The sequence below is a fragment of the Thermobia domestica genome, chromosome 6, assembly GCF_964235325.1.
Source record: "Thermobia domestica chromosome 6, izTheDome1.hap1.1, whole genome shotgun sequence".
In the NCBI taxonomy this organism is placed as follows: domain Eukaryota; kingdom Metazoa; phylum Arthropoda; class Insecta; order Zygentoma; family Lepismatidae; genus Thermobia; species Thermobia domestica.
In genome coordinates, this window is record NC_137459.1 from 254,998,930 (window position 1) to 255,071,018 (window position 72,089).

Sequence of the window (72,089 nt, forward strand, 5' to 3'; positions counted from 1 at the left end):
CGATGCACTAGCTGCTTGATTGAAAGTCTAAAAAATAGCCCCAAAACCCCGGATCTCTTAAGGGTCAAAGGTATAAGTTAAGCAGTATTTGGAAGGACGGGGGAATGCATGCAAGCTTGCGGTTTGCTTTGGTCTATTTGTGTAGTATCGCCTTGCAGTTCATATGCTAATCAGTTGACTCTCTTGACCCAATCTGCACATAATATGTACAATATTTAGGGGAAATTGTGGTACATCTTTGTAATGGAAGAAATGCAATTCCACACACATTATTTTGTTTGTGCTTTCTTTATAAGCTGAAACTTTAAAATGGAAGTATATTCCTTATGTAATAATGTAATATCTTAAAGTCCGTTACTTCACACAATAGCTCTTGAACGAAAGCAAATTATTATTATTATTACTATTATATTATTATTATTATTATTATTATTATTATTATTATTATTATTATTATTATTATTATTATTTATTATTATTATTATTATTATTATTATTATTAGTAGTAGTAGTAGTAGTAGTAGTAGTAGTAGTAGTAGTAGTAGTAGTAGTAGTATGTAACAAATAGCAAAAGTGAGTTGGTAGTCTCCGTCGAGCTCGTTGATGAAGTCAATACATCAATATGCTTGTGGCTAATGATGACTTTAAGAATGGTTATCCGTACTCCATTCACTAACTCATAAACGAGCGTTCTGTGTGGTGAACAAATACCACGTGCGTAGACTTTCTCGGGGTTCTCAGTTTTCTTCCACTTCCTCTAATCACTGTTCCATTTGTTTTCATCACCTCATCGTCTCATTTAACATTTCACAACCGTGGTGTGTGAAACTGAAATACTTTGTTTTAGTTTCAACTTGCGTAACACTAATAAGGTAACTGCAGGTACAGATGGTGATCAGAAAAATGAAGATACCTGTAGTTGGCAACACGTCAGATGTATGAGTTGGCAGTGGTGTCGTGGCGCCCGCAGTGCCGGACCGCTGGTGGTGGTGTGTTAGGTCGGTCTCCATACTACTTCAGGCGCAGTGGAACAGCAGTGTCCAGTGGCTGCAGCAGACGGAGCTAGTGTAACATGGGAGACCTCTCTGATTTTCAAAGAGGGCAAATTGTTGGTGAGTGGTTATGTGGAGTAAGTGTGACGGCAGTGGCTACTCTGTTAGGTGTGTCGCGTGGGACAGTGTCGAAGGTGATGACGGCCTACACAACACACGGGAAAACTACATCGGGGAAGCGGAATAGTGGGCGGAAGAAAATCATGAGTGACAGGTCACGCCGGGTATTAAAGCGCATTTTCACGCAGAACCGTCGTACCACTGCGGAGCAAGTGACGGAGGAACTCAATCAGCTCCTCCCCCACTCTGTTTCGACAATCACAGTCCGCCGCGAATTACATGACATGAACTTACGGGGTCGTGTTCCACAGGCCAAACCGCTCATCAGGGACCATAACGATTTTGCACGCCACAAATGGTGCCGCGACCATGCGACTTGGACCGTTGCGGACTGGAAACGTGTGATATGGTCGGATGAGTCATCCTTCATCCTATTCCCAACCACGGGCCGTGTTTATGTGTGGAGAACGCCCAAAAGACCTTATGATTTGCAGTGTCTCCGCCCAACTGTGAAACATGGCGGCGGCTCGGTGATGCTGTGGGCCGCCATATCATGGTTTTCATTGGGTCCTGTGGTCACACTTAGTGGACGAATCACTGCCAACGATTATGTCGCAATTTTAGAAGACCACTTGCATCCTATGGTCCGGATGTTGTTCCCGGACAATGACGCCATCTTCCAGGATGATAATGCACCCATTCACACAGCTGGCGTTGTTGCAGCGTGGTTTGAGGAACATCGGGATGAAGTTCAACGCCTCCCCTGGCCCGCCCAATCCCCAGATCTCAACATAATTGAACAGCTATGGTCCGTCTTGGAAACACGACTCCGGCGACGATTACCACCTCCATCCTCTCTCACAGTACTGGCCGATGCCCTGCACGAGGAATAGTGTAAAATACCGCTTGCTACCATTCACGACTTCTATGCCTCCATCCCACGTCGCATCAAGGCTGTTCTGAAGGCGAAATGTAGCCCGACACCATATTAATCTGGTAAGTTGCAATTTCGTTTAGGTGTTTCCATTTTTCTGATCACAGAATGCACCTAAAATATGAGCCACGGGCTTGGGCAAGTTCGATTTGACAAATACTCCGGGATATAAATCTGAGACCGTCTCGTCATGCATTGTTGTTTTCTTCGGGAAGATTCCGTAGAAGGACGCTATTATTTCAATAGATATAAGAATTTGTTATTAGTACCGTGCTAACTTAGATCATTACCTATTGTTTAAAAAATGCACGCCTTATTCCGTGTCCATCTAGGAACAATTTTATTTGTAAGTGTAACTTCAACTTCAGTATTTGTGATTGCATGGCTTCTAACCCTTTCGCAATCCCATGGTACAATTTGTACCATACGGGTGTTTAATGGTACATTGCATTACAACTGTCCTATTTCAGCTTTTTCGTCCTTTTTTTTCAAGTCCAGAGGCATTGTAGAAGACATTACGTATGGTTTCACACCTTCCTGCGTCGAGGCATAGCAGGTGATGACGTCATAATTCTAAAATATATATTTTCTTTCAATATTTTTTGGCGGGTCTATGTTCATAATTTTTTGCGTTCTTATTTTTGCAGGTAGAAGATTAAAATTTTGCACAAACATTCAGTCTACCGAATAGTATTTACCAATTTTTTTTTTCAGATTTCTGCGTTAAAACAGGGAGGAGAATCCAGAGGGGCAAAAAGTTGAAAAAGAGGATATTTTACCAAAAAAAATCATTATCTTCGGGATTTCCCCTCTTTAGATACATGATGGTGACATGTGAATGGTACCACCTGAAAGGCAGTTCTATTCTGAAGAGAATGATGGGCGAAACATGACCCTAGGGCAATTAGGGAAGTGTCAGGGATTTTTTTTTTTCAAAATATACTTATGTATAGGAGAATTTTGGACATTTTAGGTATTACTTTTTGCGGGCTTTTTTTTTTTTTTGCTCCTAGAAGATTGAAATTGTGCACAAACATTCGGTCCACCGAGGAGTATTTAACAGATTTTTTTTCGTATTTCTGTGTTAAAACAGAGGGTGCAGAGGGGCTGAAAGTTGAAAAAAAAAAGGAATGTTTACCAAAAAAATCTCTTTCACGGGATCTTCCAGCCTTAGATACATGATGGAGAACACGTGAATGGTACCACCTGAAAGGCAGTTCTATTCTGAAGAGAATGATTGACGGATTATAGTTCTAGGGTAAATAGAGATCTCTCAGATTTTTTTTTTACCTGAGATCATGGTGTTTTACGGTAATTTGGGGCATTGTGGGGATTCTTGATAAAATTTCTCCCGTCCGTAATATTCAAGATAGATACTTGAAATTTGACACAAACATTCAGTATACCAAGTACTATTTATCAGATTTTTTTAAATATATCTACGTTCACACAGGGCCGTTCCAGAGGGGCCCAAAGTGTGAATTTTTTTCCCCTTGAAATTTTCCCTTTGACATCACTTTTCCCTCTCATGGTATATAATTTGAGCATGCAAGTGATACCATTTGAAAGCCAGCTCTATTCTGAAGAGAAGGAGGTATGAACCATGATCCTAGGATAAATAGAGACGATTCAGTAGCTGCTTGACTGAAAGTCTAAAAAATACCCCCAAAAAACCGGATCCGGAAAGGGCTAAATCAATACCAAACATCGTGCAGCGAAATACGCCAGAGCTTGTGCAGGACTAACTGCAGTAGACGAATATGTTTTCATTTGTCCCACATGTTCCATGTAATATCGGTGGATTCTATTTAAGTCACAGTACAGTGACACTGTTTGAACTAAAACTTTTCACTTTGAAACTTGATTTCAACTTTCGACATTATCGTTTTTACAATTTATCTTTATTTCTTCATCTTGCACTTTGGTTATTCTAATTTCTGCATCAGCCATGTTGTGTAGTAATATTTGATTTCGTATAATGTAGACGATGTGAGCAGTTGCAAGATTCATTAAAGGTTTCTTGTATTACCCTAGACTCGGCGTAATCACTTGTTGGTAAATACACCAATTTGTAACACTTTCTTATTTTACCTTGTGTACAACACAGAAGTGAGTAGCATCATTGCCACATTTTTTTCTACACGCGGAAAATACCACTCTGCAACTCACATGTGTTCTTCCTTGTGTTTCATGAAAATTAAGCCCATAAAAAATCCAAAAACCTTAACGTGGCATATTTACCTGAACCTACCTTATAAAAAAACATCAAATCAGGAGTTGCCGGTTCCGCAAATGTATGTACGGTCATGTTTGGTTGTGCAACCCGTTTTATCCCCGTGATGCTATATGGCAACGGAAAACACCGTTCAGAAAACCAACACTAAATATCTGCTCATTTGCCTTGTTCATTTACAAGTAAAATGTAATTATTTAACTAGTAAATTAATTTGTTATTGTATTGTATTTATTTTCATCATTTTTCATACAAATTGTTCGAAACTTGAACGTACGAGTTGGACACGTCATAAGAACACAGAATGGGTACATATGTATACATTTACATCTGCATGCAATATGAAAATAGTATGAATTTATCTTTAAAAAAGGCACATTTTTTTTCATTATTCTAATTTACATACATCGATATAAAACAACATAACAGTTAATAAAACCTTACATTATATATATATATATATATATATATATATATATATATATATATATATATATATATATATATATATATATATATATATATATATATATATATATATATATATATATATATATATATATATATATATACTTTAAACCTTATTTACTACAGGCGAGATATTCTTCTACAGAATAGAAGCAGTGCTCGAGTAGGTAGTATTGACTGCTTTATTGAAACCGGATGTTTTGTTTTTTCAAAGTGGAAGGAAGCTTGTTATAAGTATTCACTGCCATAGGAAACGTACTATTCTTATGTACTTTTAAACGTGAGGACTCTACATGAAGATCAGATGCTTGTCTTGTATTATGCGTATGAATATCTGAGCTCAACCGGAAGCTGTTTGTACCTATCTGTATATCTTTTCTTACAAATTTTAGAAGTTCATATATATTTAACCATGGAAGAGGTAAGATTGCAAGAAATTTAAATAGATTTTTACAAGAAGTTCGAGGTTTACTTCCGCTCATAAACCTTAAAGCTTTCTTTTGTAAAACGAATATGGAATTTAGCAGTGCAGTAGATCACCAGAATATAATACCATATTTCAATTTAGAATGAAAAAGTCCAAAATAAGTTGTAAGCAGAACATGCTGACTTACAGTATTTCGTAAAAGCTTTAACATGTAAAAGGTTTGAGCCAATTTACTAGATAATTTTTGAATGCGAATTGTCCAATCTAATGCATCTGACACCCAAAGACCAATTAATTTGATATCCGAGACGTAATTCAACGTTTTGCGTTAATTGTTACACCAGGGCGTTTTCTTATCTCGTTTTTAACTACGTGAAAGCACATGTACGAAGACTTTGTTGTGTTTAGTATTAGTTTATTTATATCTATCCAGTCACTGAGGGCAGACATGGTGGAATCTACTGCATTACATAACTCAACGTAAGTTTCTCCGGTTACTAATATATTTGTATCGTCAGCATACAGAAAAATTTTAGCAGAGTCTAAACATTGTGGCAAGTCATTTATATATATTAAAAATAAAATAGGGCCTAAGATGGAACCTTGAAGAACTCCAAATTTTAACTCTTTGGTATCTGAATAACATTTGCCTACTCCCTGAGTGTCTCGAGTTTGACAGTTAATTTCAACAGTTTGCCTTCTGTTGGATATATACGATTTAAACCACTCATAAGCATTTAACCTAATACCATAACAATGCATTTTTTAAAAGTAAAATTTGATGATCAATTTTATCAAGTGTTTTGCTAAGATCAAGAAATATACCGGTTGTATATTTCTTAGCGTCTATTGAATTTAAAGCGGAATAGAGAAAGGAGTAAAGAGCAGTTACAGTAGACTTATTTGATCTAAAGCCATTTTGAGCAGGAGATATTAAGTTAAAATTATTTAGAAAGCTAACTAGTCTTACATACATAAATTTTTGAAAAAAGTTTAGAGAAGGTAGACAGACATGGTATTGGTCTATAGCTCGATGTAAGATCTTTCTTGTCACTGTTATATAAGGGCTTAATAAGTGATAGCTTATATGCCTTAGGAAAAAACGCCACTGCTAAATGATTTATTTACTATGAAGCATAAGATTTCCGCAATTTCATAAGAGCATTGCTTAGAATTTTGTCAGAAACTTCATCATATCCTGAAGAACTCTTATTTGCCATTTTCAGTGTAGTATTTAAGATTTTCTGAATTGTTACTGGATGCAAGAACAATGAATTTTCGAAAATATCGTTGTGTCTACTAACGTATTGTTTGCTAAATATTTTATTATTCACGTTATTAGTGATAATCTTTTCCACTTCATTCATGAAGTAATCGTTAAAAGCATTAGCAATTTCAGTCGGTTTTTAAATAATTTTATTTTGACAAGAAACGCTAGTTGTCTTAGAGGAGGGTTTTCGTTCCCCAGATTCTTTCCGAATAATTTGCCATGTAGCTTTCATTTTATTGGAAGCTTTCTCAATCTAAGTATCATTCTCTAACATTCTTGCCTGTTTTATGTTTTTATGTTATTAGGAAAGTACGTAAACACAATTCATGAAGACAAATTAAAAAAAAAAATCGGGAGGATAAGGCTTAATCCTTATTATAAACAAAAAAAAAATATTTAATCATACATTTACGTTTCATGTACTGCCTTTAGTGTAATGATCTCTATCGTTTCTTTAAACTTGTCAGGAGCCTCTTTTAGCTCATAAGGCACTATACTAAATTTAATTTCATCTTGATTCAAAAATAAATAAATAAATTTGGGTGATTTGTGGTAATATCCTTAAATGTAAGTTGAGTAATGAAAATGTCTGAAGAAATTTCGTTATGCTATTGCAACGTACATCTGCAGTGTTGAAGTTGTTGAGCTCCATCAAAATACATAAATTAATATGCGTGAATTCATAATTGCAATGATGTAGTCCTATACTATTTCACTATCTCAATTAATAACTCGTTTCTTATATTTTAAAATTAAATGAAATGAAATCCTTAAGTTTTAGTATGTCCCACGGCTATGTTGGTTAGGCTAAAGGGGACGATAATTATGAGAAATGAATGAAATGGTGGAGTGAAGAAAGTGGGAGGGAACAGGAGATCCCCGAGAAAACCCACGAGCATGGTGTTTGTCCATCACATGGTCCACACGGCGCGAGCTGGTATCAAACCAGGGACCCCAAGCACTAGAAGAGAACGCTCTACCACTGAGCCACCGCGTCATCTTTTATACATTAAGTATTATTAAGTTGAAGTGCATCCTGCCAGGGTTCTATTATGTTCAAAATAGTACAAAAATAAAATGTTTAGTTTAACGTCCCACGTTTATGCACCAAGACTAAAAAATAAGAAAGACGGTGATGATGAAAATGTATGAAACGGTGGAATAAAGAAAGTGGGAAGGAACAGGATAATCCCGAGAAAACTCACAAACAAAGTTCACGTGGCGCAATCTGAGACCATACCAATGACTCCATGCACCATAGGTGAAAGCTCTACCGCTAAGCTATGACAGGCCTTTCGAAATGGTGCATAAGTTCGGAAGTTTTCAGTACTTTATATTATCTTTCCAACAAAAAATAAAAAAGCGTACTAAAGTAAGTACATTATATGCGTCAGCACGATAAATAAACATTGCAATTACTTTTATATGATTAAGCATTAGTTTGTATTCGCTACAAATCATCCTATTTTAGGGTGGTTTGCAATTTTTGTTCAAGCTACTGTTTGAGAAAGGATCAGCCTTATTTTCAACTAGAGGTGCTGCACAGAGACGAGAATGATTCCCAGGTGGCCTTAGTATTGTTGGAGCAGAGAAAGAAGAACGCTAACTTCTAACTTAAACCTATAAATAGTACACTTTATTACTTATCTTCTTCCCTCGGGGAAGAATTAGAACACAAATTATGATGAGGCGCCTAGGCAAAAATCTATCGTTGTTATCAATTTTGTTAGCCCGTTTGAACTTAGATCAATATAATATAAACTATCTTAACTGCAATGTTGGTCTTTGGTGAACTGGATCGAGTTTTTTTCCCGTTACTTTTTTCATATTCCTATTTTTGAGAAGACATCTTAATATTGTTTTCACCTTCTAATGGTATTTTTTTAGATTGAATTTTTAGTTGAAATTTTGAAAGCGTTGCTACTTTCTTCCATTCTAGCTACATGACATACCTACCTGAGCATCATAGACTTGAAGATCCTAGGAATGTTTCGCAAACGGCATAAATTGTGTAGTTCATCGCCATAAAATTTACGCATTTCTGTATTTCCGTCTCTCTTGAGCCCTCATATTGAAAGCGCAATGCTTGCGGTATCGACATTTGCGGTACTTCAGTATCGGCATTTGTGGTACTTCGGACATTTGCAGTACTATTCGAAATAACTTCTTATTCTCCAAGTTAAGATATGATATTTTCAGGTATTCAGTTAGAGGATAAGCACACATTATCAACTGTTATATAAAGACCAAGTTTTATAACATTGGTGTAGCCAGCAAGTTGTTCTTGGGGATAATATAATTACTTTTTCAGGGGATTCGGTGGCTTTTATTGCATATTTCCGTATTTTCGTCCCTTTTGGATCCGAATATTTAAAGCGCAATACTTGCGGTGTCGACATTTGCGGTACTTCAGTATCGGCATTTGTGGTACTTCGGACATTTGCGGTACTATTCGAAACAACTTCTTATTCTCCAAGTTAAGAGAGGATAGTTTCAGGTATTCAGTTAGAGGATAAGCACACAGTATCAACTGCTATACAAAGACCAAGTTTTATAACATTGGTGCAGCCAGCAAGCTGTTCTTGGGGAGAATAGCATTACTTTTTTTCAGGGGGCTCGGGGGCTTCTTTTGCATACAAAAAGCATACTAAAATTATTCTTTTAGAATATAAAACCATTATTAACTCACCATACATACAAACTTTTCTCAGAACACTAAGAACATGTAAACCCAAATACAAGGATCGCTCATACAGAAAAGTGAAAGAAGAAAAAAAACATTTACTAGAATACATGGTAGATACATCCGAAAGAGGTAAACAAATGCTTGTTTGTGATTGGCCAAAACTGAAAAAAAATATAAACAAATCTTTGTCTATGATTGGTCAAACGCCTGTTCATGATATTTAAAGGGAACTTCTAGGAATGTTTATATATATTTTTTGCTTTCCTTTATAGGTTTCATTAACAGTTTTCCAATAACTTATTTGCCAGTGTTTACTCAATTACAAGTAGAAATATAATATTCTTCTTTCTTTGTTTTTTTTTTTAACATATTGAGATATTTCTAATTACGAGAAAGTATTACGGAATTGTCCAAAGAGCAACTTGCCTGTGGAGTGATACATCACAAGACACTCATTTTGCACGCAGTTGTCCATTATTATGAGCACATTTAGGGATTTTTGGTCAGCTCAAGCTCGGAACAAGTATAAGAGACAAAGTCAAAATTAACGTCCAATGAATTAGTATTTTTTAAATGATTTATACTGGAGTTCAATTAGTGCATTAGAGAAAAGCACTTAACAGTAACGCTACAACAGAACACATTCTGAAGCAGAACTTTACCTCTGGAACGGATTTATAGTCATTTATAAGCCCCAATTCTTTAACCTTCTGCCAAAAACTGTGATTAAAATGAAAATTACACCCACTAATGTGCGTTTCCTGCTGGAAATATGTTCTTCGAGATGTTATTGCTGCTTGCTCGAAATCCAATTTGATTAATTTCGGATTTCAATAATTAATATTAGCATATCATATCATATCATAATTTATTGCATCCGTTCATCGTCATACAACGAAATTGGACATACCATTTATATATATATACTAGTATGCATAAACATACATACTATTATTACATATAGATTCTTATGGTTTCACTAATTTATTTACTATACATTTAATTTTACGTATACAAATTTTTTTCTACGTATTCTTCAACCGAGTAAAAGCAATGTTCTATCAAGTATCTTTTAAGTTTGGATCTAAAGCTATTTACAGAGACCTGATTTTTTATGTATGATGGAAGTAGATTGTATAATAGAGTACCTTTGTGCGTAACTGATTTATTGTATATATTTGTCCTATGTGCATGCAAGTGAATGTCGTCTTTACTTCTTGTGTTATAACTGTGAATGTCATTGTTAACAATAAATTCACTACTATGTTTTTTTTTTTCAAATACATTAATATTTCGAACAAATACATTGAGGGAAGAGTCATTATTCCAAGTTCCTTAACAATATTTCTGCAAGAAGAGTTCCATTTTACTCATGCAAGTATTCTTACTACTTTCTTCTGTAGCCTAAAGATAGCAATACTTTTAGGTGCATTTCCCCAGAACATCAAGCCATATTTTATTGTAGAATGAAAATTTGAGTAATATATACACTTAGCTGTTTTTACATTAATCTTATCTCTTACACATCTAATTGCATAGCATAGTTTGCTTAGCTTACTTCTTACATGTTCTATATGTGGTTCCCAGTTGAAATTATTAGATATTTTAACTTCGAGGAAGGTAGCAGTTTCTACATATTTAACTGCTTTATTATTTATTTTTATTATTTCATTGGCTTGACTGCTTTTACCATTGTTAAAATTTAAGGCACATGTTTTATTTACATTAATGATTAGGTCATTTTTATTCATCCAACTTAACCTTCACCAAACTAAAAAAAAATCTCTAATAAGTTTTACTATCTCTTGCTCGTAAGAGACCGAGGAACAAAGATGAAATATTTGTTTCCTCCAAGTTATATTTCCGTTCTTGAAATTTAGATACTGTCTGTACTGGAAACCCCGATGAAAAATGCATGGCTTCTTTCTAGAGGTTTCCATTACTGTGATATTTTCCATTAGGTGGCCCGCGTGATCTCCTCTTATGTATCCATAACGTACCAAAATCAGCCAATCAGAATGACTCACATAATATTAAGCTGTTCCTTTTCCATACCCACCTCGATTATTATTATATTCATTCTAATTTAGACTAACGTGGGTGAAATGGATGCTTTCACGTTCCATGCACGTTCCACGGCGTGTACCGCAAATATCCCACGGTCTATGGGATAGTCTTGAACGGTACCGCAAATGTCCTAGAAAAATTGGTTTTCTGCTTGTACCGCAAATGCCCTGATACCCTCAGGATTTAATTATCAAATATTTTTAGTCTGTGTTGTTACCCCAATCAAAGCAACAATGTTTCACAACCATGTAACACAATATGTAGACCTATGCATATCATTTTCATTTTTTAAACTTCAAATTCTTCGACAGAATTTGCAAAAAAAAAAAAAAAAGAGAGAGAAAGAGAAAAAAGAAAAGAAAAAGATAAAATAAATAAATAAATAAAAATAGACTGAAAAATAACGAGAATTATCTGCTTGTAGTCGGCACTTGATTTCTTGGTGGATGCATTTCTGTTCTTATCCACGCTCCCAAGAACATTTTCAAATATGCTCTCAATTAAAGATAGATTCAAAGTAGGCGAAATATAACCCCTGAGAGCAGTGAGTTCGTAATGCATCGGTGGGAAGTTGGAGATGTTAGGGACTACCAACTCCATGGTTTTATCTGTACTGCGATCTATCTGTATATACGTATGTATCTGTATAATATGTATTGCGATGTAGTTTCATTGTATAGATATGTACATTTTGTTATGCGCAAAACAATGCATTGCAACACATGATATCCCGAATACTAGAAACCATAGAAGTGATGGTCCGTAACACTTCCGAATTTCCGCCGATGCATTCCATGTTCATTGCTGACAAGGCTCTCGCTTGTCGACCTTAGGCCCACGTTTAAGTCAGATAATGCTTCTGCTGGGAGCATGTCAGTGAATGATGACCTACAAAGTTACATTGCTAAAATATGCAACTTTGGTTGACGTTTATGTGACTTCTTTTACGCTGATATTAACTATCACTCAATGATTTCTCGTGCTGTAGATGCAAATTTTCCACCGGAACAGTTCTACCTCTAACCATATGAACTTTTACCCATGTGTTTCCTTTTAACCTTTCTAAAATTATTTTTATATGAGGAATCATGTCTTAAAAATTGTTCGTATAGCTCATTCACACCTTGTATATGCCACATCTGTCAGTTCTCTTTCATGTCGCATATCGCAAGGTGCTTTACATCAAATATAACTAACCAGAATGCAGAACATACAACACTAACGGTGTGGATTGGTTCATTGGTACACAGTGTAAACCAGAAAGCTATTTACCTCTTGCTATTTAGTTCTGAAAGGAAATGGGTGCTAAATTTGAACAAATAAACAATCAAACAAACAAATAAACTGTAATATGAGAAAACAAATCAGTAAAATGCTACTTTGGAAGCGTTACGTAGTGATCGTTAAAATAAAAATAATAATAATAAATATATAAATACAAATAAATAAATGCGATACTTGAAAATGTGTGAAATTATGTTTCGGCCTACTTGTTTCCTGCAACTCAGCACGGAATACCAATAAGACGAATCCTAACTTGGTTGATTAGTACAGTAGCTCCCAATCGGTGTGCCGTGCATCCTCATGGCATATGTCGTAAAATTTTAGAATGCAAAAATCATGAAGAGTTTAACAATTAGTTAAAATGAATTTTAAGACAGATTGTACCAGTAAACGCCTCAAGCAATACCAACAACAACGCTTAGTACAGTACTACGTAGGGTCACTACTTCATTGAAAATTATAATGTTTTATTATTATAATTTACAATATTATTGATAATAATAATAATATATGTATGTCACGACGTCCTGCAAGTTCCCATTAACAAATATTTCAGATCGTTATTGTTTGTCCTGATTTCATACATCCATGTGTTTTTACTTAATTTAAAATAGAAAGGACAAATCTCAATATCGTTCCAAAAAAAAAAAAATGTTTATCAAGACTCCTCGTTTGGTTCATTTTGTTTTAAGTATTGTATACATTTAAATTACCCGAAATTAAATTTATTGTATAACTTAAAAAAAATGTGTTTTCACATCATTGAAAAGGGTTTGCATTCATGGATTACATTACACAATATTAGAAACTATGCCTCAGTAATATTTTCGATTTAACAGTATTTGCAATATGTTTATTGTTTATTACTTAACACTAGAAAGACCGCACTTCCTACCTACCTATAATGCCCACAATGGGTCATTTTGACCCATATTAATTTTTATACTGATATTGTGGAATTTTCTGTTGGATTCTTGTCTTTGTGCACTAGAGAGTGCGAATTATAGTAAAAGTTAGTTCAGAAGTACTTTTTACGTACATTAAGGGGTAAACAGAAATACTTATATACTTATATATACAGATATATATATATACAGATACATAGCTAGTTACAGGATATATGGAAGTGATATATGCTTCAACAATACACAATTTATTTTTCTAATTTGTATGGGAATTAAAGTGTTGAAAAAATAAATGATATATTACAAAATGATGTTTCTAATAGTTGTTCTTTTATTATTCTTTTTTTAAACACGAAATTGTTTGTAGGCAGTCTGTTATTTTACAGATGAACACTTTAGTTAACATTTTTCCTTTCTTATTGAAATAATCTTGGGAATACAATGAGCTACAGAGCTTCACCTACTTATGAAAATGGTGCAAGGAGAAAACTGTCGTACACGTCTTTCTTGCACTCATTACACACCAACACTTTCGATGAGCATTTTCCGCAGGCAAATCTTTTGCATGATGGGCAGCATGCAGATGACTTGTTGGCACATTTTGGCAGTGCTTTCGTTTTGTAGAACCCTTAGTTTGCTGTGGAAGATATTGTTTGGGTTGTAGATTCCTTTTCCTTTCTTTTATGATTTCGTCAACTAGATCCAAGAGGAACTTCCCTCTGTTTATCCGTCTTCCAGTGACTGCTTTGTAAACTATCCAAGAATGTATGCCTCTCAAGTCCAATACGTTATAAAGAACATGAACTGGCCATCATCTACTACCAGCTCGAACAAAGTATTTGCGCGCCATTTGGTCCAGAACATCTACACCCACTTTCGTGTGATTGTAAAAGACAACTGTTTCAGGCTTCGTTTTCCCTGTTGTTGGTATTTCTACATCAGGATGCAGAGTGCTCAAAATTAGCACGTTCTTATTTTTTTCTACAAAGGTAGTCTGTCATCGTGTGGCCATATTGGTTTTTATATATTTTTGGATCATATAGCTCTCGATTTGGTTCCACTTTCTTGACACAGACTGGTAATTCTCTACGTTGTTTCCGTACTGTGCCAACAATGATGATAGCATCTTTCTTCAACTTCTCAGCTAGCGATACAGAAGTAAAAAAAAAAGTTGTCGCATGTTAAGATTCAAGCCAGTTCTCTTATATGGTTCCATTAGACGTAAAACTACATATTCGGGAAGAGGCTGACCTGCAGGCTTATTTTCGTCTTTTCGTAAGTAAGGAAACCCGTGAAGACAGTATTTGGTATTGACGTCAGCTAACAGCCAGTACTTTATTCCAAATTTATCCGGTTTCGTTGCAACGTACTGCAAAAATCTGCATCTACACTTTGTGGGCAATAGTTGTTCGTCACATGTAACATTTTCCCCTGAGTTGAAACAATTCAACGAATTTTTCACAAATATGTCCCATATTGAAGATGCAAGAGCAAATTTGTCAGTTTGTAGCTTGATTCTTCTCTCTGCACGTATATCGAATCGAATGTACTTCATGATTTCAAGAAATCTGTTCCTAGGCATTGCGTTTCTAAAAAGAGCTACTCTCCATTTGCTGGACCAACAACTTTTCAGTGGCATATTCCGCAGACCTAACGCACTTCTAACAGAGCAATGCTATGAAAATTAGAAGTTCATCTTTATCTACTGTCCAATTAGGTTTTTCTTTCTCCGCCTCTTTCTCGGTACATCTTTTGATAATTGATAAGAATTTATCATTGATAATAATCAGTCGAAATGCACTAAACAACGAATCCTCGGTTATATTTTGCTTTGCATAACGTGTTGGCCCTGGAGTAATAAGTACGATGTTATGCACCTGTCTTCTACCCTGAAATGGAGCTGGTGAATCTATAACCTCCCATTTTGTTCCATCAGCCGCAGTTACAGATCTTGGTAGATTATGTGTTTGTGGTACGGAATCTTCAATATCGCTTGACTCATTCGAAGAGGATTCCGTTGATCTTTTGGACACGTTCTCACACTCTTCTGTAAATTCAGAATCCGAACCTGAAATCGGCACATCATCAGACAATGTATTTCCATCTTCATTTCCATAATTGCTTTCTGAAATACTTTGCAATTCTGCTAGTATTTCTTCGTTGTTACGTAAAATTTTCGATCTTTCCTGTGACATGCTTCCAGAATGATTGCATAAAAATTGTATCTTGGTCTACAAAGCAGTCTGTTTCATCACATCACCCGTCACCAATAACACAAGTAACTTGTAAATAATGAATAATTTTTTAGAAGATCAAGAGGCTTTTCTAGAAAGCAAGCGATCATTACTACATGAGACCTTATTTAGTTATTACTGATAAGGGTTGGAAATGAATAAATATGGAATAAAAATAACAAACGTAGTGAAAGAATATTTTTTTTATAGATTACAGCATTAACGAATAATATCTAGAGATAGCATTATGCATTCCACTTGGTAGTAACATGTATTTTATCCTTGCGCGCCATCCTGTCAGACACATCAAAAACTTCAGTAAAAATGAGGTACGTCTAGTTATGTGTAACACAGTTGTAAAACACAATGGCATAAAATATTTTGTTATGCGTTTAGTTCGTACCAAATATTTAAATTGAAATATACCGTAAACATATATGGAATTTAACATGGGTCAAAATGACCCATTACGGGCATTTTAGGTATAACTATAAAATTTGCCTTACTTTGTGAACCCACAATGCTCTGAATTTTAGCATTGGTGTAGGCCAATAGCATTAACAAATTCATAAAATATTATTGACTTAGTATTTCAAATACGTTTACAGTAGAATATTATAATATGGTGATGGGTCATTTTGACCCATCCGGTCCTTCTGGTGTTAAAAACAAACAAACAAACAAACAAATCATGTTATTTTTGATAAAAGCAACACAAATTCATTCACGAACCTTAAAGACTGACTGACTGGAAATGCAAAATAATAGAATTAAGAAATATAATTTGATTTTCTGCTTGTTAAATTGCTCTGCTCATGATTATCGATACAGCTTTTCTCTAAATTATCTCCTGTTTGCATATATGCATGTGTATGTATATGTTTGTGTGCCCCATATTGTGCTTACACATATACAGTGAGAAGAAATGTATACATATATACCAGCGCTCATTTTTTTTTTTAATACTTTTTGCATATCAGATTGCTAAGCAAATATAAATGTACACATTGTTTTTGGTTTTGTTTATTTTCTTTTTTCATGAAAAGGAAGTAAGTTTACTGAATGCGAAATTATAAAATTAAACCTTTAAAAGTATCACAAACATGTATGACAATTAAATGCAAATTAGAGAAAAGGTAATGCAAGTTATATAATGACTAGCAGGAATGTCCGTTCTTTGCACAGTGAGAATGAGTTTAAGTATTTGAACCCCTTCCTCCCCTTAGGAGGAGCATAAAAATGAATTTGGACTTAAACGGAATTGGCTATATCATTATTCATCTCATGAGTTCCACGCCAATATCGAATATATTCTATTAGTGTTATGTATCAGCCACTTACAACTCCAGCTCATACCGATGGAGCTAAATTTGGACTTCAACGGCGTCCAGGGTGTTACTAATAATCTCAGCAACCCTAAAACCGATCGAGTGTTGACGAATATCAGTCGTTTCTGACTATTGTTTCATATCACTCCAACTTTTCCTCCCCTTACTGAAATGTACTAAAACGTAAATGAGGCCAGGATCCACAGTAGTAATGGGGCGACTTGGCCTAACTTTTTGGCCCCTGGGTCCCTGCCTCAGGACCCATGGTTCCTGGCTGGGGTCAATGACCTAGGGGTACTTAGAACCACCCCCTCTAAAATTTGGCAGGGGTACCTTGGCCCACCCCCTAAATTTTGGCAGGGGTACATAGGACCACCCCCCTTAAATTTTGGAAATTGCCAAATCTAAAAATTGGGTATGGTAGCCTAGGACCATAGTATGTACCTCTATCAGTATTGGGTGTCTATGTCGTTCCCTTTCATGGGTAAAAAATTGCCAAAAAGTCAAATTTCGGGGGTTTTTGACCTAATTTATCCCCTTGGATGAGGTGTTATTATCCTATATGGTTATATGGGCGTATACAGGGGTCCATTCCCTTTCATAAGACATGGGTATATTAATGCACCCCTTGAAAAATTTGGGAGGGGTACCTTGGCCCACCCCTTAAATTTTGGAAATTGCCAAATCTAAAAATTTGGTATGGTAGCCTAGGACCACAGTATGTACCTCTATCAGTATTGGGGGTCAATGTCGTTCCCTTTCATGGGTAAAAAAATTGCCTAAAATTCACATTTCGGAGGTTTTTGACCTAATTTATCCCCTTGGATGAGGTGTTATTACCCTATATGGTTATATGGGCGTATACAGGGGTTCATTACCTATCATAAGACATGGGTATATTAATGCACCCCTTGAAATTTTTGGGAGGGGTACCTTGGCCCACCCCTTCAATTTTGGAAATTGCCCAATTTCAACATTGGGTATTATAGTACAGGACCCTAATATGTATTATGATAAATTTGGGTGGTCCACCTCATTCCCTTTTAGGGGTAAAAAATTGCCAAAAATTCAAATTTCGGGGGTTTTTGACCTAATTTATCCCCTTGGATGAGGTGTTATTACCCTATATGGTTATATGGGCGTATACAGGGGTCCATTCCCTTTCATAAGACATGGGTATATTAATGCACCCCTTGAAAAATTTGGGAGGGGTACCATGGCCCACCCCTTAAATTTTGGAAATTGACCAATTTAAACATTTGGTATTATAGCACAGGACCCTAATATGTATCGTGATAAATTTGGGCGGTCCACCTCGTTTCCTTCTAGGGGTACAAAATTGCCAAAATATAAACGTAAGCAATACGTTATACCACGTGTTTGGTTTTTGATCGATTTTATCCCCTTTGATGAGGTGTTATTATCCTATATAGTTATATGGTCATGTATAGGGGTCCATTACCTTTTATAAGATATGGGTATATTTGTGCACTCCTTTAAAAATTTGGGAGGGGTACTTTGGCCCACCCCTTTAATTTTGGAAATTGCCCCTTTTACATGTTTGGTATTATAGTATAGAACCCTAATATATATTGCTATAAATTTGGGTGGTTCACCACGTTTCCTTTGATGGGTACGAAATTGCCAAATTTTAGTACAACCACGTGTTTGGTTTTGGCTCAATTTATCCCCTTGGATGAGGTCCTATTACCTTATATGGTTATATGATCATGTATAGGGGTTCATTCCATAGCCCCTTAAATTTTGGAAATTTTCCAATTTAAGCATTCGGTATCATAGTACATGACCTCAACATGTATCATGATAAATTTGGGTGATCCATCTTGTTCCCTTTCATGGGTAAAAATTACTAAAATATAAACATAAGCAATATGTTGTACCATGCGTTTGGTTTTTGGCCCAATTTCTTCCCTTTGATGGGGTTCTATTACCTTATATGGTTATATGGTCATGTATATGGGTTCATTTCCTATCATAAGACATGGGTACATTGACGCACCCCTTGAAAAATTTGGGAGGGGTATTTTGGCTCATCCAGTCGGTTTTAGAAATTGTTTTAATATAAGCATTTGGTATCATAGTACAGGACTTCAATATGTACCACTATAAATTTGGATGGTCCACATCGTTCCCTTTCATCGGTAAAGAACTACCAAAAATCGAATTTCGGAGGTTATTGACACCTATTTAGCACGTTATATGGTTTATTACCTTTATATGTTTATGTTCCCTTTTAAATTTGGGAATTATCAAATAACAAAATTCGGTAAACGTTTTCTAGGACCCATTGGTGTTCCTCTTATGGCCAAATATTCAAAATTTAAATGTTATTGACCGGTTTTATTATTGAATAAGTACAGGATTTATTACTTTTTTTCATAAGACACAGGTGTATTTGTGTACCAATCTTAAATTTTGGGAGGGGGTACATTTCTTATTGTCGTATCAATAATTGGTAATTGGATAGTATATCATTCATTGGGTAAATCATTGTCAAATATGAGTATGATCACGTGATTAGTTATTAACCTATGATGGGATTAGGAGTCCAGGACATTGGTACATTAAAACTTTGTAGTATAATTTAAGAATTGTCAAATGAAATTACGTCATTGGTTTTGATTATTCACGCCAAATATAAACGTAAGCAAGACGTTGTACCACGTGATTGTCCTTGATGAGGTAGTGTACAGGGATTCATTTCCTTTGTTGTGGTACTTCTTAAGTTTGAGTACACACACTTCTAGAAAACAGTTGGTTCTACTCAGGTAAACAATTGACGGACATTATTGACCTTATAAAGTTCTTCTCGGGCAATCAGCCAGGTGAAAACTGGTGGATAGACCAACGTTTCGAGAGCTGTCATCGTTCTCGTCATCAGGGCAATTATGTAGAGATCAGCGGATATAAGTAATATATACTCGGCTGGAGAAAATGCTGGTTCCTGATTGGCTGAAAATGCTGGTTCCTGATTGGCTGGTTCAATCTGAAAAACTGGAGCTGTGATTGGCTGGCTAAGTTCCGTAGTCCGTGCTATTGATTGGCTGAGGGTTATCTGAATGTTTGTGTGTCGTTTTCTTTGCTGTGGTACTGATGACCGGGTTCCACAGGGGGCTGAGTTGAAATCCAGTGTCTCTATTAACGTTGTTCGGTTCATGAACTATGGCGAGAGATTCGGCTACTATCCTGGTCCAGTAACTGGTGCTCTTGGTAATGATGGATGTATCCTTAAATAAAACTTTATGGCCTTCTGATAAACTGTGTTCAGCTAAACCTGATTTTTCTGGATGGAATAATCTAATGTAATTTTCATGTTCTCTGCAACGTTGTTCAATGGTGCGTCCTGTTTGTCCTATATAAGCCTTTCCGCATTCACAGGGTATACGATACACGCCTGGTGTCTTTAAGCCCAAGTCATCTTTGATCGGGCGAAGTAAGTTCCTGATTTTTGGTGGCGGCTTGTGTATGGTCTTAATGTTGTGTTTTTTCAGAATCCGGGAGATCTTTCCAGAAAGTTGTCCAGTGTATGGTAAAACTGCTATACTCAATGGTTCTTCAGTTTCTTCTTTGGATGTCCTCTGTTCAGAAAAGGTCCTTTTCAGGGCCAAACTGATATCATGCTTCTTGTAATTATTCTGGAGTAGCGTCTTCTTCAGATGATCCAGTTCCCGAGGGAGGGATTCTTCGTCTGAGATGTCTTTCGCTCTATGTGCTAGTGTGCTGATGACGGTGTTTCGCTGTGACTTATGATGAAAACTGTTGCCATTGAGATAGAGGTCAGTGTGAGTAGGTTTCCTGTAGACGCTATGGCCGAGACTACCATCGGGCTTCCGGCGGATGAGAATGTCCAAGAATGGCAAGCATCCGTCCTTTTCAATCTCCATTGTGAACTTGATATTATTATGTTGTTTATTAAGAAATTCGAGGAACAAATGCAGTGTCTTCTCCCCGTGAGGCCAGATGACAAACGTATCATCTACGAACCTATAAAAACATGACGGCTTGAAAGGTGTCAGTTCTAATGCTTTTTGCTCAAAATCTTCCATAAAGAAATTCGCAACTGCTGGTGAAAGTGGTGATCCCATGGCGACTCCATCCGTTTGTTCATAGTACTGTCCATCATATAGAAAGTATGTTGAAGTTAAGGTGATTCTGAATAATTCCACAATTTCCGGTGTGAAGTGTTCACTAAGTAGGAGTAACGTATCTTGAACTGGAACCTTGGTGAACAATGAAACCACATCGAAGCTGACTAGAAGGTCTCCTGGAGCTGTGCGTATTGTTTTTAGTGTATTCACGAAGTCGGATGAATTTTTCACATGATGCTCACACTGTCCTACTAATGGCTGAAGCAGAGAGGTGAGATACCTGGCTAGGCGGTAAGTTGGACCCCCAATGGCACTGACGATGGGTCTCATCGGGATGTCAGGCTTATGTATTTTTGGCAGGCCATAAAGTCGGGGTGGCTGACTACCGTGTGGCGTGATTTCCTTGCGGGTTTCATCTGGTAAACTGGCTTTTCTCAAAAGAGCTGCTACTTTCCGTTCGACTGCAGGTGTAGGGTCCCTCTTAAGGCGTCTGTAGGCCGTGTCATTGAGTAGCTCTAACATCTTGTTCTTGTAGACTTCTGTAGGCATAAGTACAGTTGCATTGCCTTTGTCTGCTGGTAATATGGTGGTGTTGGTGTCTTGGCGAAGATTTTTGAGAGCTGTTCTTTCTTCTTTGGAAATATTAGGTTTTGGTATTCTGGCCCTTTTCAGGGCCAAACTTACTTCATGGCGAATTTCGTCTGCTTCTGCTGTTGGAAGAGAGTGTATAGCTTGTTCAATGCTGGAAATTATTTCTGTAGACGGAATGAACTTAGGCGCTGGAGCGAAGTTCAGACCTTTTTGTAGCAGTGAAGAAGTGGCTTCATCTAGTTGATTGTCTGTAAGATTGATGATGACTCTGTCTGGATTTCGCTCTGATGTATCCTGTATCGATCTCTGTAGTCGTGAAAATTTCTTACTTTGTTTCCTTGTAGTTATGAGGAGAAGTGAAGGAGTTAAGGATAAGTTTTATTTAAGGATACATCCATCATTACCAAGAGCACCAGTTACTGGACCAGGATAGTAGCCGAATCTCTCGCCATAGTTCATGAACCGAACAACGTTAATAGAGACACTGGATTTCAACTCAGCCCCCTGTGGAACCCGGTCATCAGTACCACAGCAAAGAAAACGACACACAAACATTCAGATAACCCTCAGCCAATCAATAGCACGGACTACGGAACTTAGCCAGCCAATCACAGCTCCAGTTTTTCAGATTGAACCAGCCAATCAGGAACCAGCATTTTCAGCCAATCAGGAACCAGCATTTTCTCCAGCCGAGTATATATTACTTATATCCGCTGATCTCTACATAATTGCCCTGATGACGAGAACGATGACAGCTCTCGAAACGTTGGTCTATCCACCAGTTTTCACCTGGCTGATTGCCCGAGAAGAACTTTATAATATACGCCGCCAGGAAAGCTTCAAATCTTACTTCAAACACCTCTACGGGGAGGAAATCCTACGCAGCATATTACAACTTCAAGACCTGCGTAAGAAGAAGGCTCGAACGCTTTGTAATCTTGCCTTCCTTTTGAGATGCAGAGATCAGCACGTCATTCCTGTCTTCGCACAAATACGTTACCCACTTCACTCGCTTCGAATTAGCAAGATTATACATCGTACCAGTTTAGCTCTTGTGAAGGAACGCATTAGTTTCACCCGCTGGAAACTCGACAGATTAGATCGCAAACTTCTATCAACTCAACTCTTCCTCACTGGACACTTGACTACGGCAGACTGGGATTGGTTTGACACCAGTTCCACGGCACAGGCAGAATCACTTCTCCTCATAACTACAAGGAAACAAAGTAAGAAATTTTCACGACTACAGAGATCGATACAGGATACATCAGAGCGAAATCCAGACAGAGTCATCATCAATCTTACAGACAATCAACTAGATGAAGCCACTTCTTCACTGCTACAAAAAGGTCTGAACTTCGCTCCAGCGCCTAAGTTCATTCCGTCTACAGAAATAATTTCCAGCATTGAACAAGCTATACACTCTCTTCCAACAGCAGAAGCAGACGAAATTCGCCATGAAGTAAGTTTGGCCCTGAAAAGGGCCAGAATACCAAAACCCAATATTTCCAAAGAAGAAAGAACAGCTCTCAAAAATCTTCGCCAAGACACCAACACCACCATATTACCAGCAGACAAAGGCAATGCAACTGTACTTATGCCTACAGAAGTCTACAAGAACAAGATGTTAGAGCTACTCAATGACACGGCCTACAGACGCCTTAAGAGGGACCCTACACCTGCAGTCGAACGGAAAGTAGCAGCTCTTTTGAGAAAAGCCAGTTTACCAGATGAAACCCGCAAGGAAATCACGCCACACGGTAGTCAGCCACCCCGACTTTATGGCCTGCCAAAAATACATAAGCCTGACATCCCGATGAGACCCATCGTCAGTGCCATTGGGGGTCCAACTTACCGCCTAGCCAGGTATCTCACCTCTCTGCTTCAGCCATTAGTAGGACAGTGTGAGCATCATGTGAAAAATTCATCCGACTTCGTGAATACACTAAAAACAATACGCACAGCTCCAGGAGACCTTCTAGTCAGCTTCGATGTGGTTTCATTGTTCACCAAGGTTCCAGTTCAAGATACGTTACTCCTACTTAGTGAACACTTCACACCGGAAATTGTGGAATTATTCAGAATCACCTTAACTTCAACATACTTTCTATATGATGGACAGTACTATGAACAAACGGATGGAGTCGCCATGGGATCACCACTTTCACCAGCAGTTGCGAATTTCTTTATGGAAGATTTTGAGCAAAAAGCATTAGAACTGACACCTTTCAAGCCGTCATGTTTTTATAGGTTCGTAGATGATACGTTTGTCATCTGGCCTCACGGGGAGAAGACACTGCATTTGTTCCTCGAATTTCTTAATAAACAACATAATAATATCAAGTTCACAATGGAGATTGAAAAGGACGGATGCTTGCCATTCTTGGACATTCTCATCCGCCGGAAGCCCGATGGTAGTCTCGGCCATAGCGTCTACAGGAAACCTACTCACACTGACCTCTATCTCAATGGCAACAGTTTTCATCATAAGTCACAGCGAAACACCGTCATCAGCACACTAGCACATAGAGCGAAAGACATCTCAGACGAAGAATCCCTCCCTCGGGAACTGGATCATCTGAAGAAGACGCTACTCCAGAATAATTACAAGAAGCATGATATCAGTTTGGCCCTGAAAAGGACCTTTTCTGAACAGAGGACATCCAAAGAAGAAACTGAAGAACCATTGAGTATAGCAGTTTTACCATACACTGGACAACTTTCTGGAAAGATCTCCCGGATTCTGAAAAAACACAACATTAAGACCATACACAAGCCGCCACCAAAAATCAGGAACTTACTTCGCCCGATCAAAGATGACTTGGGCTTAAAGACACCAGGCGTGTATCGTATACCCTGTGAATGCGGAAAGGCTTATATAGGACAAACAGGACGCACCATTGAACAACGTTGCAGAGAACATGAAAATTACATTAGATTATTCCATCCAGAAAAATCAGGTTTAGCTGAACACAGTTTATCAGAAGGCCATAAAGTTTTATTTAAGGATACATCCATCATTACCAAGAGCACCAGTTACTGGACCAGGATAGTAGCCGAATCTCTCGCCATAGTTCATGAACCGAACAACGTTAATAGAGACACTGGATTTCAACTCAGCCCCCTGTGGAACCCGGTCATCAGTACCACAGCAAAGAAAACGACACACAAACATTCAGATAACCCTCAGCCAATCAATAGCACGGACTACGGAACTTAGCCAGCCAATCACAGCTCCAGTTTTTCAGATTGAACCAGCCAATCAGGAACCAGCATTTTCAGCCAATCAGGAACCAGCATTTTCTCCAGCCGAGTATATATTACTTATATCCGCTGATCTCTACATAATTGCCCTGATGACGAGAACGATGACAGCTCTCGAAACGTTGGTCTATCCACCAGTTTTCACCTGGCTGATTGCCCGAGAAGAACTTTATAATATACGCCGCCAGGAAAGCTTCAAATATTATTGACCTTATTGAACATATAATAATATGATTAACTCTAAGACTTAGGTATATCAGGAGAAGTATTCTTTAAATTTGGGAATGGTGATAAACAGAATTTTAACATAAGGCGCGAAATTAGAAACAATACATTGAACTTTAGTCACAGCTCATAGTCTAAGATCATTGGTGGTGATTGATTTGAAATCTGATAGCTATCCTTATTGAATCTTATGACTCATAGACGAAAGGCAATACATGCTACAACACTGGCAAAGTTATTGTTAATGCAATTTGATTGGTTGATCACTATCTTTCCTGCAATCTGATTGGTTGATCACTATCTTTCGTGCAATCTGATTGGCTGATGATTTTCAAATCTTTGCTGTATTCAGTTTTAAGTTTTGTTTAACATTTAAAAATCTTGGTTTCGTTCAACATTTTGCACTCACTGATAAATATGATCAAAACCGTTTATTTGTTAATCGAATAGTTAAAAACCGGATAAAGTTTGACGGTTAACCGTGAAACGTAAAATTTTTTTAGTTTGAAATTTTATTGCTTGAAATTTTTTTGTTTGAAAATTTTTTCGTTTCCAAATTTTTTTTGTTTCAAAATTTTGTTTGAGATTTGTTCGTTTGAAATTTTGTTTGAAAATTTTTTCGTTTGAAATTTTTTGTTTGAAAATTTTTGTTCGAAAATTTTGTTTAAAATTTTTTGTTTAAAATTTTTCGTTTCCAAATTTTTTGTTTGAAATTTTTTGTTTCAAAATTTTGTTTGAAATTTTTTTCGCTTCAAAATTTTGTTTGATTTTTTTTTGGTTTGAAATTTTTTGTTTGAATTTTTTTTTCGTTTCAAAATTTTGTTTCAAAGATTTTTGTTTGAAATTTTTGTTTCAAAGTTTGAGTTGACATTTTTAAAAGTTTGTGCACCTATTAGTAAAGAACCGGAACTGTTTAGAACAAAAACCTTTGACAACATTGTGGTGCAATAGTACACGTCAGAACCTGGGGTTGTACTTGAAATGAAAAAACACAATTCATTGAAATGGATCATTTTATTACACTCCACATACATCCATACCAGATAGTGGTTCTGGATATTGTCGATACAATGTATTTTGAACTTCTTGCACTGGTTTGTCTTTAGCATATAATTTTAATTGCAGTTGAAGTCTTTTAAGATCTAATGCAATATCAATTGGTGGAAACTCAATGTCCATTTGATCACAAATAAACTGTTTATCAATACAGGTATGCACTAGCCGGAACTGTTTAGAACTAAAACCTCTGGCAACATTGTGGTGCACGTCAGAACATGATAATGCAACGTCATCAGTTTTGCATCATATATAAGTATCGTTCGAGTTAGTATTCATGATAACGTCATCATGGCTACTTGTCTGCAGTTTCTAAACACACGTGATGTGATGAAATCATTTACCAAGATTACTGATTTACAACAGAATGTACCTTATAGAATCTTAGCTAGCCAAATGATCCCTACAAAGTTTGGATTAAGAATCGTAGTGAAGCTTGAAAATGATAAGAATATAATTTTACCAGCAAGATATTTACCCATGGAACCATCAAAACAAGAAGAACTGCTGCGTTTCTTAAATACTGGATCTGTATCTTTATGTTACAAAGGATTCTTGGGTCGAAGTCATCAACTTGAATTTAGTACACAGCCAGATTCGTCAGCCATTGTGATGAAATCATGAATTCAAACGTCAGCACATTTCTTTCCAATGACGTCAGCTGTAGTTGTATGAATGTGGTTGGTCGGCATGACGTCAGCAACTGTGATGAAATCATGAATTCAAACGTCAGCACATTCCTTACCAATGACGTCAGCAATAATTATAAACCAGCAAATACAGTGTCATCCCACGAAATCAATCGAGCAAGTGCTTTTCAGGAGGAAAGATGTGTACTTCTAACGATAAAGAGTTCATCTTCGCAAGCTATTATCCAATAAATATATTTCAAACAAAACATGTGATGATTGGTATCAGTGCTAGAACATTTGAACCTGTGATTCGATTGGGCAAAGCAGAACAATTTGGTGTACAACTGACCTGTGAAGAATGGCAAATATTATGTTCACGAATCGACCAAATGAACGATTATTTTCATGATGAGCTAAATGTGACCATAGTCAAATCATTAGGCTCAAATCATGAAGTGGTGCTGCGTACAGTCCTCGAAGAGAAGATGGTGCTGTTACGTAAAAAGAGTACATTCCATGTCCCTCGTAACATGGTGTATCTAACACAAACTGAATGGAACAAATTCATCAGCGTATTTCAGTGTGTTAAACATGCAGTGGAAGTGTGCAACAAAACTAGTATATTCCTGAAAAAGTACTATTTTGAAAAATGTGTTATGCATATTGTACAACATGTATCTAGATATTGTGATGGTTGTCAACATCGTTCGTGGGTGCATACCTGTATTGATAAACAGTTTATTTGTGATCAAATGGACATTGAGTTTCCACCAATTGATATTGCATTAGACCTTAAAAGACTTCAACTGGAATTAAAATTATATGCTAAAGACAAACTAGTGCAAGAAGTTCAAAATACATTGTATCGACAATATCCAGAACCACTATCTGGTATGGATGTATGTGGAGTGTAATAAAATGATCCATTTCAATGAATTGTGTTTTTTCATTTCAAGTACAACCCCAGGTTCTGACGTGTACTATTGCACCACAATGTTGTCAAAGGTTTTTGTTCTAAACAGTTCCGGTTCTTTACTAATAGGTGCACAAACTTTTAAAAATGTCAACTCAAACTTTGAAACAAAAATTTCAAACAAAAATCTTTGAAACAAAATTTTGAAACGAAAAAAAAATTCAAACAAAAAATTTCAAACCAAAAAAAAAAATCAAACAAAATTTTGAAGCGAAAAAAATTTCAAACAAAAATTTGAAACAAAAAATTTCAAACAAAAAATTTGGAAACGAAAAATTTTAAACAAAAAATTTTAAACAAAATTTTCGAACAAAAATTTTCAAACAAAAAATTTCAAACGAAAAAAAATTTCAAACAAAAAATTTCAAACGAAAAAATCTCAAACAAAATTTTGAAACAAAAAAAAATTGGAAACGAAAAAAATTTCAAACAAAAAAATTTCAAGCAAAAAAATTTCAAACTAAAAAAATTTTACGTTTCACGGTTAACCGTCAAACTTTATCCGGTTTTTAACTATTCGATTAACAAATAAACGGTTTTGATCATATTTATCAGTGAGTGCAAAATGTTGAACGAAACCAAGATTTTTAAATGTTAAACAAAACTTAAAACTGAATACAGCAAAGATTTGAAAATCATCAGCCAATCAGATTGCACGAAAGATAGTGATCAACCAATCAGATTGCAGGAAAGATAGTGATCAACCAATCAAATTGCATTAACAATAACTTTGCCAGTGTTGTAGCATGTATTGCCTTTCGTCTATGAGTCATAAGATTCAATAAGGATAGCTATCAGATTTCAAATCAATCACCACCAATGATCTTAGACTATGAGCTGTGACTAAAGTTCAATGTATTGTTTCTAATTTCGCGCCTTATGTTAAAATTCTGTTTATCACCATTCCCAAATTTAAAGAATACTTCTCCTGATATACCTAAGTCTTAGAGTTAATCATATTATTATATGTTCAATAAGGTCAATAATGTCCGTCAATTGTTTACCTGAGTAGAACCAACTGTTTTCTAGAAGTGTGTGTACTCAAACTTAAGAAGTACCACAACAAAGGAAATGAATCCCTGTACACTACCTCATCAAGGACAATCACGTGGTACAACGTCTTGCTTACGTTTATATTTGGCGTGAATAATCAAAACCAATGACGTAATTTCATTTGACAATTCTTAAATTATACTACAAAGTTTTAATGTACCAATGTCCTGGACTCCTAATCCCATCATAGGTTAATAACTGATCACGTGATCATACTCATATTTGACAATGATTTACCCAATGAATGATATACTATCCAATTACCAATTATTGATACGACAATAAGAAATGTACCCCCTCCCAAAATTTAAGATTGGTACACAAATACACCTGTGTCTTATGAAAAAAAGTAATAAATCCTGTACTTATTCAATAATAAAACCGGTCAATAACATTTAAATTTTGAATATTTGGCCATAAGAGGAACACCAATGGGTCGTAGAAAACGTTTACCGAATTTTGTTATTTGATAATTCCCAAATTTAAAAGGGAACATAAACATATAAAGGTAATAAACCATATAACGTGCTAAATAGGTGTCAATAACCTCCGAAATTCGATTTTTGGTAGTTCTTTACCTATGAAAGGGAACGATGTGGACCATCCAAATTTATAGTGGTACATATTGAAGTCCTGTACTATGATACCAAATGCTTATATTAAAACAATTTCTAAAACCGACTGGATGAGCCAAAATACCCCTCCCAAATTTTTCAAGGGGTGCGTCAATGTACCCATGTCTTATGATAGGAAATGAACCCATATACATGACCATATAACCATATAAGGTAATAGAACCCCATCAAAGGGAAGAAATTGGGCCAAAAACCAAAGCATGGTACAACATATTGCTTATGTTTATATTTTAGTAATTTTTACCCATGAAAGGGAACAAGATGGATCACCCAAATTTATCATGATACATGTTGAGGTCATGTACTATGATACCGAATGCTTAAATTGGAAAATTTCCAAAATTTAAGGGGCTATGGAATGAACCCCTATACATGATCATATAACCATATAAGGTAATAGGACCTCATCCAAGGGGATAAATTGAGCCAAAACCAAACACGTGGTTGTACTAAAATTTGGCAATTTCGTACCCATCAAAGGAAACGTGGTGAACCACCCAAATTTATAGCAATATATATTAGGGTTCTATACTATAATACCAAACATGTAAAAGGGGCAATTTCCAAAATTAAAGGGGTGGGCCAAAGTACCCCACCCAAATTTTTAAAGGAGTGCACAAATATACCCATATCTTATGAAAGGTAATGGACCCCTATACATGACCATATAACTATATAGGATAATAACACCTCATCAAAGGGGATAAAATCGATCAAAAACCAAACACGTGGTATAACGTATTGCTTACGTTTATATTTTGGCAATTTTGTACCCCTAGAAGGAAACGAGGTGGACCGCCCAAATTTATCACGATACATATTAGGGTCCTGTGCTATAATACCAAATGTTTAAATTGGTCAATTTCCAAAATTTAAGGGGTGGGCCATGGTACCCCTCCCAAATTTTTCAAGGGGTGCATTAATATACCCATGTCTTATGAAAGGGAATGGACCCCTGTATACGCCCATATAACCATATAGGGTAATAACACCTCATCCAAGGGGATAAATTAGGTCAAAAACCCCCGAAATTTGAATTTTTGGCAATTTTTTACCCCTAAAAGGGAATGAGGTGGACCACCCAAATTTATCATAATACATATTAGGGTCCTGTACTATAATACCCAATGTTGAAATTGGGCAATTTCCAAAATTGAAGGGGTGGGCCAAGGTACCCCTCCCAAAAATTTCAAGGGGTGCATTAATATACCCATGTCTTATGATAGGTAATGAATCCCTGTATACGCCCATATAACCATATAGGGTAATAACACCTCATCCAAGGGGATAAATTAGGTCAAAAACCTCCGAAATGTGAATTTTAGGCAATTTTTTTACCCATGAAAGGGAACGACATTGACCCCCAATACTGATAGAGGTACATACTGTGGTCCTAGGCTACCATACCAAATTTTTAGATTTGGCAATTTCCAAAATTTAAGGGGTGGGCCAAGGTACCCCTCCCAAATTTTTCAAGGGGTGCATTAATATACCCATGTCTTATGAAAGGGAATGGACCCCTGTATACGCCCATATAACCATATAGGATAATAACACCTCATCCAAGGGGATAAATTAGGTCAAAAACCCCCGAAATTTGACTTTTTGGCAATTTTTTACCCATGAAAGGGAACGACATAGACACCCAATACTGATAGAGGTACATACTATGGTCCTAGGCTACCATACCCAATTTTTAGATTTGGCAATTTCCAAAATTTAAGGGGGGTGGTCCTATGTACCCCTGCCAAAATTTAGGGGGTGGGCCAAGGTACCCCTGCCAAATTTTAGAGGGGGTGGTTCTAAGTACCCCTAGGTCATTGACCCCAGCCAGGGACCATGGGTCCTGAGGCAGGGACCCAGGGGCCAAAAAGTTAGGCCAAGTCGCCCCATTACTACTTCCACTCAAGTACCGAAGGTTACCAAGAACGCAACATAACTCTAGGAATCGTTAGCCATCAAAATTTATTTTTACGTGCTATAGCCCTCACCTTTCACCTCCTTGCCGAAAATGTGTTAAAACATAAGATAGGCCAAGGTCTACTCACGTACCAAATATAATCAAAATCGATATAGCTAGTAGTAGTTCATGAACAAATATCGTCACATAATTTTAACGGGAATATTATTTTAATTATAACGGAAATTATCAGCCATTGCAACAAGGGCATATAAAACGATTATTTTATAAACAAAGTTACTTCTTCCTAAATTGATACGTATGTTGATGAGATACTGAATTTTTCGCAAGAAGAATAAGAAGAAAAAGAAGACTCATGCTTCTCCGCTTAGAATACCTATCTTAATCAAAGTCGCAAGACCAAGCTGACCTAGGGTCCACTAATGAACACAAAAATATCACAATCGGTCCAGCGGTATAGGAGGATTTCAGAGACGATTTCTTAACGCTGGAGCATTAGGGATAATGCGAATTTTAAATGTTGTATGTTGAGGGGATCGTGGGATGCTAAAAGCTTTAGCCAGATAAGGCGGTGAGAAGTGCCCTTACACGGATTGCTGTTGATAAATTTGGCCAGAAAATCAATTTCAAGTTTCTTCGAATTTCAAAATTATTGTTGAAAATTCAAAAATCAAAGTGTTCATCTCTCGAAAACGACTTAAGTTACGAGGGTGAAACAAAGTATGAGTATATTTTGCTTGAACTACCTTAAACAAAATAAGAAACAATGTACTTTGCCCCTCAAATTTCTAGAGAAAATGACGTCGAAAATATCCAAATACAAATATGTTTGCTTTATGTATGAGTGAGCACCTTCTATTTTTCACCATAGACGCAGCATCAACTACTGGTGGGCACAAAAATCGTTTTTTTTTTTGGTTTTCGTTTTTTAGGAAAACCGGTTCGGTTTACGCCAAAAATTGTTTCGGTTTTCTTCAAAACCGGTTCCGTTTTTTAATTGTTCTATTTCTGACCAGAATAGTGTTTCATTGTTCCGAAACCGATTCCGTTTCCACAGAAATGCTTTTATGTGTTTTCCAAAAGTTTTCACCGAAACGAGTTTCAATGAAACCGAACTGGCTTTGGAGGAAACCGGACTCCTTTCTTGGAGAAAACCGAAACCGGTTTCGGTGAAACAACGAACCTGTTTTTGGATAAAACCGAACCGGTTTCTGTGAAGAAACGAACCTGATTTTGGAGAAAACCGAAACCTGTCGGTGAGAAAACCGAACCTGTTTCTGGATAAAACCGAAACCGGTTTTATATATTAAGAAAAAAAACTTTTTGTCCATCCCTAGTACCAATCCACCTACAATCTATTTTGACCATGATTTGATACTCGCGGGGCAAAATGGTGTAAAATGAGGAAAACCTAAGTCGCGATGCTGTATTTTTCCGGCAATATAGGCAAACCACGTTATGTCATACATATTTTGGCCGGCACAAATACTGTCAGAGATCAAATATGGTTTAAGTTTCTGACTCGTCATGAATGGTTCTACACAGTATTATACATGGTTCAGCATGCATGGTTCTACATATCTCATAATCGTACCTCTTCCAGAAAGCCCGTGAGAGCGATAGTGCCACTGGTTTTCAGTCTGTCTTAATAGGATACCAATGTTTTTAATCCTGATTTAGAGAAAGCAGCTATTTTTATTATCCCTATATACAATATGCACCTATACATATTGTACAACATGCATAAGGTTATGATAATTGAAAAACATGCAAAATGTTATTGCAATACATTTCCTGGATTTGAAAATATTACAAGGAAAATGAGGGACACTGAATGTGGAACCTTCAATTATCATCAATGTGTGTTTTGTTACTGGATAGACAAGACAGGCAATACATAATTTGCTCAAAATCTCTGTAGGTTGAACAATCCTAGCAAAGTACCGAGCACGTAAATGTTTGCAGCGACCTATCCATAACATCAAACTGTTCGAATCCCACGTGCACATTCTCAATAATATGGCTATAGAACATAATACTCTATTGTATTTGGAACGAAATCAATATAACACCTGTACGTCTTCCTACTAATATGCCGAGATCGTACCTAGAATTTAACGGTGTGGGTATTTTCTTTTTTTCTTTTTTTTTTCAAGAAATTGAGATTGATGCTGTTATCTCCATTCATTATTGGATGAGTTCAGTTGATTTTGATTTTAACGCCCCTTTCAGCAGCGAGGCTATACGACACATGGACCTACTGATAAATGTGCAATCCGAACCAAACGATCTCTCGCCGGTAATCGAACCAGGGTCTCCCACACCAAAGGCGGCTACGTTAACCATTTAGCCATGAAGGATGCTCTCGTTCATCATTTCAGGTGAGTAGAAAACTGTATGAAACAACTGATAGGAACTTGTTAAAAGAAACTTTAGGTCTCTTTGTCAACACCGAGAAGTCCAGGGTATCCGCAGATATGAATTTTGCGAAAGACCGTGTACGCCTTTTCCAACCGTGCCCTTCTACTTCTAATCCTAATGCGTTCTCTGCGATGTTCTGTCGTTCCATTTGTTGAATTTTCTCGTCGAGGGCATCACTAGATTTAAGACGATTACCAAAATCAATATGTAAAAAAGAAGCTATCCGGCATAACAATCCAACTTGAGAAATCAACTTGTTGTCCAGTTGGTGACGTAGAAGACCATACTTGTCCAGAAAAAAACATGAACGGCATCAACAACCCAGCATTTTTTAGTAACATAACGGGAAAAGTTCACTTCAGCCGTAGTCAATTGTCTGCGCTTACCTTTCAGCGTAGGCATCAAAACGTAAATCCTCTTCCTTCCAAATATTCAGTTGTATCTCGAAACATGGGATTCACACAATAAACAATCACCTTGTGTCATGAGAATCGGTAGCCCACTTGAATCTTAAAACACACATTTTACTTTATTTTGTGTCAATTGTGATTGCAGTATATGGCTCCAGCATAAAGTCTGACAGGAGGAGTATTACACCATAAATAGATTTACAATCTATCACCTAGCATTTCGGCCATCTTATTTACTCTACAATATACAAAGAGGAAACTTAAATAAATAGAGGGTAGATAAAGATAATAGAGGTAATAGAGGATACGGTTTTCGTTCATATTCATTATTCGACCTCTTGCCGTCTACCTTCCATCACAGATTATTAACAAATGGTCAACAGTCTTATGAAATTTCGTTGCCACAATAGATTTTTCATTTATTTGTTATGATATCTATTTGCGAACAGACGCGACTGCGATTTTATAGGGTAAATTTATGTTTATCGAAGGACATTATGACAGATGCACACATATCCGAAACTTGCTGTTTCTTTCCCAGAACTGCAACACTAAGGTCGTTTGCACACGGCAACGATATCGGTGGAAGCGCCGATAATGTCGGCAATGGAATCGACTTTAATGTACTCAAATTGTAGCTTGCACACGCACCGATATTATCGGCCGATCTTCCGACGACGGCAATGCAGCCGGAGAAGACTCCAACAATGCCGTCGATATCGCCGGGACCGGCTTTGTCGGGGGCACTGTTTTCTTATGATTGGATGCGCACACGGCTGGCAATGCCGGTCGGCCAATGGTTTAGGGGAAGTGAGTGTGAGAAAGCACTGTGTATTCTTGTTTTTTTTTTGTCTTTGGAGTTTTGTTATTTCCAATTTTCTATTAAAATTGTATATTATTATTATTATTGTTATTATTATTATTATTATTATTATTATTATTATTATTATTAATAATAATAATAATAATAATAATAATAATAATAATAATAATAATAATAATATACAGTCTCTGTTTTCGAGTACCTAATTCCCTTTAGAAAATAAAGTATAAAATGTAGAAAATCTGGAAAGAAATGATTTTCCTCTAAAAAATTATTATCAAATAGAATATAGGAAATTTAGTTAATTTATTTTGAATATGTTCTACTCCCTTTTTATTTTTGTTCTCTCTCTCCGTCTGTCTCTCTCTCTCTCTTTGATTGTATATTTTTTCTAACCTACTAATGGATTTAAAGTTTATTACATTACAGCATTGTGCGTTTCCACAGTCTGTTGAATGAATGTTATGGAAATTTGAAGTTCAGAGTAAAAATTTAGGTTGTTGTGTATTCCATTTTTTAGTGAAGTTCTTCTTGAAAATAAAAACGACAAAACATTAAAATAAATGTTTTTGTTTGTAGTAATATATCCACGAACTGCATTATTAACTCGTCTACACTGCCACAAATATGTATATTATATATGATTCATTTCTGAAAATTAATTTAAGTGTAATTTTCAAAGTTTGAAACACTGTGAACATAAGTATATGGGGAAAATCTGATTATTGTTACTTCCTTTTATTTTCATCAGAATTTTGTGCGGATCACTTTTCCCGGTCCTTATCAATAAGCAAAGATAGAATAGAATATTTGTTGACAAGTTAAATTAGAATTATTATTATTATTCGAAAGTTGAGGGAATAATTTTGTAGCTTTCTAGGAGGCTTTAGAATTCGATATTTCATTTTTTTTTAAATTAAAACTAATCACAAGGTTGTTTGTGACAGAGGTGCAGGTCTCTTTCTGTTTGCTTAGCTCGTTAAATTTCACATAATATAGATAATTACTCACGCTATAATTTAGTGGTTGTCACAAGAGAATTATAACTAAATTACACCATGATTTTCATGGGAAAAGTGGACTAATCTAGGGGAACAACAACATAATTTCTAAAATATTTAAGTTTATTGCATGCTAGAATGGTAATATACAACAACATATTATTTGAGTAATTCAACAAGAGTAATATTGGATAGTGTATTCTATAGTTTTTACAATTTCATATAGATTGAGAATACGTTATTGGAGCTGAATGATAAAATGCAAGTATGCGACAACAGTTTTTAATCTTGAAAGTTTTACTGTGGGTAAACAGAACATTTTGAATTACTGCATGACATCCCTAATCAAGAAATTACTGATGCAATAAGTGCTCATACATACCTTGCTGTAGTCTGGTAACTCTGAGAACTTTGATGATGCTTCAGATAATTTGCTACTGACGTTCCGAAGATGAATGCCGAGTCTCGAATCTCTGAACCTCTAAACAACCGTTTGATACCTAGAGGTACTTTTATATTATTTTCGAGGGACACACCCAAGCCTCGTATCAGTCAGTTCGTCCGTTAGCATCAGTTCCCTAAATATGGAAACTTATTGCTCTTTTGCATTCTGATTGGTTCTTAGCGACTGCCGCACCCAGGATACGATGCATGATACCATGTACACACGTGGATGGCGTGAACAGTCACAGCCGGAAGAATTCAATAGCATGATTCCTAGACTTATCCATAGATCCTTAACTATTTGTCCAATTTTCGCACATTTATGCGGTGTCACGTTGTCAAAATCATGATTATGTATCCTGTATGATGACTAGGTATAACCTTCAACAAGTAAACTTCCTACGAAAATTGCGCAGTAAAGCAACATTAGTCACCTTCAGAAGTTTTGCGTATTTCTTTTCTCTGTTGCTGGCTTGTGGCAAGCCAAGATAGAAAAATGTCGTTTAAAATGCTTATTAATCCAAAATAACCTTTTTAATTCTTTCTAATAAAGAGCAATGTAACCATATTTTGGACCCAGCGTCACATTCCCACTGCTTCATAATTTTCGACATCGAAAATTACCAAGAAGCGAGCGTTAGAGCTGGAACATGGGAAACTTACTTTTTGAGTGGCCCTCGTAGAAAAAAAATATACTGAATACAAATAGATTTTTTTTTTTTTTTTTTTTTTTTGCAATTTGAAGAATATTATAGTTCATGCACATAATTATGAGCCTGTTGTCAGCATAGTCACATTTTATCTTTTCTTAAGAATAATACAAAAAACGTTTACAGCAAACAAGGATGGTTTCACTGTTCCATCACATAACTTAGCTAAATGAAAAAAAAAAACGATCACAATAAAGAAAGAAAAAAAAGAAACGGAGAGTCTCTATCTCTAATGGAAGTGGGTTAGAATTTAAATTGGTCAGTCAATTAGATACTAACTTTATTAGAGCTTTAATAGATTATTAATTATTACTACTACTACTACTACTACTACTACTACTACTACTACTACTAATAATAATAATAATAATAATAATAATAATAATAATAATAATAGTAATACCATAATATTATTGCAACTGCCAACATTTCTATTAGTGGAATACAGGTCTCCTTTCTTTATTCTGGCGCTAAATATAATTTCCAATTATCTTTATTAGAAAATCAAAAGTTAGTGTGGACATACGACAGTAATTAACAGGTTGACTGCCATGAGTACCAATAATGATAATCACATTACTTGCCGGGAGCTCCAAATTTTGTACTTGCCACCTGTTTTTCTTTCTTTCACGTGGGTCTATATCGGTACTCAATTTCATGCGTTTTATCATATATCTGGACAGAGTAAGAACCACGCTTTAAAACGGTATCTTTAACGTTCAAATATCTTTATTTTTAAGAAAGTTATTGCACTATAGATATGAGTATTTTGTCCGTCTATTACTGCTTGAATTGAGATTTATAATGTGGATTTCTGTATGCTTCGTTTAGTTTGACCTGACAATTGAAAAAAAAAATGCAGACTTCGGTGAGATATGTAAGTTGATGACGTAATTGTACCCGAGTATCATCTTTGGTAATTCATGGCAACCGAGATAAAAACTTGCTCTTTTCCCATGAGTACCAAGATTGATACTCTGGCATAATTGCATTATCAACTTGGATATCCAGCCAAAGAATGAGTCTCCATGGAAGGACAAGGGGAGAATTTGTCCCTCTTACCTGGAAATAAATATACTGCTGATTTTATGCAATTCCTCCCCCCTGTATTTCTCTGGGCATTCGTTCTATGGCTGGGTCAGGGGTGTAGCCAAGGGGGGGCCATCGGGGCCCGGCCCCCCAAATGGTTCCCTGCCCCCCCCAAATGACCAGCTTTTAAAACATCATAGTAAAATTATCTCGCTTCATTCATTTAAAAGTAACAAAGTTTATTGACAATTAATAATTTATGGTAAAATAGTATGGAGAAATATTGTTTTTCCATACCGATCGAAAAATAGTATAGTATCTCTTCCTTATACCGATCGAAAAATAGGATACTTTTTTGTGACAGCAGATTACACAATTTACTGCGATTTATATTTGACAGGTTGAAGACAAACGTTTTAACAGGGTACTACAAATACAGCCATAAAACAAAGATACTAAACTGATTTGTAAGTACAGTATATGCTTTAACAAGTGTTTTAAAAGACACAGAGGATGGAAAATTTGGTGAGAAACAATGCTTTTATTCAATTTGGATTTCATTCACTCTCTTTTATTTTTACTCAGTGTAATAAAATAATTACCGTATGTTTTGTTTTAGTCACGAATAATAAATAAATATTTTTGTGAGGAAAACAAAGAAATTAAGTGAAATTTCAAAGAAAATCAATCTTATGTAGATAGGTTCTGTATACAAGGTCTTAAATTAAAATATAAAGGTAACCAAGAAAAGTTTTGTTGCTTTTTCATCCACCACCTTCCAACATCAATATGTCACCGAATCTGGAAGATCAAAAATAGTCCCCATCAGCATCGACGACCTTCTGAAAACGTTCTGGAAGGCCATGCAATCCATCGCGGTAGAACTTGGTGGGCCGTGAAACGAAGAAAGTATCAGGTGCATTTTGGACTTTTACTAGGGATTTGAACTGGCGTCCTCTAAGGTGATTGTCCAAAGAACGGAGCAGGTGCAATACCCGGGGAATATAGTGGTTGCAATATTGTTTCCCATCTAAGGCGGAAAACGGTGTCCTGAGTCATCCTACCCACGTGGGACTTAGCGTTGTCCCGTAAACGAGGACCCATTTGCAATTCAGAAGTGATGGCTCCAGAGTTTTGAGTTTTTGTTGAGCACAGCTCAACTGCTGACAGTACACAGTTGCATTGATACTCTGACCAGCTGGTAGCAGTTCCCGATGCACGATGCACCAAACACACCTTCTTCTGGTACAGTGCTGGTTTCTGCTGTTTTGAAATCGGTTCATGGGATGCTAACCAATGATGACAGCGCCGTGGAGCTTCGTATAGGGCACACTTTTTATCACATGTCAACGCCCTGTCCAGAAATGGCTCCGAAACAGTAAATAAACACAGGCGACTGCCGCGTTGCCTTCTGGCCCGCAGTCAAAATATGAAAGACCCATCGACCCAACTTGTAGTGCTTCACAAGTTGATGGATGTGCTGCCTAATGGTTTCACCACATACTGAATTGTAGTCCCAGTTCCTCTTTGTACATGTGTTAGTCTTCTGGCACGTGGTGTTTTCGGGTGTTCGTCATCGTTCTTAAACTTGTTAAACCATCGCGGCAATGTCCGCGTCTTCATGACACCCTCATCAAAGGCCTGGCATATCTTCTGTCCCGCTACAGCGGCTTTTTATCTCCATTTGAACTCGTTCAGCATACATGCTCTTATGACGCTCTGTAGATGTCCCATGTTCCCTCTGTCTTTACGCAAGTTCACGGTGTATCTGAATTGCCACAACCAGGTAGTATGTTGGATATACCCACACCAACAACTGACGTTCGCCTTATCTCCACTAGCATTCAACTCACAGTGTGAGTTCCAATTGAACACAGACCTCCACGAAAAGGGACAGAACTTTCTTGGTTACCTTTATAGTTATGCACAAAAGTATAGCGTTTGGTCCCGGGCAGTAGTTCTTGATTAAGCATAATAAAAAGTATCTTGAATATAATTTATGGATAATAATAATAATAATAATAATAATAATAATAATAATAATAATAATAATAATAAAGAAGAAGAAGAAGAAGAAGAAGAAGCTAAAATAGTGTTTTTAGTCTTCCAGAAGGAAACCAAAATGTTCCTTTCTTTCAGGCCTCAAAAACACTAGCAGCAACACATTTTTTTTGGCTTTGTACATTGTAGCTGCCCTCCCCCCCTCAAAAACGACGGGCCCCCCCTACACAAACCTGCTGGCTACACCCCTGGGCTGGGTATACAAGTCGATGATGCAATTGCGTCCGAGTACCAAAGATGGTACTCGGGCATAATTACGTCATCAACTTGCACATGTAACTGAAGTATGCATTTTTGGCAACTGTGGGGTCGAACGAAACTGATAATGTAAAATAAAAGTAATGTGGCCTTAGAGGCAATGCGCACGATAATGCCTTGCCAGTCAACTTGTTAAAAAAAAGTTGCAAAATATTAGCGCAGTTTCTTATATAGTGTGTAAAAAGCACTTTCTACATTGCCTTCCATTTAAAACGCAGGTTGGAATCAGTTACAGATTAACTTTTGAACGGAATGAGGTACACGTATACATGACACACCAATTTTTAGCTTGATCCATGTATATATTTTTAAACATAAAATCAGCTAACGACAGCGTGTGCACATGCAGTGTTGCCAATTGTAAGTAAAAGTGTAAAAAATATATTTACAAAACATGGTAAATCGCGTGTCACACATGTGCATGGACATGCAACCCACAAATTTCAGCGTAGATTTGTGGGTTGGATTGGTAGTTACTGTAGTCGAAGAACAGCGGTTCATTTTCACCATTAGCTTGTCCAGAATTCTGCCATTAATGGCGTCCCCGCGAGAACGTGTTTGTTATTTTTGAAATTTTACGCTACACACTGGCAACACTGCCTGTGTTTAAGTGCAACAACATGTGTGCTTAAGTATTGTTTATCACATGGAATAATTGAAAACACTAAATAAAAGCAATGGACAAAGAGGAAAAATAGCGATACTTACATGCACTCTGCAACCCTGTAAGAAGAAGCTAAATATGCGCAAAGGGAGAAGTAAACAAGCAGTGTGCAGTTCGTCGTCTTACTTGCTGTGGTGAGTTTCGTGTTGTGTTGTACTAAGAGGTTTTTTACCATGAAGAACTCCACAGAAAAGAGGGTGTTTATTTTAAAACTTTTTTTTCTTTTTTGAATCAAAGTCGTGCACTAATATGATAGCATTGTTTCAAGAAAGATTTCCATATAGTAATGTGCCGAAAAATATCAACAATTCATCTATAATTAACAACATTTTGCAAAACGGCATTTGTACATGTTAAACCACGCAACAGACAACCACATATTTCTACAGAAGATGTAATTCAAAACTTTGAGCATCGAATTTCGCAATCACCTAGAAAGTCAGTTCGTAAACTTTCTGCACAAACAAGTTTACCAAAAAGAACAGCACACAGAACATTAAACAAGCTGCACTTACATGCATTTAAGATACAGGCTTTGGAAGAATTGAAGCAGATATACAAGGTTGCACATATCAGCTGCTGTCGTTGGTCTAAATCATTCATCAGACAGCAAGGAATGGATGGTTTGGACAAAGTTTTCTTTAGTGAGGAAGCATGCTTGTATTTAAATGGGTATGTGAATACCCAAAATTCAATATTGATCAATTGATAATCCCCGTGTGTTACACAAGCAACCACTTCATCCAGAGAAGATAGGTATGTGGTGTGCAATTTCACGACATCGAATAATTGGGCCTATTTTTTTTTTCAACACGACAGTTGACGGTACTGTGTATCGCAACTTAATCACCCAATTTATTTCCATGCTTGAACCTGATGAACGCGAATGTTGGTTACAACAAGATGGCGCTACATGTCACACGTCAAATGAAACTATTGACTATGTTGACTGTGACACTAGTTTTTCGGTGACAGAGCAATAAGTGAATATTTGTGGCCCAGTCACTCCCCGGACTTGACATCTCTAGATTTTTCCTTAGGGGGATATTGAAAACAAATCGTGTATACAAATAACCCAAGGATTGTACAAAACCTGAAAACCAAAGTCTACAAAGCCATTGAGGAAATGAACCTGTCAACTCTCCGTGAGGTTGCTTCCTACATGCTAAGATGTTGTAATCTTTGTTTGAACGAAAATGGCGGGCATTTTCAACATGTATTGTGAGGCTCCGTCTCCTTTAATCTTGCCGGCATAATCGTGGGACGTAAAACTCACATATTTTGTTTCATTTTTTTTATTGTGAGGCTACGTTTCCCTTCCTTCCACACGGTGCATGTAAGTTACGCTATTTTTCCTACTTTTTCAGTGTTTTTATTTGGTGCTTTCTATGATTCCATGTGATAAACAATACCTAAACACACATGTTGTTCACTTAAACACAGACAGTGTTGCCAGTGTGTAGCATAAAACTTCAGAAAACCACGTTTTCGTGGGTACGCCATTAATGGCAGAATTCTGGACAAGCTGATGGTGAAAATGAACCGTTATACTTCGACTACGATAACTACCGATAGAACCCAAAAATCCGCGCTGAAATTTTTGTGTGACATGCGGTTTACCATATTTTGTGAATATATATATATATATATATATATATATATATATATATATATATATATATATATATATATATATATTACACTTTCACTTACATTTGGCAACACTGTATGTACACACGTGGACTTCATTAGCTGCTTTTATGTTGTTTTTTTTATAAATCTACATAGATCAAGCTAAAAGTTAGTATATCATTTACACGTATACCTCATTCCGTTCAATAAGCTCCTCCGTGGCTAAGCGGTTAGCGTACGCATCTTTGGCGTGGGAGACCCGGGTTCGATTCCCGGTGGGAGCTCATGTGGTTCGGATTCCACGGTAATCAGTAGGTCCACGTCTCATATAGCCTCGCTGCTGAAAAGGACGCTAAACTAAAATCAACTCAACTCATTCCGTTCAAAAGTTAGCCTATACCTGATTCCATCTTACGTTTTAAATGAGACACTCTGCATATGACGTGCAGTCAACAATGGATGAACCCAAAGCTTTCGTGACCTACTTTTCCTGTTTCTACGTCGTAAGTATAACAAGGCAAGAATATATTTATTATTGATAGCTGCATTCATATTTTCTCTTTCACGACCTTAACTACCGGTACCTTCTAGTTCTCTCTTCCACGTCCAACACTACGTCTCAGCGCCTGCATTACCGGCCACGTTCACAAACCATCGCCGGAACCGGCATTGCCGGGTCTTCCACCGACTTTGCCGGTCATGTGCAAACGAATATGACCACTGAGCAAATATATTCCTAAGCTATGCAGAAAACAAGGTACTGGGGGAAAAAGTACTAAAATCTTATCTGCTCCTGTTTCACCCTACTCATGATATTTTAGGATATTAATATATTACTAGGTTTCCGGCAGCTACCCCTTCCCTGTGCTTGGGGCTGCAACCTCCCATATTTTTGAAAGAACCCCAACTTTATTTTATTTTTTTTTCTTTTTCATTTTTTTACAGTCAAAATACTATACAAACCGTGCAAGCCACTTACGCACTCCCAATTTTGACTTTACAGCCCCAAACCAAAAATCCTGATGGAGTCCCTACTTAATTGTCGTATTAGAACTCTGTAAAACCACTAAAGTAACACAAGTATGACAAATATAGAGGATGCTGGGAGAAAACAAAAGAAATATCATAAAATAGGCTTATTGAGAAAATCGAGTTTTGATTCCTTAATAGCCTACGTTTAAACGGATCACCAAATATGTAATATTGCTATCACTACCTCTTAACATGGCTATTTGTTAGCTTTAACCCTTCGTTCTTTGACACTTTTGCACTTCCTATTTTATCCAATAGAATGAACTACAAGTTACAGCACAAAATCGATAAATTTTCATAAGATTTACTTTTATGTCCCATATATACTTATGAGAAAAGAAGAGGAGGAAGAAAGTACTAGATTTGTTGGTGAATACTAGAACACTAAAATATTATAAAAGATACTAAATTTACAGTATGCGGCAATACAAACAGTACTGAAATTCGCGTGCGGGGGGCGCTCAGATGCAATGTGGTATGAGGTGTGAGTGCCACATGTGTGCTCAGTTGTGTGTGAACTAGCGTAGTGTGCAGTAGGTGCGAAGATAATGTTGCTCACAACAGAGAAGGTACTTACTGTCGAGCAATATTTACGCTCATACGATGTGGGGCAGCGTCTCACTGCAGGATATTGGCGTGGACATCTACTGTATTGCTCTGGAGTGTTAGCTGTGGCATATGAAAATTAAGATTTCATCAGTAGCATATGGTTGAGTTATGAAAAGCCATGTGTACACTGCAAAAAATGAGGTATTGAAACAACACAAAACGACTACCACTTTAGCGTGTTACTTGTGTGTTAATTCAGCACCAAGCACATCGCCTTCCGAGCATATCAAAAATAACGCGTTGCTACCTGGGAGAATTTGCATTGGTATTTATCGTTTAATATGAGCAAAACTTTGCGAAATATATTTGGCACTTATGCCAAGTAAGGAATAATGTTCTATGTTTTCCGTAATCGGTCATAATAATATTGTTGTAAACCTGTGAATCATCTGACAACAGTTACATAGGCAACAATTCTTCAATCTTCTGTTCATACGAGCTAAGACACAAGAATAACAGATAAAGAAAACAGATGGAGGCACTGCTGTATGTGTAACTGTTTTCAGATAATTCACAGGTTTACAACAATATTATTGTGGCCGATTACAGAGAACATAAAATGTTATTAGTTACTTGCCATAAATGCAGAATATACTTCGCAAAGCTTTTCTCATACCAAACAATAAAAAAAAAAATGCAAACGCTCACAACCAGTAACGAGGTATTCCTGATATGCTCTGAAGGCGATGTGGTTGGTGTTTAAACAACACCTAGACCCTCTCATATTAAAATTGATGCTCCTATACAATCCGACCTCTTCCCGAAGAAAGGGCGCAACCCTTTAAGCGGGTAAACGTAAAAAAAATGGTTGGTGTTCATATACTTTACCAAGAAACCTAACCTCTCTTGTGTCAGTTGCTGTGCCAGCGAGGACCAAGTATAACATACGTACTTGCGAGCATAGCACAATTACAGCACTTAGGGGTCTGACGAAAGTTTTCGCTTTCGGAGGGTGTCTTGTTTTTTTGAACTTCATCTGACATCTTTTTCATCTTATTCATTGTCATTTGGGCTTCGGCCCTCGGCTCTTCCATCACGATGAGAGACTTTGGCGAAGATACCGGAACTTCGAATCTCGGTCAGGATTTAGGATCACTACCTCTTAACATCGGGCCTAGCGGTCGCCAGAAAACGCAGCCACGTATCGTTACGGGAACATCTCGTTCAGACCCTAACAATATTTCTCCATCTACCTACGCTGACTGCGTAACTAAAGGACATCGGATACGTTCTCGATCTCTCTCTGATGGCGAACAGACCCTCGATCCCAAGAAGCAATGAATTACTCCCAACGTTAGCCAGCTACACCTCCAGCTGCTAGCCATACTATGGATTGGACATCCACTTCAGCCGATACTCAACAGCAACCATATCAATCAGAACCTGTATACAACTTCTTACTAACAGACTATGATCCGAAGTATGACACTGTTCGTGCTGTTTTCCAGCAATTAACCAAGTATGTCCCTCGTCCTGAGATTCGCGAAATTGTTAAAACACGCCGTGGCATCATTTTGAAATTCAGTAACCCGAATTTCGCCACGCATGTTCGTAACAAGGCAAGGTATGAAATTTTTGGGACGAAAGCAAAGATTTCTACTTTGCAACCGAGTTCCCACAAAACTCCTCCTCCACCACGGCGACCTCGTATGCTGTCTGTAGTCATTCGTGGTGTAGAACCCGATCTTACTGATGACGAAATTCTTGCTGAACTTCATCAGGAAGGGCTATCTATAAAACGCTGTATTAGGATCAAGAACAACCAGGGGCAACCTATCTCGTTCGAGTGCTAACTGATCAACAACAGTTGATTGATCAACTTCTCTCCAAGAGCGCCTATATATATCGACGCCGATATGAGGTCGAGCCATCTCGCACGCCAGCACCTATGCCTGTTCGATGCGAGAAGTGTCAACAGTATAACCCACACCCAACAGCAGAATTCACAAACACCACAAACACAATCCCGTGAACATCCTACTAAAAGCTGTCCAACCTTCAGGAACCACCACGTTGTGATCGCTGTTCTGAGCGTCACCCAACATACAGCTATAAATGTAAAGCTAACCCTCAGCCTGATCCAGCTAAGCCTGAAATTGTTGTTCCTATACGTTCGGCCGATACACCAATTCCACCAGCAAATTCATTACGCCATCCAGTTACTGTAGAAGATCTACTCCGTTTTCTCATTATTTCATTACAGAACATTCATCCATCTCTTCGCAACCACATTCTAACTCAAATAATGCACGCAGCCAAACTATTGTTTAATTTACAACTACATGCAACTTATTCGGGACCAACAGTGCATTTTCAAATCCAACCACTTGAGGTTTATGTTTAATATGGATAATTCAACCTATTCACTTATATTCTTTATCATTATGAGTTACAACTTACTTTTTCTTAACATACGATCTCTGTTGACACATCAAGTACTCTTCACCCAGCTCCTTCAGGAAGAACAAATTGCCGCAATTTGCACTAAATGAGACTTAACTTGCACCATATCTAACGTGTTATATACCAAAGTATCATCTACTTCGCCACGACGCTCCAACAGGCCCACGTCTCTACGGAGGCACAGCTATTGGTATCCGGCACAATCTTCCTTTCCGTGCAGTTACGGTTCCACCTGCACTCCAACTTCCCGAACACAACATCACAACGGTCTATTTTCGAGGCCGCACAGTTACCCTTGTCACCATTTACTATCGTCCAGGACGAGCTATTAATTATGATTTCTTCCGCCACATTGATTCCGATTTCCGGCATTACATTATCATGGCCGACCTAAATTTTCATAGTCGCTCACAACGTGACAAGGACAACTTTTTAAATTTTGTTCGGAATAAAATAGGAGCTGAATTCCATAATTTACTGAAACCTACACGTCCTATCAGTAGCACTACTCCTGATGTAGTCATAACATCATCTCCTCTCTCTCAGTTAATCCATATATCTGTGCTAGACTCCATACGTAGCGACCATGTTCCCATCAAAGTCGAACTTCCCTGTTCTCCTAGCACTCAGCCTAAGCCCTCTCCTCAGAAGGTCTACTGCTACCATAGGGCAAATTGGGAGCAATATCGTTCCGACTTAGACGCTGCAGTAACTTCATTCACTATCCCTAGCACACAATACGAACTCGATAGGACAATAACTGATCTAACTACAGCCCTTCAGGACGCAACACAACGTTCAATTCCAACAATTGAAGTTCAGTTACATAAACCTAAGCTATCTCCGCAATACTTACCATTTATTACAGCCTCACGGAGAGCTCTCCGTGAATATCTGACTACGGGCAACCTTGAAGCGCTTCGTCTGCATCGCCAATACTTAAGGATAACTCATAACTATATCGTTGCGTTTAAGAAACGTCACTGAATCGAAACTTTCAACACACTTGCTAATGAAGCACATCCTACAAAATATTGGCGCAAATTTCATCAACTAACTGGTAGAGTTTCTCGTACGCCATACTCCATCGTTCATAACCACCAAGCAGTCCTGACGGATACAGACAAGGCCATTATATTTGCTTCTTATTTTCAAGGCATCTTTACCCCATTACCCGGTTGGTATACACCAGACCGCTTACAATAAGCTATCAACCGACATACCGATGCAGCTTCTACTTCCTTTCGACCATATGCCGATCATACTTTAGAACCAAATAATCCTCTAACCATGGCAATTCACCCCGAAACTATCCGTAATGCACTTATAGGCAAACGGAATACAGCACCAGGCTTTGACGCTGTTACATATGTTCTCGTCAGACATATTCATTATTTTCTCCTTTTTCTTAGCGTATCATTCTTTTCTCCTTTTCTTAGCAACATCTATAACTTTATTCTACGAACTGGATTTTTTTCCGCTCGACTGGAAGTACTCCAAAGTTCTTTTCCCTAAACCAAAGAAACCCCCATCAGAAGTCACATCGTACCGTCCTATTCACCTCACAAGTTGTCTATGCAAAATCTTGTAACGAATCCTTCTACGTCGCATACAAGACCATCTCAACTCGCATAACCTTCTTCCAATTCATCAAGCTGGATTTAGACCACATTTTAGCACTCTAAATCAATTATTCCGTCTCACCATAGCCATTTATAATCAGTTTAATACAGGCTTTCCTTCTTGCCTTGTAACGTTTGATCTAGAAAAAGCTTTTGACAAGGTTTGGCACCCTGGTTTACTATACAAACTTCGTAATTACCTTCTACCAACCTAGTACATCCGATTCATACACTCCTTCTTAATAGGACGACTAGCTTATATCTCGATCGATGGAACGATATCTCATCCCATCTTCTTATACTCTGGAGTATACTTATTGTACGTCGCCGATCTAGCCGTTCCTAATACCACCACAATATTCCAGTTTGCGGACGACACTGCATTTCTCATAACTGCCCGCACAGTACGATCTCTTAATAAAACCATGCAAACAGCTATTGATGCATTCGTGCGTTGGTGTCATACATGGAGGTTGAACATTAACTCTTCCAAAATACAAGCCAGAGTTTTCTTGACACGTAGACGCCGCTCTCGAGTCCATCGAAATCCGAATCTACTTCGCCTTCAGGTTGATCTTTCGCCTGTTCCCGTGTCAACTACTATTACGTATCTCGGTGTCATTTTTGATACTCATCTTACCTGGACTCCACATCTTACCAAACTCATAGGCCAAGCATAAAACCGACTTAATCTTCTGAAACGGCTAGTTGGCATAACTTGGGGACTACGAGCACGTACCGTAATCAATACATATAAAACATTCATGCGAAGTACGTTAACATACGGACATACAGCTTGGATATCTGCACCATTAAAATTCTACCAAAAACTTGCTATTCTCGAGCGACATGCTCTACGCCTAGCATATCGTGTAAGTCTGCCGCAACCAACGAGATTACTTTATGAGATGATCGACTTTCCGCCATTACTAAATCATCTTGAACAACTTCGTATACGTTATATCTTCAAACGAATTGCTCAGCACCATCCTCTGATGTTTGAAATTCTCCGCTACGACCGTGATTTCACCTCATTACGTAGATACTCCCCTTCAGCACTTCATGACACTATATCATTTACAATTAGATAGCGATATGCTGGAACCCGAAATCTTTGCAGTGTATGAACTTTCATCTCATATCTATCCATCATACGCACAGTAAGTACCTATTAACAAGGGCCTCCTCTGTCCTCATCAGTTCCTGAATCGCCCCAGGAACAGAAGATAACTTCATTCGTCTGAACTAACATAACCCAGTGATGTGACGTCCAGAGCACTTCATTTCATCCATTCCATTAATTACATTTGCATCTTTATTTTTGTGTCCACAACAACCTACACACTTTGTGTTCATGTAACACCTGGCAATGTTAACATATTCACTTAGAGCACCTAAAACATTATCGTTCATGTATGTGTTTCCTTTTATATATATGTATGTCTATGATTAATAGTAATATGATTAATAAATAAATGATAAATAAGAAACATCTTAGACCACCTACATTTCCTTCAATTCAATCAGTCAAATTAATGCACTTACCCGAAGAAAGGGCACAACCCTTTAACCGGGATGACGAACAAAAAAAATGATTGGTGTTGAACTGATACACAAGTAACACGCTAAAGTGGTAGTCATTTTGTGTTGTTTCAACACCTCATTTTGTGCTGTGTACTTTGGTCGCCACATCAATCGACAGTTGATTCTTGACCCTGTCTTGCATGATTTGTGCGACTTTTACCGCACGAAAAATCTGTCGTTATAACAACAATGGATGTAGCAAGACGAAGCTATTGCCTACACTGCAGGTGAGTCACTTACCCTTCTGCTCACAAAAGTTTGGACATCACTTGATTTCCTGTGGAACGGATGTTTCATATCCTTCCCACTACCCTCACCTCATGACTCCAGATGCCTACATACGGGGTATGCTGAAGGAAGCAATTTTCCGAACAGATAACTTCCAACCACTATACCGGAGTTCAGAGAAAAGATTCGGACATTTGTTTTGTCATTCCACCAAACCGTGTTCACTAACATGTTCATCGATCTACAGAACCGCTATGAAGAATATGTGCGACATAATGCTCAACATTTTGAACACATGATGTACAGGAATGATTCCTTGTAAATTTACAATGTGTTGAGTAACATTTAGTTGACGTCAATTTGCCAACCTTTCTTATGTTTCATTATGTTGTACAAAAAATAAATAAACGATGAGATTTCAGTAATGTTTGTTTTACCGCATACTGTAGTACGAAAGTACTACCGGTGGTCACGCTGGTTCTAACACGCTACCACTATTCGGATTGCCAGTACGCAGTTTAAACGAAAATGTAACAGTAGTTAAATGTCAGTTCGATTATCAGCGGCACTAGCGCTCTCACGCGGTTTCTCGAAGAAGTATAATTATGAGAGTTATACTGTCATGTAGAGCCATCCATTACAAATACGAGATCCAAACTCGGTCATCTTTGACTTCTGATAGTATTAGTGGGGCCAAAACATTTATGACTAAATCAAGGTTACATATCTTCCAGACTTGTCCGACTTTGGTTTCCCTTATTTTACACGAAGTTGCACTGAGGGTGTCAAACCATGGTCAAAATATATTATAGCCGAGTTGGTGCTGTTTCTATACCCAGGGTGTTCACTCAAACATAAAACAAATACAAATATATATATATATATATATATATATATATATATATATATATATATATATATATATATATATATATATATATATATATATATATATATATATATATATAAAACATTCATACATTCATACATATATATAACATATATATAACAAATTTACATATTTATATCTGAATTCGAATATTTTGATGTGTTTTTTGCTAGAAATTTAAAGGGCTAAATACATTGTTTTCTGTTTTCGGTAACGCCTTTCAAACAAATTATGTTCATATCTAGTAACTTAAGTCGTTTCCGAGATATTAGCGCTTCTTGATTTTCGAATTTCCAACAGTAAAGAATTTGAAGTTGAATTTCTGGCCAAACTTATCTTCGGATATGAGGTACGTTTGGTATAAATATCACAGCAATCCGAGTAAGGGCACTTTCACAGAATTATCAGGTTATACTCTTCTTCTCATAAATTTTGAACCTCCACTTCCATGTTAGGAAACACATTTTAATCAAAATAACGTGACTGAAACCTAAGACAGGCAAGAGTTAATGCAAGGGGCAAAAAAATCATCAGTCTTGGCCCAGTGGTCTGCGAGGATTTAAGAGACAAATAGTTATATTCATTTATATATGCAGTGTCTCCAGGTAACGTTCTTTATTAAGTATGCATATATAGTGCTATGAAAAAAAAAAAACTAAGAATTTAGATTGTGTAGTGTATGAAACTAAACTACATTTCTATAGCAAATATACGAACAACTTAATTTTACAGAAATGTTCATTTATATTTCTTATTGCAGCAAAATATTGCTTGAAATAAGTTACTTGTTTTATTTACTATTTGATGGCCTAAGCCGAATATTACTTTTACTTTCTTCTCGGCTATTTCAGTGTAAAACAACAGAGCAAATAAAACTAATATTGAGTTCGTCCATGGATAAGCGGTTAGCATATGCGCCTTTAGCGTGGAACACCTGGGTTCCATTCGCGGCGGGAGCTCATGTGGTTCGGATTCCACGTAAGTAAATAGGTACTGTCTCATATTGCATCGCTGCTGAAAAGGACGTGTGTGTGTGGTTCAGGTTGCAAAATATAAGTTCTGGAGATTTTGTGTTTCTAAAACATATTAGGACAGTGATTCTCAACCGGTGTGTCGCTACATAGTTGTGTGCCAGAGAGTTTCGTAGAGTGTGTCGTGAAATTATAAAATCGTGAAGTAGGCTTATAATTACTTAAAACAGTTTCGAGAAAGATTCCAGTCAAACCCTCTAGCTGCAGCAACAATGCTCAGTACTACTAGTCACTTCTCCTTACAGTAGAGACTTATAGCCTTTGGCTATTTTAATTTATAGTATTATTAATAAAAATCAAACAATTGTTTGTCCAGTCTTGGACATTCTGCAAAATGTGAGCTCAGTAATAATAATAATAATAATAATAATAATAATAATAATAATAATAATAATAATAATAATAATAATAATAATAATAATAATAATAATAATAATAATAATAATAATAATAATTATTATTATTATTATTATTATTATTATTATTATTATTATTATTATTATTATTATTTCATTAAGGAGTTTTATTTCAATTGGTAACAAAAATGTGAAATTGTATGTGGTGTCTTTATTGCTAGATATATGGTGTGTTGTTTCTAGTGTATTAGTTTTGTTATTGAGAAAAAAAAAACTAGAAGAAAATATTTGGCTTCCAAGAGGACAAATATCAACATAGTTTCACTCTATGAAAGATAGAAGTAAAATTAATATACAATGTTGTTTCATGTCGCAAGAATAAACCCTTCGATAATAAATTATTCTACAGCATTTTTCTATTCAATTGCTTTAGGATTTTGGTTTACGGAAACCTCCTTTATGCATATATTGACCATGTGCGTCCGTCTGAAACATAAAATAAAATCTCGAGAGCTAGGCCTACTTGAGAAATTCTAACCAAATTCAGTGAGAACGTCGAGGGTCAAAAATTAGGAACTAATTTCGTTTTCGCACTTGATACTCAGAGCGGAAGCGGTAGAAATTAACAATTTCCGGTTTTAACGTTGACCATTGTAAACTAGAAATGGTGATATATATATATATATATATATATATATATATATATATATATATATATATATATATATATATATATATATATATATATATATATATATAAGATGCGATTTACTGCAATCGATTAAGCGCCTAAGTAATGTAATACGTATCCATTCCTAATTCTCTAATAAAATCAGAATTTGTTGAAATTTATTACAATTCCTGGATTAAATATTGATCAACATAAACTAACTCATTAACTACCTCTACGGCCTATGGAATCAGGAGTTTCAATGTAGCGTTCATAGAAGCTCTTCATTTACTTCTGTCCTTAGCCAACAGGATCCAGTTTCTACTTTGTATTTTTATTTCCGCAATATCAATCTTAATATATCCTCCCATCTATGCCTAGGTCTTCCTAATGGTCATTCTCTGATTGGGTTCAATGTTAAAACTTTGAAAGCGTTTCCACTTTCTTCCATTCTAGTCCTCTTGGGTCCGAATATTCGTCTTAGGATCTTGTTCTCAAATACTTTCGGTCTATATTCTTTCCTCAGAGTAAGCGACCATGTCTCACAACCATACAGAACAACAGCCATGGATATCGTTTTATGTATTTTAAGCTTCAAATTCCTCGACAGAATTGCGACGACAAGAGATTTTGACTTGAATAATAACACAAATTCCGTGCTTTTAGTCGTCAATTAATTCATTTGTAAACATAAGTTTGGTCTGTTAATATTGATCCTAGATATTTGAAAGTGTTCGCCTTGTCAAAAATATTATTTCGTATTTTAACACATTCATAATTTGCAGTATTACAATCTCGACAAACCTCCATGTATTTATCTATATACGGAACACAAACGATAACAGATAGCAAGAAATTTTAATATAATATTTAGCGTTCTAATAAAATGTACCATCTTCTCTATAACTCTCTACTCAAACTGGAAGTGACACAAATCAAACACTTCAGTTTTAAGATTGATCGCCATAGAACAAAAACAGTTGCAGATAAAAAAAAAAGTTTTCTGTAATCAAATGAGGGTTCCAAAATATGTTCCATTTTCACTGTAATATGTCTAATACGCAACTTAAGGAGCATAAATCAACCACTCCCGGTTTTAACGTTGATCATTATAGAGTATGTGATCATTGTAGATAACTTTAACTTATAGATAGTGAGAAGCGGCTTTTTAAAATCGATTAAGCGTCCTATATATATATATATATATATATATATATATATATATATATATATATATATATATATATATATATATATATAGTGTAAGCCTACCTTATTTCGTGATACGAGACAAATTATTCTTCACAGAGAAAGATATGCATTATAGATAGTGTTACGGTGGTGCCCAAGAGAGGGTAGGAATATCGACAAGTGGTGAAAAGGCTTTTCAGTGGCAACTGTTACGGTGCGGACGTTATTCACGATGTTAGTTGGTGCACAGGGTAGAAAGCGGTTCTCAGTCAACTGACCTTCGAAGACAAAATATTTTGTGTCTGTGTACGGCGTTATTGTGTAGCTTTTGTTACAGAAGTTTGCTCTAAAACTACTCCGGTTGCAATTTAGTGTGAAATCTTGAAGAAGTAATGCAACTGTTAAGCAATAGACGCTTATCAAATTGCATCATATTCTTATAAATTTTGTGTCAGAATGGCTCATGATCGTTTTGAGTTTCATTCTCTCTTCAATATTTCCTTCATTAAAGCATTTTCCGTAAATAATAGCATATCTGGTTTCACTAAAAACGGAACTATTTCCTCCGAATCCTTACACAGTATCCAGTGAAGCACTTACAACAGCCCCAAGACGTCTCGATTCCTCCCTTGATGCAACTAGATTTGTATGCGCTAAGGATGAATCACTCGCTTAGACCAGTAGTTCTACATCACCGATGGATAGTAGTCTCTGTGTACCGAGTTTAATCCTGCCTGACAAAAATAATACTGTTTCTATCAGAAAAGCTCGAAGAGACATGAAGGCAACAGTTAATTTTCCTGATCAGACCACAAGTCGACGGCAAATGTCACTACAGGGCAACGTGATCCTCCAGCTAAAAAGAACAAGTCTCAGTTAAGCAAAATGACGAGTTGAGCGCTAGTAGTAACGAGCGTTACAGTTCGGGAAATAATTTAAGCCCCTGGATACAGTGCTGCTCCTGTTTACGGTGGTTTCATGAAAGGAGCCAGAGTTTTAATTCAGCTGGCATAACCATTTTCATGTGCAGTACATGTGCAATGACAAATAAGGATACTGGCGGTGATAATTAATAAAACGTAAGTACACTGCCGTATCAGGAAATTAGGTACACGCCCTCACGGAATAAGGTATGCTATCACGAAGTTAGGTAGCTCACACATATTGTTTATTTTGTTACTTTATATTCTTTCTTTTGTATTGTTTGTGCTTCTTTTACTAGAGCACTTGTGTTTATGTTTGGCCTTCCTAATATAGAAATTACATCTATTCTCCATGCTTGGAAATGTGTATTTTTTTCAGTCATCCTCCTTAATATCACGAAGTTAAGTAGGTTTACTATATATATTTTTTCTCTACTCCAATATATCTACTAAAATTGGAAGTGGTCAAATCAGCCACTTCCAGTTTTAACGTTGATCCTATTGAGTGAAGCCGGTAATAAATTGAAATAAATCGTTTCCTGCAATTAATAAAACGTCCCTAGAATTCGTTTTCATCCTTAAATTTCTACCGAAACCGGAAGTGGTGGAAATTTACTACGACTTCTGATTTGAATATTGAGCTACATAAAAAAGGATACGAGTCTGGTTTTATCATTGATCATTATAGAGTGAAAACAGTACCAGATAGCGGGAAACTGTTTTTGGTAATGAATAAGCCTGTTAAGAATATAGCCTATTTTGTGACAACAGTAATTTCTTCACTAAACGAAATGAAACTTTTTTTTTAATAAAAGTTTATGCAGCATGATTATGCCTTTTAGGCTAAGGGAAATTGATTATTAAGTCATGTGAATAGTCATAAATAAATTGGTGGAATAATAATGTGAGAGGAAACGAGGGCACCCACGCGCCAGAGGTAAGCGTTCTACTACTGAATTGCTGTGTCCCCTAAAACCACTACTACAAATGGAATAGAAAAATATAATATCACTTCTTATTCCAATAATAATTGAAGAAATGCTGTTATATATATATATATATATATATATATATATATATATATATATATATATATAAATCCTTCACATGATGTACACTCATGTCCAAAATGATTGTCGCATATCTATACCTGTCTTCTTGTAAGAATATAATTTGATAATGACTTTGCAGTGTACTTTTAATACTGATACTATGTGTATAATAGGGAAATGTATATTTGTGGTAAATTTCATAGGAAAAGAGTTATAAATACGAAAATTAGAATGAGTAAAACAAAATGTTGCTAAATGGAAAAGAAAATTTTGTTTTCGTTTTGTTGTTCTTATTTACTGCTCTTTTGACATGATATTTGCCACATACATGTCTCTGCCGATTATACACATACTAACATTATAAGAAATACTGGGCGAATTCGTTATCAAATTATATTCCTACAACAACATATTTATGGACATGCGACAATAATTTTGGACATGAGTGTACATATGGTACTGCTACTTATTTTTGTATGCAGCTTCTTTCTATGATTTTGTGTAGCAAGCTACGTTGCAATACCTTTTGAAACGGCGCTTACATACGTATGAATACATTTCGAAGAACAAACTGCATGTATAATAGAGAGAGAGAGAGAGAGAAAGAAAGAAAGAAAAAAAATGGAAATTAATTAATGAACCGATTTTTATTTAGTAAATGTTTTTGCGATAATTTTTCATGGGTTAACTTGACACTTTGTTTTCCATGTGAGTGTTTCTCTGTTGTTGGAAACACACTCAAATCAATCACAAATTTATTTTTATTTATTTCGTTTTTTTTTTCTTAAATTTATAACTGCTAAACCAGTTGTTTATTTCTGTTAAATTTATATTGTCCTGTATGAGGTCATTGAATGGTTTGCAGGAACAGTTATAGTTAATTTATGGATAATTTTATCTACAATAAACTGGAAGAGATTTATGCTCCCCTCAACATATGCAAATTATAATAATGAATTAAAAACAACTAAAATGTACTAAATTGCAGAAATTCTCGAAATAATATTAACAATGTAACTCTCATTCATGATGCAAGACTTCAGCTGTTGAATTCACAATCGTTAGCATCACGCTCGATTCAGCATGATTTTTTTTTTTTACGTTGTTTGGCTTGCCCTTTTCCATTTGGTGTTACTAAAACAACAACACAATTTGTTTCGTATCGCTAAATTATCTATAGAGTTTTGTGGTGCTCATCACGTCATGAAAGCTGTTGTGACAAGTTTAAACTTTGGTAATAGTTCCTCGGGGATTCATCAAAGAAGTAGAAGTAGTCCACACTACAAGGAAGGGCAATTCTACAAAAAATATTAGAAGAAAATATAACTGGAGTTGTTTCAAGATTAAATGCAAATATTATTTTTGGCAACATGCATGAATGAGTGGAAGGCATGACCGATGTTTGAAATCAAAATTCCTAAAACAAAACTATGATTATATTTTCCGAGTCATACTTTGAATATATATATATATATATATATATATATATATATATATATATATATATATATATATATATATATATATATATTTGTAAATGTGTCCGGAGTGCATAGTTGATAGTACATATGTCACATGGTTGACAATAAAATCTTTGAAATGTTGAAATATAGTGTTTTATAAACTTTATGCGGCTGCTATGGCTCAGTGGTAGAGTGTTCAGCTCTATTGTATGAGAGAGCTTTTTGTGGTTAAGTGGTTAGCGTACGTGCCTTTTGCGTGGAAGACCCAAGTTCGATTCTCATCGGGAGCTCATCTGGTTCGGATTCCACGTTAATGAGTAGGTCCCGTCTCATGTAGCCTCGTTGCTGAAAGGGGCGTTAAGTTCAAAATCAACTCAGCTCAATTCCAATGCATGAGGTCTTTGGTTCGATCCCAGCTCTCGCCGAGTGAGCTTTGTAGTGGCAAACACCATGTGTGTGGGTTTCCTCGGGTTACTCCCGTTTTCTCCCACTTTCTTAATTCCATCATTTCATTCATTTCTCTTCATTACCTCTCCTTAACCTAGCCGGCATAATCAGGACGTAAAACTTAAACATTTTATTTCATTTTTTTATAATATTTATTCAGATAGAATTCAATGATTTAGAAACGACCGACCAGAATTGGCATTCTGTAAATAAACTTCCATGCCAAATTTAGCCCTTAATAATCTTACGTTGACTGTGATATGACCCTGTAAATTTGTTCGTCTACCTCATATGTCTGTACGCTTGCGACACTACAATTTACGATCGACGTATTTCAGCTGTTTTATTTTATTCTCCACGCAGTTGTTTGTTTTCACTACAGCTAACAAAAGTGTCTGAAACGACTGTTCCCTTTCCAATGCGGTCGAAAGAAATACTAACATTTGTATTTCTCTTGTGTTTTTACGATGGTAGGGAGGAAGCTATTGAAGGGTGACGAAATAGCAGAGATTCTAGCTCTAAGTGATTCTGAAAATAATTTTAGTGGCGGAAAGAGATCAGGAATTCAAGCAAATGATTTGAAAATGAAAACAAAAACAAAAGCAAAAAAATAACAGTAGAGAGAATACCTACGACGAAAATAAACCACAAAAGAACATGAGAAATGCTGGTAGTAATAGTGCATCATCAACAATAAGTGATTGAAATAAGATGTATTGAGTGATCCCCAAATTTACTTTTATCGTTTGAAAGCCTGGTTTGGGAAAGGGATAAACTCCAAATTTTGTGAAAATTAGTTGAGATCTATAAATTGTTCATTTTGAACAAATGCGTTGTATGGTATAACAAATAAATTAATTAAAAAAAAAAAAAAAACTTACGGTCTTGCTATACAACGTACAGAAGAGACAAAGTTTCTGCTGAAAGATAAAGAGAAATATCCTGAGTTTTTCGAATACAATGCTGATGGTCATTCTTCCTTTCCAAAGCAACTTTTCAATTAAATGTAAAGAAAAAAAAATAATAAAGATATATTTAATATAATGCTTATAGTTCCACCACTGCCAACACAGTTTTCGCATTTGGAGCATTTCATAGTGAATAAAATTCAGAGGGCAGTATAGTTGAGAACTTCTTTGTGGCATAACAAGGAGTGTAAAACACTAACATGAATAATTTAATAATAATAATAATAATAATAATAATAATAATAATAATAATAATAATAATATTAATAATAATAATATTTTGAGCATCAGAACAGTGATTATTGTACACAAAAATACATTTTTAACATTTTTTTTTAGTCTGGTACTATACAGAGGGCTTTCTCATTGGTTTTAACTTAATCCAAATAATTTCATCAATTTGCATCTACATATCGGATCCACCATAGATCTTTCAATAATTTTCCCGTAGTATAACTGTTTTCATTCAGTATGGTATAACCAATAGCGAAAGTATCTCTCCCTGACTGTTGCAACTTCATTAGTTTGGGTTAGTACCCTTGGTGGTATCTCAAAGGCCTGGACAGACAATTCAACCTACTCCTAACATTTCATCCAGAAGGCGACAGTTTGTACTGCAACACTGAAACAGAGATTTAATGTGTAGTTGACCTACGGAAAATTTCTTCATTTTAAGATCAATTTGTATGCTTTGGAGCGTATTGTCTAATTGGTACCATACATTAATGATAATTCGTTATGTGTATAATGTTTTATTTCACTTTATACTGCACAAGAAAGAAAAAAAACTGATCATGCATAAGATAGAAAATGTTAAAATTTACTGAACATATAAAACCATTGAAGGACATAAGTTTGTAAATGTTTGTTTTCATTCATAGACTTGCAATAGTTTCGTATAAATGTTGTCGTTCTAATATATATTTGCTTTCCCATAGATGATGACCTTACGTGTCACACTGAATATGAAGTGAAACATAAATTAGGATGTTAAAATTTCATACCTGCAGATATTCGAACTCGAGCTACCTGAGTAGAAATTAAATGCTGTAACCCTTACCTATTCCAACCAGTGGCTTGATGTTGCACACATAAACACACAAAAGTTGTTAGCTAGTTGAAAACCTTTAACGTAAGATTAGCTCAGATACTTAAGATATGTATGGAGAAATGGTAATTAGTTTAGTCGCTCATCACTTCCTTCTTCAACTCAGACACAAGTTAAATAGATCTTTCTCAATGAAGGAAGTACCTCGGAACGTTTCCCAAGTTGAGAGTAAAGCGTTAATACTGCTTCCCCAGCCTTATAAAAAGAAAACATGGCATATGCTACCTAGGGGTGTCTTCCCACTTGCGACAGTCCTATAAGCGACAGGAACTGTTAACTGTCCTATGAGCGACCGATTCGATGTATTAAGTGCCCTATGAGTAACCGATTCGTTCATACTAAGATAATGAAAGAAGATAAGGTTCTCTCTTCTTTAATTTGTTTTATGCTAATGTGATTTAGAACCTAACAAAATGCGCTATGAAAAATTTCGCTCTACCTGAATTTAATACGTGACAATGCTCTCATTATATTAACAATCTTTCAGGGGCGGATCGAGGACCGACTTCTGGGGGGGCGATGGATTGTCATACTGCTACGTTTAAGGGCTCCAAACTTTGGGATGGGTTATATATATATATATATATATATATATATATATATATATATATATATATATATATATATATATATATATATAAAATAAGAAAGTATCCTCTTCTGGGGGGGCGATCGCCCCCTGGATCCGTCCCTGCAATCTTTTATACGTTTTTCCTAATATTATATTTTTGAATTAATTTATATGAATACATTGACTCTATCAAGGGGAAACTAACTAAATATTTAGAGTAGCCCCGCCTTTGTCTATGATTATAATATAATTAAAAATGTTAAAATGATACCGATCATAAGTTTAGATTGAATATGTTTGTTATAAGAAAGAAATCAGAAAGAGGTATGGGTGCCCGAAGAAAATTTTCTAGGAAGGTTCATCTCCATGGTTGCTGTATCACGTCCGGTATATCTGGTATTTAATATACGTGGTTTGCTATATTACGTATACATTTTTGTGAGCCAGGGAGGCAACCCCTGCCTTCCCATCGGGTGCCCATTGAAAAAAAAAAGTGTTCACCATTTGAGGATATCTAAGAAATATAAAAGCACAGTGTATTCGAAGAAATTAAATACACAAGTTACAAATTTCTCGCAGGACTTAACAGTTCGTCTAGTTATAAGGGATTATTTCAGATTATTCACGACAAGCTTTTATGTATAAATCAAAACAAGGGAGGAAGGCAAATTAAGCAATTAGTTTACGTGTTAGTAGCTAACAATAGGGGAGACAGTTGTTTAAAGAGTTTGTGTACCTTTTGGATTGTTTTATCTTTAGGAATATACTTTTCATGGAAATATCCCTTTTGTCTCGTTAAGTTATTTGATATGTTTATGTCAAATGTAACTCAAAGTTAAAATAAGTTTTATTTGCACTCACAGTAGAGGAAAAATATATTTGACGAACAGTATCACTGGCACGTACATATTTCATACCAAGGTTGTTCGAGCGCTAATAACGCCAGAGGCAAACATATTTTACGAGATCGAATCATATAATCTTCCATCATCTCAATGTAAGTGAATCGGTCGCTCATAGGACAGATAACAGTTCCTGTCGCTAATAGGACTGTCGCTTCTGGGACTAATTCCTACCTAGGTAGTTTGTAAATCATAAAATTGTATCAAGACGAGCAGGAATATCAGTTAGGTTTCGAAATAGTTGAAAGGAAAATATAATTAACAGACATATGTTCTGCATAACTAATAGTTTAATTTGTCAATTTTATAGCAGCGTAGAGGTATCATAGGAAGCGGCTAAGGTGAAAACCGGGGTTTGAGACCCGTAGTATCAATTAACTTTCTTCAACAAATGTTCTTCTTTAGCTTATTGTTAATGTAATTCTAAAATTGTTTTATTCAGAGGTGACTTGTGAAGGAAGTCACACCTGCAAAAAAAATAAAGTTTTATCGCTGGATACGAATGAAATAAAATGTATCTAATAAAGTATTTTTTTGTATACAACTATTAGTATATTAAAAAAGTTTTCTTGTTTCAGTTTCAAGCGAGATAAGTTTATTTTTTAGTCGTATGACATTCCGTCACGAGCTGCCTTTGTATTATTATTATTATTATTATTATTATTATTATTATTATTATTATTATTATTATTAGTAGTAGTAGTAGTAGTAGTAGTAGTAATGTACTTTCCAGCTCTCAAATTTTCATGGATTTAAACTGTTTTACCTAGGTACATAATAACGCGAAATTATTATAGTGCACTTAAGTAATGTAAAATATAACGTAATTATAGTGGAAGATGATACATAACTTTCTCAAGCATTAGGTTTATACGTTGTAAGATCTGTAGCTTCCAATTATTCATCTCAATCTCAGTCGTGTTTGACGGGAACGTACACAGGGGGTTGGAAGTCCTGACCCCCCTCCCCCGAAATTTCGACTTTTGTGTAAATTTAGCCTAATTGTAGGGGCAATTTTATGATTTTTATTATATAATAACCTCATATTGAGTTTGGACCCCTCCCGAAATAAATTCCTGCGTGCGCTACTGGTGTTTGACTATATCCCCTACTTTTAATAAGTATTATCACCTAATTGTATTAACCAGTTATCGCATTTTACTATAAAGTGCATACGAGCAGCATTTTAAAATAAATATATTAATCCTATGTCATGGTATAAGTCATTCATTTTTTTTCTAGGAAAACCTGCAAGGACTAATTTATTATTGAGGTCGAGGAACGATCTTTCTCTTCTTTTTCTTCTTCTTCTTTTTCAAGAATGACTCAGGCGATTTTGTTCATATCAATATTTCATAAGTTAATATTACATTACTTACCTGATAATAAGATGTAACTCATTTGCTATGAAAAATCTACGAGAAAAGTTCATTCTTGAGGATCTGTTCTTTTCGAACGATTTTCTGAAAAAAAAATAAGAAAAAATGTTATTGGTCATGTCTTACAAATAAATATTGCATTAGTAACCTGAAAATATGGAATAATTAATTTATCCTGAACAAAAAAAAGAAGAAAGAAAAAGAAAGGAAGAAAAAAATTAAAAATCTACAAGTAGTAGTTTACTCCTGTGATGATACTATTCGGACGGCTTTCTCAGAGGACTTAGTTGAACTTGTTCATATTTCATAAATAAATAATTAATCATCTGGTAATCTAATATGACTCACTTGACTTTCAAAACACCGTGTGCGTGGGTTTTCTCGGGGTTCTCCCGTTTCCGCCCACTTTCTTCACTCCACCATTTAATTCATTACTCATCATCACCGTCTCCTTTAGCCTAACCGGCATAACTGTGGGACGTAAAACTCAAAGATGTCATTTCATTTCACTTGACTTTCAAAATAAGCACAATTGGTAGCCTACATTCTAGGGTGAATCCTTTCAAACAATTTTGTCAAAAAAAAAACTAAGGTGGTTTTGTTATTATTTGATAAACAGACGTTTCCCTAATAACACTATCACACAGGATATGGAATTTCTTATTTGTCTTTAAAAAAAAAAAAAAGAGTGATTTACTATTGAAGGGAAGTTGATTTTTTGGATGATTTTGTCAGAAATGACTCAGGCGATTTTGTTCGTATTTCATAAATTAAAATTACATAATACATATGTAATCTTGAATAAATTAATATTTTTCTTCACAAAAAAACATTCACAAAAAATATAGCTTACTGTTAGTGTTGAGTTTGTTTTCTGACGACTTAGAAAAAAAAAATCAGACGATTTTGTCCAAGTTCCATTAATAAATATGAAATTAATAATCATAACGTTGTGTGTAACATTTCTATGAAAATATCTACAAAATGTAGTTTACTCCTGTTTTATTTTCTTTTTTCCTTTTTCGAAAGAGTCTCAGACACGACCTATGCAACTTTGTTGATACTATATACGCAAACATTTAGATAATTATTCTTATACGTATATGGTGTTAATGTACAGCTGGTGTTGCAGGCGGTGTTACAATGTTCTCTTAGGACGCTAAATCGATTAAAAAAAACTCACTATAGGCTATATTTCCGTTTTTGTTACATAAAAACGTTGAAACCGGAAATGACTAAACTTTTCATCAATCTCCGGTTTGAACAATAGTTTAAAGGAGAAAACGGAAATTGTTCTTTGGACAATGGATTAATTGCAAGGAAACTCTTTTCAAGTATCGTTTTTGCTTTGCTAGTTGTAGATAGATAGATAGACAAACATACGCATGTAGAAACAGATTTATATATACATAGCCATTCTATAAGACTTGCGGTTTGGAAGTGGAATAATAATGTGCATGTTTGTCTATGCATGGTGAGTCACTAATGGTTTCATGTTACGAAAGAATATTTTTGGTTTGATTTTAGTAGTGATGTTAAAGGTAAAACCTGCTTAAAAACTCAGGTGCTCCATATTGCAATCTGCTGGCCACAGTGCAAACCTTACGCAACTTATCTATGCAAATGCAAAGTCGATAAGTACCCTCTCCTTTTGCAAACTACAACTACTTCTGACTAACATTATCTCGTTTATCACAGGTGTCAACACGACAACCGAACACAGTAATTAGCTTTCATTATTTCTGGTCATTAACATTCCTGGGGTAAGAACGATTATTTCCAGTGACTGTTTTACCTACTTGTGAAAGTACTCAGAAATGGATGGAACAGAAGAAAGAACAAGATCAATGTACTCACTTTGCTTCTGTACAATTTAAAACATTAAACCAATGGTTAGCGCTAACACCTGTGTGCCGTCCACGTCAACACTACTTATGTCTCCTACACTCGTACTGCACAATACATGTAGCATTTCTCAAGCTTTAGTGCATGCAGTGCCACTCAATGGCTATTGGATCTTGTACTGTTTGCAATTGCATTGGCACTTATGCGTAATCACACATGTTGCTCCCCTTGGAAGTACTTAATGTCCAACGGTAACAGTTGTATGAATTTTGTGATTCTTCCTCCTTTGATGTTGCAACATTTTCATGTGTATTATGTCATATTGACACTAACTGTGCAACAAATCTCAGTTAAATGGTAGTTATTTTTTAAACTATGTTCTTATACAGAAAGCATTTTCCACTAAAAAAATTTAAAAAAACTCACATGACCTATTAAACAACGTATCAAATGATATCTTGATTTTTTTGAGTAAACTTCCATGTTATAGGGAACTTTGCCAAAAGTAAAGTTCTTTATTATATGCCGTCTGTCATTTTTTCTATATTAATTTCTCCAATCATTTTATCAAATACTTTTAGGTAATTACAAACATTGGATATTTGATTTGAAACACTCTGTACAATTGATATTTTTAAAGGTATATATGGGCGACTAGAGGGAACATAATGGTATGTCACATTTTCTAACTTTCAAATAAACTGAAAAAGAAGTTTCAACGTTTCCATGCAATTCAATAAATGAAACATACCAAATAAGCTTATCTTGCAATCTGCATGTATATTTCTGAGGTTTAAACTACCTGCATACCGTTCTGTGGTTTGGTGCCAACTAATTCCACCTAACAACTCAATTTCATTGGAGATAACGCTTAGTATTATGTTCGCCCAAGCCGCTGATATGATGGTGGGTATATAATTGTTTCCCTCCAAAGGAATGATTACTATTAATTTATGTTTTTTAATTAGTCATTTGGCTCATACATTTCCTGGCCATAACTAATTCAAACATATTTATTCTTCATTGCATTAAAAAAAGGCAATAAAAACAATTAACACTAATTTTGCACTCCGGTAGAAGCAAAACTATTTTATTGGCTGTTCATTTGTAAAATGATGTTCCCACTAATTCACACAATGATTTTCAGTCTAATAGCAAAACATGTTGAACTAATTCATTTATCGTGTGTTAAATTTGAATACAACGGTTGCGGTTAATTAAATCAATGATTGCAAGAACAATATCAGTCATATTTTTCTGTGTTGCTATGAAAGTGAATTATGAATATATATATATATATATATATATATATATATATATATATATATATATATATATATATATATATATATATATATATATATATATATATATATATATATATATATATACATATCGGGTGTTGCAAAATAAGTGTTACAACTCTTGGGAGGTGACTCCTGTCACTGAGACAAGAAAAAAAGTTCTCTTCAATTTTCTGCTATCGGACATAGTTTCAGATCTACAAGGTGCCGAAAGCATGGGAAAATGACTTTCGGACGCCAATAGTTCGGAAACTATCCAACATAAAGAGGGCGGGTAAAAAATTCACTGAAGAAGTCATACCTGCTCTATTAAATTTTGCATGTTTCACAATCCTACCGTGCACGCGCAGGGGATTCCCCAAAGGAACGTAGGGAGTCCCGGATAATCTGCCAAATGAAACTTGGTTAAATGGATATGAATTGATAGGCTTTCTACCAGGTAACAATAATTCGTTTGTCTTAAGTCGTTATCTGGAACGAATACAAAATGGCGGACACCTTTATGCCCGTTGTGTGTGGTTGCATAATCGCCAGGAACGGATGCTGGCCAACAGTGACGTTCTGAGTATTAATTGTAGCGAATTTGTACTCAAATGCTCTAGAAAGACATTTGGAGTGTGAGTAGAGCATAAGAGATGAAGCAGGGTGATTCACATGTGTAGAAACACTTAACGAAAAATGCCAAGAAATGCACTCATACTCAATAAACGTGAGTTCAAAGCGTCGGAAATGTAAGGATTAGCGTCAAGAACATGAAAACCATTGCCAATTCACCAATAATATTCCCTCAAACCGATGCAATATGATGTGCATGGCTGCATACCAATAAGGATGAGGCCAAGTTCAAATTGTGCAACGGACTCACAAAGAAACTAGGTAAACTAAAGGAATGTCACTAGTGGATCGCATGATCGATATTGAAATGTGGCCAATGTGTGTGTTGATATCAACATGTAGCTAATGGACAAATGCCAACATGTCGCACTACTGCCGGGACATCGTCCCACGTGCGAAAAATAGGAAAATAACTACTCGGGTCTTGAATCTGAGGCCGTGGGCTCCCAGTAGGATTGGAAACTGCGAACACCACGCGAGCATAAGCGAGCGCTCTAGCCCTGAGGTTCGAAGGAGCCTCACTTTCTCTGTATTCATTTCTTTGAAGAGTACCCACTTTGGCAAGCCCTCTTGTACAGCCTCCCGACATACTTGTGTGTTTCATTTTGTTACTTCTACTGCACAGTTGTAAACAATCAGAGCTTTAAGACGTTTCTTTTTATTTCTCATGTCGTTTTATTTTCCATATCTATGGTGTTCCAGCTGTAGTGTTAAATGTGCCAAATCGGTTCATTTTCGTCTTTGTCTTGGGATGTGCACTGTGTGTAAGACGAATTTCTGGAGGTGTTTTCCTATATTTCGAGTACGTCATATGTCTCAGAAGACGTGGGACATGATACAAGTTTGTTATTTTCACGCTCTATCAGAATTTGAACCATGCATTATGAGATTTCTTTCCATGTGTGTCGACTGTGGGACAATGTCCCAAACAAAGAGGGACATTGATACAATCGTGTTCTAGTTACGTTCTACCAAAAGGTGCACCAGATGTAATAGCAGAATGTACAACGTTATTTTCCTAGTTTTCGCACATGAGATGGTGTCCCAGCAGTAGTGCGACATGTTGACATTTGTCCATTAGCTACATGTTGATATCAACACACACATTGGCCACAATTCAATATCGATCATGCGATCCACTAGTGACATTCCTTTAGTTTACCTAGTTTCTTTGTGAGTCCATTGCACAATTTGAACTTGGCCTCAGTTGTTGTATCCTTATTGGTATGCAACCGTGCAGATCATATTGCATTGGTTTGAGGGAATATTATTGGTGAATTGGCAATGGTTTTCATGTTCTTGACGCTAATCCTTACATTTCCGACGCTTTGAACTCACGTTTATTGAGTATGAGTGCATTTCTTGGCATTTTTCGTTAAGTGTTTCCACACATGTGAATCACCCTGCTTCATCTCTTATGCTCTACTCACACTCCAGATGTCTTTCTAGAGCATTTGAGTACAAATTCGCTACAATTAATACTCAGAACGTCACTGTTGGCCAGCATCCGTTCCTGGCGATTATGCAACCACACACAACGGGCGTAAAGGTGTCCGCCATTTTGTATTCGTTCCAGATAACGACTTAAGACAAACGAATTATTGTTACCTGGTAGAAAGCCTATCAATTCATATCCATTTAACCAAGTTTCATTTGGCAGATTATCCGGGACTCCCTACGTTCCTTTGGGGAATCCCTTGCGCGTGCACGGTAGGATTGTGAAACATGCAAAATTTAATAGAGCAGGTATGACTTCTTCAGTGAATTTTTTACCCGCTCTCTTTATGTTGGATAGTTTCCGAACTATTGGCGTCCGAAAGTCATTTTCCCACGCTTTCGGCACCTTGTAGATCTGAAACTATGTCCGATAGCAGAAAATTGAAGAGAACTTTTTTTCTTGTCTCAGTGACAGGAGTCACCTCCCAAGAGTTGTAACACTTATTTTGCAACACCCGATATATATATATATATATATATATATTATATATATATATATATATATATATATATATATATATATATATATATATATATATACTGAAATTTTGCTGGTATACATCTCTTTGTGTGTTAATAATATATTCAGTACTAAAACCTTAAATATATACAGCATGCTCAGATATTTCCGATTAATATGTTCAAGACAGTGCAATGAATACTACACTTTTCACAACAATCTATTACATAAATAAGTAACAATCTTATGTAGGCCTAAACTCAATAACAACGCTCTGTCAAAGACTGGAATTTATAATAGATAATGTACATTACTTGTGACTTGCTTAAAGCTTGATTCAATGGTTCGATTTGAAACCTAAAATAAAGGTAGATTAACTCTATGTCGTCCTTATTAGGGCAATTTAATATGGTGTACAACCTGGCTGCGTAAAACAGCAAGTATCAGATTGTTAAGATCATAATTTAATTCCAATCGCGACTCTCACTTGCTTCGCACATTAACTACAAAATAATAATAATAATAATAATAATAATAATAATAATAATAATAATAATAATAATAACAATAATAATAATAATAATAATAATAATAATTGAATTACCTTATTTAATCTCTTTATTTTTAAACTGTGCCTTTACTATACTAATCTTCTATGAACTCACATTCTTATCATAAATACTAATGTTAATTACATGTCTTCATATCTTCATGAACTGTCTCGTAATCATAAATCTGACTTCATCTATCTTAAAATTATTCCAAATCTATATATTATCTTTCTTTCTATTTGCACATACTAATTTTCATTTACCTTAGAAACAGTTAGTGTCACATTGGTAAGCACTTTGAACCTCTGTACCTCACATATTCCAACATTCTCCCCCTTTTACAAAATCAGAACTTAAACAACTTGCAACATAACCTTACAACAAAAACAGTAATCAAATCTAAGAATCCCAATAAGATTCTTTTTCCCTCCACCTCCCGAACTTACGTCTGTTTTGCTGGTCATACCATCTATTCATCAGAAAATCTATCTGTGTCTGCATGTACTTTTTATTTCTCTATCAGCTGGACAATAAGTTCGCCACGCTCTTGCTGTTGATCCGGCCAAGAAGTGTTCTTCTGTGCTTCAATAGAATCACACTTATTATTATTTCTATCACTTGGTCATCTCTTTATCACTCTGATCAAATAACAAGGAGTCCGGTAGGCCGTAGTGTGGATCACACTCAGATAGTGAGTGTTAATCTTCCATATCACAAAATATGTGATCTAACTGCATCTCATTCGCCACCTCTACTAGTTCCTCCTGTTCCGATTGACCGATGGTATTTTCCTGGGCTTGAAAAGTGTCACATTGACACGGCAATTCGAAGTGATTTTTACGTTCGCATTTTAGACACTGCTTTCCCCACGCAGGACAAGCTCGTTTCCTGTGTTACAATCTACAGAAGCCACAGCGCGCTGGAGATTTTGGTTATGAGGAACGGGAACTAGGTGCATGTCGGTCTGTAACTTTAGAGAAACGACTCCTCGAAGGATGAACTATATTTATGCCACTCTCTGGTTTCGGCTTATATAATTGCAACTGTTGTTCTGTGCTTTCCATACTTAAGACAATTTCGTGAGCTTTCCGGAACGTCGGGTCTTTGGTGTTTAACAGTTTACACCATATTGTTCCATCTGCGACTCCAAAAACAAACTGGTCTTGTAGATTTTCTTCCAAACAACACGTATAGTCACAATGTGATGACTGCTTTTCAAGATCAATAACAAACCTGTTGATCGATTGATAAGATTTCTGCTTGATTGTGTGAAATTGATATCTCTCTGAAATAACGCTCACTTTTTTTCGCATAATAGGTTCTCATAGCTGCTTTGATTTATTGATACAATTTTTCTGATGGTGAAGCTGGCCAACAAATATTGCACATTTGTTCATAGACCTCTGAACCGATAATTATAAACAATGTAGAGAGTTTCCTGTCCTCTGGAATTTGTGACGCAATTGAATGGTGGTGATGACATTGTGGAACGTGGATTTCTTTCAAAACGACTGCCCCAATTTAAGATCCTAATTTAATGCCAATTGTGATTCTAACTTGCTTCGCACAGTAACTACAAAAACAATAATTCAATTACCTTGTTTAATCTCTTTATTCTTAATTTGTATCTTTACTATGATAATCTTCTATGAACTGACATTTGTATCATAAATACTAATATTAATTACATGTCTTCATATCTTCATAATCTTTCTCGTAATCATAAATCTGACTTCATCTATCTTCAAACTATTCCGAATCTATATCTTATCTTTCTTTCTATTTGCAAATACTAATTTCCATTTCCCTTAGAAACAGTCAGTGTCACATTCGTAAGCACTTTGAACCTCTGTACCTCTCATATTCCAACACAAATAATTAAGTGTAGGTAATTTAGGTTTTAATATGTGTTCTATGATAATAATAATTTTAAATAATAATAATTAAAAAAAAAACTTTCTTAATTCTAGAATGACAAGTTCTTTATTTAGTTGATTTACAATGAGTACATCATTTTTACTGATAGCAGTACTTTGAGGACATACTTTCTATTCTGTCGTATTTCAAAGCAGTGGAATAACTGGTTATCAATGCCAAAGGAATATATCCTGTCTTGTTATTGTGCAAAGACAAATTATACGTCTAAAAATTTGATAATGCGGAAGCATTTCAATGTTAATTTTATATATTTCAAGGACATACACAAGCATTTCAAGGACATAAACACGAATACGGCATGTGTATGTGTCATTCCAGAATGTTTGTAACTGATTTATTATGCATTGCATAGAATAAACTTTGTTACACGAAGGCTTCAAAATTGTATTAATTAACAGCGTTAGGATGTTATTCAAACAAAAATACTTCACTATATAACGTACTATTTGCTAAGAAGGTTAATAATGAACTCGAATTACAAACCTGTCGGTCAATGGAAATTATTGTTTTTGTTCAGTGAAAATTGCACTACCTAAAGATTGTATTATGAAGAATTCATTTCTTCATTGACTTTTCCTGTTGCAGTTGTAG

At 36.0% G+C, this 72,089-nt stretch overlaps 2 protein-coding genes across 2 annotated transcripts; one reads left to right on the forward strand and one right to left on the reverse strand.

The window, feature by feature from the left end:
- Positions 1-16,309: 16,309 nt before the first annotated feature.
- On the reverse strand, positions 16,310-21,579 carry LOC145687507 (uncharacterized). The gene is made up of 2 exons (XM_081760972.1): positions 20,580-21,579; positions 16,310-16,368 (listed from the first exon to the last, which is right to left on the reverse strand). The coding sequence occupies exons 1-2, from the start codon at positions 21,577-21,579 to the stop codon at positions 16,310-16,312; spliced, it is 1,059 nt and encodes a 352-aa protein (XP_081617098.1).
- A 61-nt stretch (positions 21,580-21,640) lies between these two features.
- On the forward strand, positions 21,641-34,430 carry LOC145687508 (uncharacterized). Its single transcript, XM_081760973.1, has 3 exons — positions 21,641-21,846; positions 22,609-24,272; positions 34,384-34,430. Exons 1-3 carry the CDS (start codon positions 21,641-21,643, stop codon positions 34,428-34,430), a joined length of 1,917 nt encoding a protein of 638 aa, XP_081617099.1.
- The last annotated feature ends 37,659 nt before the right edge of the window (positions 34,431-72,089 follow it).

What these genes read in the sequence shown, in the direction of transcription:
- LOC145687508 (XM_081760973.1), top strand. Translation starts at nt 21,641, where the DNA reads ATGGTGGTGTTGGTGTCTTGGCGAAGATTTTTGAGAGCTGTTCTTTCT. An exon ending in AACTTAGGCGCTGGAGCGAA is followed by an intron (nt 21,847 to 22,608) that starts GTTCAGACCTTT and finishes TTTGAGATGCAG; the next exon opens with AGATCAGCACGTCATTCCTG. An exon ending in TTACAAGAAGCATGATATCA is followed by an intron (nt 24,273 to 34,383) that starts GTTTGGCCCTGA and finishes TTGTGATTGCAG; the next exon opens with TATATGGCTCCAGCATAAAG.
- LOC145687507 (XM_081760972.1), bottom strand. Translation starts at nt 21,579, where the DNA reads ATGTTAGAGCTACTCAATGACACGGCCTACAGACGCCTTAAGAGGGAC. An exon ending in TTACAAGAAGCATGATATCA is followed by an intron (nt 16,369 to 20,579) that starts GTTTGGCCCTGA and finishes TTGCATTTCCAG; the next exon opens with TCAGTCAGTCTTTAAGGTTC.